General features: G+C 49.3%; 2 protein-coding genes across 3 annotated transcripts; one reads left to right on the top strand and one right to left on the bottom strand.

The window, feature by feature from the left end:
- The first annotated feature begins 22,636 nt into the window (after positions 1-22,636).
- Positions 22,637-28,792, top strand: FAM151A (family with sequence similarity 151 member A). Its single transcript, XM_064282016.1, has 6 exons — positions 22,637-22,809; positions 23,822-23,981; positions 25,653-25,877; positions 26,627-26,766; positions 27,480-27,623; positions 28,119-28,792. Exons 1-6 carry the CDS (start codon positions 22,665-22,667, stop codon positions 28,790-28,792), a joined length of 1,488 nt encoding a protein of 495 aa, XP_064138086.1. The 5' UTR covers positions 22,637-22,664.
- Positions 28,237-53,450, bottom strand: ACOT11 (acyl-CoA thioesterase 11). Of its 2 annotated transcripts, none has more exons than XM_023549557.2 (15): positions 53,235-53,450; positions 50,547-50,616; positions 44,522-44,582; positions 43,047-43,145; positions 42,417-42,552; positions 39,958-40,114; positions 38,468-38,587; positions 36,627-36,771; positions 35,277-35,332; positions 34,150-34,216; positions 33,670-33,753; positions 32,877-33,010; positions 31,062-31,193; positions 30,215-30,341; positions 28,237-29,089 (listed from the first exon to the last, which is right to left on the bottom strand). In XM_023549557.2, exons 1-15 carry the CDS (start codon positions 53,371-53,373, stop codon positions 28,934-28,936), a joined length of 1,683 nt encoding a protein of 560 aa, XP_023405325.1. In that variant the 5' UTR covers positions 53,374-53,450; the 3' UTR covers positions 28,237-28,933. The 2 variants fall into 2 exon arrangements, with proteins under 2 accessions (XP_023405325.1, XP_064138085.1); XM_064282015.1 differs by lacking the exon at positions 53,235-53,450 and adding an exon at positions 50,881-51,906.
- Positions 53,451-70,519: the final 17,069 nt, after the last annotated feature.

Below are 70,519 nucleotides of genomic sequence, written 5' to 3'. Positions count from 1 at the left end.
TTTTCCCCTGCCAGCTTGTGTCCTTCTCCAAAGCAATCAAGGTGAGGGTGGGGAGTCCCTGGGTGGACAAATGCTTAAGTACTCAACTACTAACTGAAAGGTTGGCAGTTCCAGTCCACTCAGAAGCTCCTCAGAAGAAAGGCCTGGTGATTTGCTTCTAAAAGGTCACACACACACACACAAAAAAAAACCGTTGCTATTGAGTCGATTCCCACTCATAGTGACCCTGCAGAACAGACTAGAACTGTCCCATAGGGTTTCCAAGGAGCACCTGGTGGATTCAAACTGCCAACTTTTTGGTTAGCAGCCATAGCTTTTAACCACTATGCCACCAGGGCTTCCCTGAAAGGTCGCAACCATTGAAAGTTCACAGCCATTGAAAACCCTGTGGAGAACAATTCTCCTCTGACTCCCACGGGGTCACCACGAGTCCGAACAACTGGGAGGGGGTGTTGGTCTAGATCAGATCCCCACCTGTGTTGGTCAAATACCACATTAATAATGAGGAAACTGAGACCCATAAAGGAAATGACACTGGCCTAAGGTCACGAGCTAGGACTCCTGCCTGTGCTTTCAAGTCCTTGACCTTTTCCCTACATCACCCTGCCTCCTCACCCAGGTACAGATAACATTGTTGATCAGCACAAGGATGAGAGCCCGGCCAGGAGACCAGGAAACATGCGATGCCGAGATAAAGAAATGAGGACTCTGCCGCTGTTTATCTAAAGAAATTCTTTCTAACAACGAGCAATAACCAAAGCTAATTAAGATTACCAGTGACTAGAGAGAAAAACGTCATAGGCCTCTATTTACAAAATGGTGGTGGAAATGTCCATTAAGCTGTATTCCTGCTTACCCAGGTCAATAAATCTCAAGGTATTCTTATGTTCCTCATAGCATTCGTTCTTAGATATGCTACCCAGAAATCAGCCTCATTCCCTGATCAGTCGCCACTGCTCTGGCCTGTCAGCGCTTGGCAGTGGCCTCGCTGTTAGCAGCTGACTCGGCTGACCTACACTCTCTGGAATTCCCTCCGGTTCACCTCAGGTCTCACCTTTTCTGTCCCCACCCTCTCTTCGTTCCACCTCGCTTGTCTGCACCTCCCCTCCCTCCTGCTTCTCCAACGGCCTCTGTTGTCGATAATTCTTTCTCTACTTGCTTCTTCCCCATGGCCTACACGGTGGCCAAATTTCCTGTTTCTCCTAAAAATCCTCCCCTCAAACTTCCTTCTTCTCCCAGCAATCCTCACTCACTCTTTTTTTTTTTTTTGCCAGTAGCTCCCCATTGCAGCCCTTGGTAACCACTAATAAACACGTGTGTCTCTATGCACTTGACTATTTTAGACATTTCATGGAGTCCCTGGATGATACAAATAGTTACTGTGCTTACCTGCTAACCAAAGGTTGGCCATTCAAGTTCACCCAGGGTCTCCTCAGAAGAAAGGCCTGATGACCTACTTCCAAAAAATCAGTCATTGAAAACCCTACGGAGCACAGTTTTACTGTGACACACATGGGATTCCCATGAGTCAGAATCAACTTGACAGCAACTAGTTAGCTATTTCATAGACATGGGATCATATAATATTTGTTCTTTTGTGTCTGATTCATTTCACTGAGCATAATGTTTTCAAAGTTTACTCATGTTGTATAGCGTATCAGGACTTCGTTTTTATTTATGCCTGGCCTCAAATTATATCTGGTTGGTGAATCGTTTATTTTAAAATAATTATAAATTCTTCTTTTCATCTTTCTGAATTTTCCAACATCTTCTTTGTACCATGTTTATAAGGAAAAAAAAAACCGTAAGCTTTTATTTTCTCCCTAAGAGATCCTACCCATCCTTCAAGGTCCAGGCCAAATGCCACCTCCCCCAGGAAGCCTCCCAGACTTGCCTTGGCCAGTGGCCTCCTTTCTGCTCACAGCCTTAGCACTGTACTGGATTTTGTGTCTCAAGAGCAGAATGCATACTGGATTCTCCTGGGTTCCCAGGGCTCAGGAGGCCCCAGCGAGTGCACGGCAAATGTTCTCAAGCTGGATTCGGGAAAACAATCAATCAGTTTTCTTAGCTTAAGTAATTCGAAGCCACACCTCACACTGTGATGGGCTTCCGGGGGTGAGTAGATACTGCCTCACAGAAGCTGGAGGAGCCCCTTAGGGCCCAGTGTGCACCGCCCCCCCCCCCGCCCCGCCGCCAAACCTCCTCAGAACCACTCTGCCTGCAGAGCCAGCTCTGAAGAGGTACCATGGTTAAAAGTTCAGCTGCTAACCAAAAGATCAGCAGTTCGAATCCACCAGCAGCTCCTTGGAAACCCTGCCCTATAGGTTCGCTAGGAGTTGGAATGGACTCGAAAGCAACAAGTTTTTTTTTCACTGTGGAGATGCTGGAGCCCCTGACAACCATTGGTTTCTTCTCTGCTACAGTATGTCATTGGGTAGCAAACCTGGGGCTCAATATCGGAGGGCCCTTTGGATGTTCTGAGCAGTATAGTGTGGGAAGTCATGTGGTTCCGTGGGGGTGCAGGGGGTGGGCACTGCTAAAACAAGACAGCCTCAGGCTGTCTGGATTTCTCCAGCATTCCTCAATACCAGCTTCCAGAATTACCTTCCAAAATGTAAAGCTGACCCTGCTGCTCTCCTGCTTAGCCTGTAAGTGAGGGAGCCCCACCCTCTCCAAGATGAAGCCAAGCTCTTTATTAGGGTGGCCCAGTCCTGCTTGCCTCCCCAACCTTATCTCCCGACCATCCTCCATTTCCCAGCTGGTGCTCCAATCACATGGCACTCTCGTACCCACCAGACAAGCCCTTTTCCCACATGCCTTTGCACACACTACTCTCTTTGTCTGCAATGTCCTTCCCTGGTCCTCATCCCTCAAGGTTCCCAAGTCAGTCTGGGCCATCCCTTCTCTGAAAGTCTCCTGCTCAAGCAGGAGGGTAGGGGTTCCTCCTCTGAGTTCCTAATCTCCTGTGTCTCCTGTCTCCGGCATGCCCCCCATGGGTCCCTGCCATGGCCTCTTTCCAGGTCTGACATCCTTACAGGCCGTAAGCTCCCTGTGGACAGGCTGTGGACCCAACCCCATCCCTCCTATAGTACCAGCTCTCTAAATGGCCATTCCATGCCTGACATGCCCCTGGCATCCCTGGTTTCTCCTCTCCCACAGCATTTCAGGGGACGGTGGTACCTGGCACAAGGTGGTGCTCAGTAACTTAGTTATTTATGTCTCACCAAAAGTGTCCCAGGCAGTGCAGGTAGTCTTTGCAGCTTGGGGTGATCCCAGAGCTGCTTCTCCAACCACAGCTGGGTAAAGTCCCACTTCCCTCAGGACACACCCTGCAGAGTCCTCAGAGCAAGAGGCAGCGAAGCACAGTGTCTCAAAGATCGCCTGGCATTTCTCCCAGGGTTCTTCTCTTCCAGCCCTGCGCTAACTGACCCTCTCCCTTATCTGAAAAGTGGCGGTAAAGATGCCTCCCTCATACAGTGTCAAGAGGACTAAATAGACAAACAATTACAAAACGGGGGCAGGTTGTGCATGGAGAACCCTCATGACTGTAAGAACTAAGGCTCGGGAAAAGGCAGATCTCAGACTTTTCTTTCCAAAAGAGAGCTGTCCAGCATTGGTGTTAAATACGGTAACCCAAAAAGGTGACCATCCCATTGTAAACGGGTCTGAACAAGAAGGTACCAGCAGATGCTATAAAATCAGGTAGCCTAGGCTTGGAGTCGGCTCCTCCTGTGTTTCAACCTGATGCTGACAGTTATAAGCCAGTGACTTCAGACAAACCTCAACCTCTGTGAGCCTCGATTCCTTCATCTGAAACATGGGGACGTAAGACCTATTTGGCGGTGTTGTTGTGAGGAGTAAATGAAGCAAAGATGGTGCAACATGTCACAGGAATTCAATAAATAATGCATTTTATTATTGTTATTATTAATGGAAGCAGGAAAAAGCGGAAACCAGACCAGGACAGACTAATCACGTCCCTAATTCTTAGAAGAGAGGGCGAGAGGTCCATACCGGAACCACAATTTGTAATTATGGTGGTAGGTTGTATAGGCTGTCTTAGTCATCTAGTGCTGCCACAACAGAAGTACCACAAGTGGATGGCTTTAACAAAGAAAAATTTATTTCCAAATTCAGGGTGTCAGCTCCAGGTGATGGCCTTCTCTGTCGGCCCTGGAGGAAGATTGCTTGTCATCAATCTTCCCCTGGCCAAGGAGCTTCTCAGGCACAGGGACCCCAGGTCAAAAGGACGTGCTCTGCCCCCAGTACTGCTTTCTTGGTGGTATGAGGTCCTCAACTCTGCTTGCCTCCCTTTCCTTTTTATCTCTTAAGAGGTAAAAGGTGGTGCAGGCCACATCCCAGGGAAATTCCCTTTATATTGGATCAGGAATGTGACCTGGGTAAGGGTGTTATAATTCCACCCTAGTCCTCTTTGACATAAAATCACAATCACAAAAGGGAGGACAACCACACAACACTGGGAATCATGGCTAACCAAGCTGACATACACATTTTTGGAAGACATAATTCAATCCATGACAATGGGTTTTTTGTTGATCCTTTATACTTTAACTGTAAACATTGTTGTTGTTACGTGCTGCCCAGTTGATTCTGACTCATGGTGACCCTATGTACAGCACAATGAAACACTACCCTGTCCTACGCCATTCTCAGAGTCGTTGTTAAGCTTAAGCACATTGTTGCAGCCACCATATCAGTCTATCTCTTTGAGGGTTTTCCTCTTTTGTGCTGACCCTCTCTTTTACCAAGTATGAGGGACTGGTTCCTCCTGATAACATGTCCAAAGTATCTGAGGTGAAGTCTTGCCATCCTTGCTTCTAACGAGCATTCTGGCTGTACTTCTTCTAAGACAGATTTGTTCCTTCTTCTGGCAGTTCATGGTATATTCAATTTTCTTTGCCAACACCATAATTCAAAGGCATTAATTCTTCTTCATTCTTCCTTATTTACTGTCCAGCTTTCACATGCATATGAGGCAACTGAAAACACCATGGCTTAGGTCAGGCACACCCTAGTCCTTAAAGAGACATCTTTGCTTTTTAACACTTGAAAGAAGTCTTTTGCAGTAGATTTGCCTAATGCAATGTAAACAGTATGGGGCTTTTATTCTGAGCTGTGGTTTCTGTCATTCTCAGTTACTTTTTTGTGGCTGTCATAATATCCCAGCCAACACACCCTTCCACGTTTTACTATTGAAGAGACTTGGGTGAGGCTTCAGTACTGTTTGGATTCTGAGGTCCGGATGGGTGGCCTGGGAGGGCAGCCCCCTAGGAAAGAAAAAAAAAAACTTGGAAAGAAGACTGGCAAAACATTTTCCTGCCTGCCTGTGGCCCCCCTACATTCACACGCTGTCTACTTGAGGATGTGAGAGGCTGAAGACCCCTGGTAGTAAAGACCCTATGCCATTTGTGCCTGCAGCCCCGGCATCCAGCTGGGATATGGCCCAGAGCCACCACTCAGAAATGTTTCATTGAGTTTATTTGAAGAGTGAGCTGGAGGCCCAGGCAGAAAAGAACCTCCCTTCTCTGAGAAACTGAGAATCCTAGGGTTCCAGGGCCCACTCCACCTCTGGGTGGCCTGTCATAGCCTCAAGTTTCCTGAATGTACAATGCTAAAAGAAAAATCATATTAAACCAATATTAGAAATTGATTGAAGTTTATTTAATATATGATTCACAAATTGGGGTAACATTTTGACAAGGGAGTCAAGAATAGTCCAAAGATTAGAGAACTTCCAAAGATTCTTATACCCTGTCATATCAACATTGCCATAGAAACGGGACCAGACAGTGTTTTCATAATAACAACTTACACTAAAACAAAGCTTCTAGTCTGACCTTGGAGTTTCTGTTTCTTGAAACTGACTGCACATAGATAATTCTTCAAAAGAGCACAATACCAGTAGAGACTGGAGGATTGTCCAAGACTGTCACCCTGAGATACTCTTTAAACTTATAATTAAATACACTCCTGGAGGTCATCTTTCAGCTAAATAACAGATTGGATCATAAAATAAACAATATCACCAGTGAGTACTGAGCTTTTTTAAGAAATCATCTGCATGAGTCCGGCTGGTCAACATTACCCTAAAGCAAAGACGAGAAGGTGGGGGGTGGGGGGACAGGGAAGCTAGATTAATGGAAACAGAACAACCAGAATGGAAATAATGAGAATGATGGCACATCGTGAAATATGTAATCAATGTCACTGAACAATATATACAGAAATAGTTAACTGGGAACCTGATTTGCTGTGTAAACTTTCACCAAAAACATAACAAAATATTTTTTAAAAACACAAGACCTAAGACAAAAAAAAACACACAAAAAAAAGCCAGAACAAACCTGTTGTGATGTCGAGTCGATTCCGACTCATAGTGACCCCATAGGACAGAGTAGAACTGCCCCATATGGTTTCCAAGAAGTGCCTGGTGGATTCAAACTGCCAACCTTTTGGTTAGCAGCTGTAGCTCTTAACCATTACGCCACCAGGGTTTCCCAAGACAAAAACAGTCTTAAATAATTGTTTGACTTAATGGTGACTTTAGCAAACTGTTTTCTCAAGGCTCGAGGTTTAAAAAGATCACCCCAGAGCAATGGCTTGGGTAGGTCACCTCAATAGCCATGGAACCCAGAAATCTGGACTCCAGGGGAATTAAACTCTGTTTCTCAGTTTCCTCCTTTTGATCAGGATTCTGCTATAGAATCTTTGATCAAAACATTCAATAATGGTAGCCAGGCACCATTCATTTCTTCTGGTCTTATGGCAAAGGAGATGGTTGTTAACGGTGGCAATCAGACACAAGACAAATAATCCAAAAGCTGGATTATATGAAGAAGAATGGTGCATCAGGATTGGAGGAAGACTCATTAACAACCTGCATTATGCAGATGACACAAACTTGCTTGCTGAAAGTGAAGAGAACTTGAAGCACTTACTGATAATCAAAATCACAGCCTTCAATATGAATTACACCTCAACATAAAGAAAACAAAAATCCTCACAACTGGACCAATCAGCAACATCATGATAAATGGGGAAAAAATTGAAGTTGTCAAGGATTTCATTTTACTTCGATCCACAATCAACACCCATAGAAGCAGCAGTCAAGAAATTAAAAGACATACCGCATTGGGCAAATCTGCTGCAAAAGACCTCTTTAAAGTGTTGAAATGCAAAGATGTCACCTGGAAGACTAAAGTACAACTGACCCAAGCCATGGTGTTTTTAATCGCCTCGTATGCATGTGAAAATTAGACAATGAATAAAGAAAACAAAAGAAGAATTGATGCCTTCTAATTGTGGTGTTGGAGAAGAATATGGAGTATACCATGGACTACCAAAAAAAGAACAAAATCTGTCTTGGAAGAAGTAAAACCAGAATGCTCCTTAGAAGTGAGGATGGGGAGATTACATGTCACTTACTTTGGACATGTTGTCAGGAAGGATCAGTTCCTAGAGAGGACATCATGCTTGGTAAAGTAGAGGGTCATCGAAAAATAAGAAGACCTTCAATAAGATGGATTGACACCATGGCCGCAACAATGGGCTTTAGTATAACAGTGATTGTTAGGATGGCGCAGGACCTGGCAGTGTTTCATTCTGTTGTACACAGGATCTCTATGATTCGGAACCAGCTGGATGGTACCTAACAACAACAGCTTCCAACATCAGAACAACATACAGACACCCACAGTACGACAAACTGACAGACATGTGGGGGCAGTAAAGTAGAAGGTCAGTGAAAAAGAGGAAAACCCTCAAGGAGATGAATTGACACAGTGACTGCTACAATGGGCTCAAGCATAACAATGATTGTGACGATGGTGCAGGACCGGGCAGTGTTTCATTCTGTCGTCCATAGGGTCGCTATGAGTTGGAACCAATTCGATGGCACCTAACAACAACAACAGGCAGATTAGAAGAATGAACAAATCTGTCTTGGAAGAAATACAGCCAGAATGCTCCTTAGAAGCAATGATAGTGAGACTTTGTCTCATATACTCTAGACATGCTATCAGGAGGGACCAATCCCTGGAGAAGGACATCATGCTTGGTAAAGAAGAAGGTCAGCACAAAGAAGGATACTCTCAATGAGATGGATTGACACAGTGGCTGCAACAACGGGCTGAAACACAGCCACAATTGTGAGGATGGTGCAGGACTGGACAGTGTTTCATTCTGTTGTACATAGGGTCGCTGTAAGTTGGAAACAACTTAAAGGCACATAACAACAGGCAGATTACACAGAAAATAAAGCTAACCCTTAGTCTTAAGATGGGTTCTCTAGAGAAGCAAACAAATAAAGAGTATAAATATACATATAGAAAGAGATTTGTATCAAAGAAATGGCTCATGCAGTTGTAGAAGCTATAACGTCCCAAGTCCGAGGGTCAGAAAAGAGGCTTCTCCTGATGCACATAGCCACAGGGGCTGGCGAACCCAAGATTGGCAGGCCAGAGAGCATCGCTGTTGCTCACAGGCTGTGAAAATCGATGAATCCCAAGATTGGCAGACAAGACCAGAGATAAGCTGCTAGCTCAAGTCCCAAGAACCAGAGGTCAGAAGAACAGAAGTCAGCTGTAGGATCCAGAACAAGCAAAATAAACCCAGGAAGGAGAGAACGAAGAGCAGTGAAGAACGGAGAGATGAAGGCTGAGGGGGGTGGTGAGCTGCCATGGGCCCCACCCCCGCCAGTGCTAACTGACAGCAGATCCCATCATGTGGGTGATCACGTATCAAATCTCAACAGGAACGTGATCCCAACATTATATGACTGCCAAAACACTGAGAATCATGGCCTAGCCAAGATGACACGCAATCTTAACCATCACACCCTTCAATCCAGTAATTAAAGAAAAATTTTCATTTTAACAGTGAGAAACCCAATTTTTTACGTACTCTGATGCCAAAACTCTGTAAAACCCTCATAAATTAACCTATCAAACTTTAGCCATGACAGATAAAACTTTAAAATGAGGAATCTTTTAGCTCTTTGTCTTGATCACGTGTCTCTTATGGTACAACTTTTTAAAGTGGCAAAAATGAACATGTTTAAGCCTGGTACTGGTATGATGACAGATACATTGACCAATGGAACAGAATTGAGAACCTAGATGTAAATCTATCCATCTATGGTCACCTCATCTTCAACAAGGGCCCAAAGTCCATCAAATGGGGAAAAGACATTCTTTCTAAGAAATGGTATTGGCAAAACTGGATGTCTATCTGCAAAAAAAGGAAACAGGACCCATACCTCACACCACACACAAAAACTAATTCAAAAAAGGACCAAAGACCTAAATATAAAGCCAAAAACTATGAAGTTCATAGAAGAAAAAATGGGATCAACAGTAGAGGCCCTAATACACAGCATTAACAGGATACAAACCACAACCAACGACACGAAAACTCCAGAAGATAAACTAACTGAATCTTCTAAAAATTAAACACTTATGCTCATCAAAAGAGTTCACCAAAAGATTAAAGAGAGAACCTACAGACTGGGAAAAAAAAAATTGGCTATTACAAATCAGACAAAGGCCAAATCTCTAAAATCTACAAGAAAATCCAACACCTCTACAACAAAAAGGCAAATAATCCAATTTAAAAAATGGGCAAGGGATTAGAGAAATGCAAATTAAAACTATGGTGAGATTCCATCTCACTCCAACAAGGCTGGCATTAATCCAAAAAACACAAAATAATAAACGTTGGAGAGGCTGCGGAGAGATTGGAACTCTTATACACTGCCGGTGGGAATGTAAAATGGTACAATCACTTTGGAAATCTATCTGGTGTTTCCTTAAAAAGTTAGAAATAGAACCACCATACAACCCAGAAATCCCACTCCTCGGAATATATCCGAGAGAAATAAGAGCCTTTACATGAACAGATATATCCACACCCATGTTTATTGCAGCACTGTTTACAATAGCAAAAAGATGGAAGCAACCAAGGTGTCCATCAATGGATGAATGGATAAATAAATTATGGTATAGTCACACGATGGAATACTATGCATCAATAAAGAACAGTGATGAATCTGTGAAACATTTCATAACGTGGAGGAACCTGGAAGGCATTATGCTGAGTGAAATTAGTCAGAAGCAAAAGGAGAAATATTGTATAAGACCACTATTATAAGATCTTGAGAAATAGTATAAACTGAGAAGAACACATTCTTTTGTGGTTATGAGAGGGGGGAGGGATGGAGGGTGAGAGAGGGTTATTTACTGATTAGATCGTAGATAAGAACTACTTTAGGTGAAGGGAAGGACAATACTCAATACAGGGAAGGTCAGCTCAACTGGATTGGACCAAAAGCAAAGAAGTTTCCTGGATAAACTGAATGCTTCGAAGGTCAGTGGAGCAAGGGCGGGGGTTTGAGGACTATGGCTTCAGGGGACATCTAAGTCAACTGGCAAAATAAATTCTATTAAGAAAACATTCTGCATCCCACTCTGAAGTGTGGCGTCTGGTCTGGGGTCTTAAATGCTAACAAGCGACCACCTAAGGTGCATCAATTGGTCTCAACCCACCTGGATCAAAGGAGAATGAAGAACACCAAGGTCACAAGATAATTATGAGCCCAAGAGACAGAAAGGGCCACATGAACTAGAGGCTTACATCATCTTGAGAAGAGAAGAACTAGATGGTGTCCGGCCACAACCGATGACTGCCCTGACAGGGAGCACAACAGAGAACCCCCAAGGGGGCATGAGAACAAGTGGAATGCAGACCTCAAATTCTCATAAAAGGACCAGACTTAATGATCTGACTGAGACTAGAAGAATCCCGGCGGTCATGGTCCCCAAACCTTCTGTTGGCCATTCCCGAAGACAACTCATCAGACATGGAATGGACTGGATGCTGATGAGGAGTGAGCTACTTGTATCAGGTGGACACTTGAGACTGTGTTGGCATCTCCTGTCTGGAGGGGAGATGGGAGGGTAGAGAGGGTTAGAAACTGGCAAAATGGTCACGAAAGGAGAGACTGGAAGGAGGGAGCAGGCTGATTCATTAGGGGGAGAGTAAATGGGAGTATGTAGTAAGGTGTATATAAGTTTATATGTGAGAGACTGACTTGATTTGTAAACTTTCGCTTAAAGCACAATAAAAATGATTTTTTTTAAAAAATGGGCAAAGGAAAGAACAAACACTTCACCAAAGAAGACATTCAAGTGACCAACAGACACGAGGAAATGCTCGTGATCACTAGCCATTAGAGAAATGCAAATCCAAACCACAATGAGATACCATCTCATCCCGGCATTACTGTCAGGAATCAAAGAAATAGGAAATAACAAATGTTGGAGAGATTGCAGGAAGACCAGAACTCTTATGCACTGCTGGTGGGCAAGCAAAATATTACAACCATTTTGAAAAACGATATGGCACTTCCTTAGACAGGTAGAAATAGAAATACCATATGATGCAGCAATCCCACTTCTAGGAATATATCCTAGAGAAATAAGAGTCATCACACGAATAGACATGTGCACACCCAAGTTCACTACAGCACTGTTCACAATAGCAAAAAGATGGAAACAACCCAAATGCCCATCAACGGATGAATGGATAAGCAAACTGTGGTACATACACACAATGGAGTATTACTCAACGATAAGAAAAACGACGAAATCTGTGAAGCGCCTCATAACGTGAATGAACCTGGAGGGCATTATGCTGAGTGAAATAAGTCAACCACAAAAGGACAAATATTGTATGAGACCACTACTGTAAAAACTCATGAAAGGGTTTACATACAAAAAGAAACAATCTTTGATGGCTAAGGGGGAGAAGGGGGTGGGAATGGAAGAACACTAAATAGACAATAGATAAGCAGTAATTTTTAACTTTGGTGAATGGTAAGACAGTACACAATACAGGGGAAGCCAGCACAACCTGTACAAGGCAAGGTCATCGTAGCTCCATAGACACATCCAAACTCCCTGAGGGACTGAATTGCTGGCCTGAGGGCTGTGGGGACCACAGCCTTGGGGAACATCCAGCTCAATTAGCATAACATAGTTTACAAAGAAAATGTTCTACATTCTACCTTGGGTAGTAGCATCTGGGGTCTTTAAAGCCTGTGAGCGGCCATCTAGGTTAGTCCACTGGTCTCAGCCCATCTGGAGCAAGGAGGAATGAAGAAAACTAGATATGTTGTGGGGGGAAAAAACATCACAGAGTTTAGTAAAGCAAAAAGAAAGTTTTATTCAGCATATATTCAAAAAAAGACAAAAGTGAGAAGCAGACAAAAATGCCACCAGAGCTAATGCCTGCCCGTGTCCAAGGAAATGTTACAAAATAAGCAAGAATGGGAAAACGGACAAGCGTGCTGCCACAGCCACTGCTGCCCAAGTCCAGAGAATATTACAGAATAGACAGAAGTGGAAAAATGGACAAGCACGATGCCAGAGCCATGTCTGTCCAAGTCCGAAGAAAGTTGCAAAGTCATCAGTATATATTAGCATTACAAAATGGGCAAAACCGTTGAAAGCTTCACCTTTTCACAGATTGTGAAACTGTGATCCTACATTTTGAATTGTCTTTCTTAATGATCATTGGTGCAGGTTTCGGTAACCGACAGTCAGGAGCATCTTCATTGGTCCGACAAATTTTCTGTTCACTAAATGCTGATAGAAAAAGATATGAGTGGAAAGTGTTTTGTGTTCTGGTTTATGTGAAAGGTTCCCTAAAAGATATTGTCCAAGATTATCTTAGCTATTGTCTTTATACCTCAGGGCCCAGTTGATATGTCCTTGTGAGCCCTTGTGAGCTTAGCAAGCTGGGTCACATTCTCTACGCTCAAGGACAAGGAATAATAATTCCAATAATATTTTCTAAATCAGATATAAGGGACAGATTAGTCCAAAGGACTAATGAACCACATCTACCACGGCCTCCACCAGACTGAGTCCAGCAAAACTAGGTGGTGCCTGGCTACCACCACTGACTGCTCTGACAGGGATCACAATAGAGGGTCCCAGACAGAGCTGGAGGAAAATGTAGAACAAAATTCTAACTCAAAAAGAAAGGCCGGACTTGCTGACCTGACAGAGACTGCAGAAACCTTTAGAGTACGGCCTCCAGACACCCTTTCTGGTCAGTAATGAAGTCACTCCTGAGGTTCACCTTTTACCCAAAAATTGGACAGGCCCATAAAATAAAACCAGCCCAGGGGCAAGGACAAGAAGGCAGAAGGGAACAGGAAAGGTGGTAATAGGGAACCCAAGGTTGAGAAGGAAGAGCGTTGACATGTTGTGTGGTTGTTAACCAATGTCACAAAACAATACGTGTACTAACAGTTTAATAAGAAACTAGTTTGTTTTGTAAACTTTCATCTAAAGTACAATAAAAAAGGAAGCAAAATAGAGAGAGGAGAAGAATATAAGAGAGGAAGATCCTAAGAATAAATATTTGAGATCATTTAAATTAAAAAAAAAAAAAAAGAGCATGTTTATAAACAGACCAAAATATAAATCCTTTCTGTGACATATAAAAGCAAAAAGTATATAAACTTAATCCAATTTAGTCTTGGAAATTATTTTCAAGCCTATATACCACAGAACATAATTACTGATTAAATAAACTTCATTTAAACATTCTAAATTTTTTTCAGTTTTTAACTTTTTTCTTTAAATCAATCATTGCCCCTATTTTTTCAATCTAGCCTTAGGCTCTTTAAGATTTTACAAACTTGTTTTAGAATCACTAGTTTCTTCTCCGGAGCACTGACAGCGTGGTTGTTGAAAGTTTGGCTGCTAACCAAAAGATCAGCTGTTCAAATCCACGAGCCACTCCTTGGAAGCCCTATGGGGCAGTTCTACTCCATCCTAAAGGGTAACTATGAGTCAGAATTGACCTGATGGCAGTAGGTTTGGTTTTTTGGGGTTTTTTTTTTTAGTTTTTTCTCCACCAGGCCATTTTACTCATTAATATACATAGACCTTAAGTCTCTGGGTAGGGTGGAGCAGAAAGCCTGCCTGTGGTTAACCCATATCTTGGTTCAACATTTCCCAATTTCAGGTGCATTTTCATAGTGGTTTTTATCCTTTGGCTTTAAATTTTTTTTCAACACTAGGGATGACTTGTATTTGGTTCTTTAATGTTACAGATCCACCCAGTTCTGATAACTGTGTTAAGACAATATCTGTTTTATTTTAGCCCTCAATGTCCACCTTATTTACCCTATTTTTTAATCTTTAAAAGATCTCCACCCTGCTGGGAGGAGCCCTGGTGGTTAAACATTTGGCTGCTAACCACTGAAGAGAATGTGAGGTTTTTTTTTTTTAACTGTTGGGAACAGTCCCTAGACTCTTTATTTTGTGTTTACTATTCTCGGTTCAGCCTTTCTTCTTTAGCATAACCTTTTCTTTAACAGTTTTATAGATAAACCCATCAGATCTTAGCTAAACTTTTATACATCCTTCTTTTAATCTTTCTAACTTTCTGTATTTTATCTAGGTTTTATTTCATGCTTCCCTCATTTCATGGAAACCATGGTGGTTTATGGTTAAGCGCTACAGCTGCTAACCAAAAGGTCCGCAGATCAAATCCGCCAGGTGCTCCTTGGAAACTCTATAGGGCAATTCTACTCTGTCCTGTAGGGTCACTATGAGGCGGAATTGACTCGATGGCAGTGGGTTTTCTTGTTTCATACTGGAACAACCAGTTTTTAGCTTTAAGACAAAATTACTCTTTTTCTCTTAACAAAACACATCCAGCATACTCAAATCTAGCCTAAATTACTTAAAAAGATTTTTGAAACTACTTTTAAGTGGACATACTACAAAATGTAAACACTTGTTAGAATGAGTTCACTTTCATTCATTCCTGGGAATATTAGGACTATTTAATTTATATAAGCACTTATTTATCACTAAACCAATCAGAATAAAGCTCTTTGAAGAAATATTATAATCTAATCTAATAATACCACCCTGAGGTAGGAAAACATTGCATTTTCTTAACCTCCTCCTGCTCTGACCCTCACCAGCTCCATTGTCACTCCCATGTTATACCTCCAGTCTCTCCTCTCTCCCTTCCCATCTCCTCTGGACAATTTCTAGTCAGACTCCCCCTTCCCCCGACCCCAACCCTGACTATAGGCACCAATATCACCACCACTCTCACCATGGTCTCCATCTCCAGGCCAAGCGATACCCCTCCCTGCTTGAAGTGACCCTTACATTGGCTTCTGGGACAACTCATTGCAACCTATCTGTTCAGTCTCACTCTCCTTTTTGGATTCCTTTTCTTCCACCTGGCTCCTCAAACGTCAATGTTCCCCAGAGATCTGCCTCTCCTCTCTTCATCTCAAATGGGAAATGACGTTCACATCCTTGTCTTCGGCCTGATCTTTCTCCTGAGTCCCAGACCTCTGTATCCAGTTCCCTCCTGGGCAGCTCCTCAGGGGTGCCCCACAGCCCCCCACAACTCCACAGAGCCTGAACCACACTCCTTCCAATTGGCTCCTCCACCCACCTACCTGGCATTATTCTAGACTCTTCCCCACACCCCTCCAATTGGATCAGTCACCAGGTACCTGTGGACTTCACTTTGAACCAAAGTTCCTGTGCATGTTACAGGTGATTATTGGGCTCATTCAAACTCTAACTAACACCCCACACTGGGGCCCCCAGGACACCCTGTGCTGGAGATAGTGACTCAGCCTCTTCCTTCCTGATGGACTTGCCACCCCAGTGGCCTGAAGGAACCAGGTCAGCTGCCAGCGTATCAGCCTCAATCTCAGAAAGATAATCTATCAGCCACAATCTTGGATGGAAGGAAAATTCAAGCCCCAAGACAGGTCTAATTTGTCCTTGTCACCAACCCTTGCCTGGCCTGTGGAACTCCTAGGGGCAGGGCAAAAAGCCCTGGGGTTAAAAGAGGAAAGGATATGAGAGATCATCCAATCCAGCAGTGTCCTTTTATATAGTGGGGGGAGACACCTGCTCAAAGTCTCCAGCAAAGCCAGGCAAACCTGGGACTAGATCCCTGGTCCCTTAACTCCCAGGCAGCAGTGGACAGGTGGGGGGTTTGCTCCAACACTCTCTGCTGCTCCTTACTGTGCTCAAAGGTCATCTTGGGGGTGGCAAGATTTTCTGCTTGACCTGTTAAGAGCCTGTGAGGGTGAAGGCAGGAGGAGGAAGGAGGGAGGCGGTGTCTCAGGAGCCATCTTCACCCCGGGACATTCCAAGGCTACAGGAGCTGGCCAGGCCTGGGGGGAGAATTGAGTGCTGCTGGGGGCTCCTGTCTCCCACCCAGTCCCAGCTGCAGAGAGCCTCAAGGGGACCCTGAGCCGTGAGGAGCATTCCCCAGAGACGGGCATCATGGCCTGCAGGCAGGGGTGCTCAGGTAGACAGAACAAGTGGGCACTTGTTGGCAGTTTCAGTGTGGCTCTAGTGTTCACCATTGGGATGGTCCTGTGCTTCACCCTGCAACAGAGCACCCAGCCAGGTAGGAGTCACTCCTTCCTCACACCCCCAAGACTTCTTCCCAATCTTCCATCCCTCTTCCCCACCGATACTCATTCCCCATCCACAGCTCCTTTTCCTCTCCCATCCCCCAACCCTACCAAGACTTTAGCCCCAGCAGAAAGCCCCGTTGGCTCTCTTTCCCCTCCTTCACCAGGCTGCAGTTACCTACAGGCCACCAAATCTCAGGCTTCAGCCCATGCTTCTCCTGTGCCCTCAGAAGGATATTCCTTCTTGTGGGTTTCATGTGGGCATCCCAAACTCCGCACACTGAGAGCTGAAGCCTTCCTCTTCTTCCTCTCCCCCACACCTCCTCCTGCCTGCACCCTCTCAGGGAAGGGACTTCCACTCACACAGGAACCTGGGAGTCACCTCAACCCCTCCTCCTCCCTCATCTGTCTCCTGCGAGCCTCAAGGGCTCTGCCTCTGTCTTCCTTGTGCCTTCCTATCCCCTACGCTCCGTCCCCGAAAGAGCCCTGGTGGCGTGGTAGTTAAGTGCTGATTGAAAGGTCAGCGATTTGAACCCACCAGCTGCTCCACGGGAGAAAGGTATGGCAGTCTGCTTCCGTAAAGATTACAGCTTTGGAAACCCTATGGGACAGTTCTACTCTATCCTATAGGGTGGCTATGAATTATAATCTATGCAATGGCACAGAACAACACCCTATCCCCAGCAGCCCTGCCCCATCACCTCAGGCCTCAGGGTCTCCTCTGGGACCCCTGCAGTGGCATCCTCCCTCCATGAAGACCCTCTGTCTCCTGCCTATTCTCTCCAGCCCTTGCTCACTTGGGACACTCCCTTGACACACAGCCCAAAATCCTTTGTGGTTGTTCAAGGCCATTTGCAACCTGATCAGAAGCCTCCAGTCTTACCCTATTCCATTCTTCTACATTCCGTCTGTCCCAGGCCAATGCCCATTCCTTTAAGCAGCCACGCTCTTTCCTATTCTCAAGTCTTTGCTTACGCTGCTACCTGTCCGGAGTAAACTAGTTCCCCTTTCTATCAAGTTTACGCCCACCCTTCAGACCTCCTCTTCAAAGTTTCCTCCTCTGAACTTCCCACCTTTCTTGGCTGCCCTAGCCCAGAAAGGCCCAGGAGCCCTCTATTTCCCTCTCTCGCAGCACTGATGACACTGGGGTTTTGCTGTCTCTGCTATTGCGTGTGCTGGGCACACAGTGGGAGCCCAGGGGTGAGTAGACAGGGTCCTGGGGCAGGGAGTGCTGTGAACATCCCCTTTGACCTTCATTCCAGGCTGTGAGCCAGACTTGGCCTGTCGCCCCGACGCAGACATGCTGGACTATCTGCTGAGCCTGGGCCAGATCGGCCAGCGGGATGGCCTATTGGTCACCTGGTACCATGCTGCCAATAGCCGGGCAGAGATGGGGGCTGCCCTAAGCAGTAAGTGCAACAACTACCAGGACAGGGACAGGCAGGGTGCAGGGTGGAGGAGGTGGAGGGAAAGCAGAGGCTAGGATAAGACAACACTGTAGTCACAAAGAACTTCCTGCGGGGTGGTATTATTTTTGTACCCTCAAGTCAATTCCAAGTCATAGCGACTATAGAAGAGAGTAGAACTGCCCCCATAGGGTTTCCTAGGCTGTAATCTTTTCTCCCCACAGAGCTTCTGGTGGGTTTGAGCTGCCAACCTTTTGGTCAGCAGCAGAGCACTTAACCATTGTGCCACCAGGGTTCCCTGCGAGGTGGCTTTATGATGGATTTACACGTTCCTGTCATACTTCCCACGAGGAAATGGGGGCTCAGAGAGGTTAAGTGACTAGCTTAAGGTTGAGCAGCTGATTAGCTTTGAGCCCAGGATCTGAACCAAGGCGTCAGATTCCAAAGGCTTCGCTGCACTGCCCTCCCTTCCAACTACTCCTCCCAGGACCTGTCTGGTGACAACTGTCCCTGCTAAGGAGGTCTTTGCAAAAACCCTAAGGAAGCCAGAAGACCTGAGTTTGAGGCTCCATGCTACCAAAACCGAGCTGTGGGCACCTGAGGAAACTGTAACTCCTGAGCCTCAGATACGAAATTACTGTGACAACCAGTCAACACCGCTCACTGTGGGACACCTAACACAAACATTGCCCTGGGTTCTCCTGGGATTACCATGCAACCCATTTTATAGAAGAAAAACGGAAGCTCAGAGAAGTTAGGTGACTTTCTCAAGGTGACACTGTTTGAAGGTGGTTAAGCCAAAATATGACAGGGTTTTTTTTTTTTTTTAAGCCAAAATATAAGCCCTGAGCTGTCAGACTCAAGTCCATACTCTGAAATCACATTACGTTTGTCCCCTAGGTAAAGAGGGAAAACGACCTCTTTGGGGGCTGTTGTGAAGCTCAAGCAGATAATGTTTTTGAAAGTTCTTGTGAACTATAAAACGATGACTGTGAAAAGATGAAAGCAACAGTTCTCCAACTTGAGCTTGCAGCTTAAGACGCAGATTGAAGACCCCACCCCAGCAGTTCTGGGGTGGGGCCCGAGAACTTACATTTCTAACAAGTTCCCAGGTGATGCTGAAGCTGCTGGCCCCATGACCACATTTTGAGAACCTCGGCTCAAACACAATCCCCTCAGTTTCAAGTGAGTAAAATGGGTCTCAAGTGGGAGAGAAACTTGTCCAAGGTAAGAAGCAGATCAAGGTCTAGGTGCCAGGCCTCTGGCTCTTATTCTTACAGGGTCACCAGGCAGAAGGCCTGCGAGTAAGTGCCTGGGAAAAGCTTGCTTAATGAATGAAGCGGTAGTTGGGGAGAACTTTCTGGAAGAGGTAGGCTTGGTGGTCAGCAGAAGAGAGGCAGGCTGGATGGGGCCAGTTTGCCTGCTGCTCAGGCATTTCTTCTGATTAGAAGGCTGATTGACCAACTTTGATAATAAGAACAGAGACCAGCCCCCTTAGAGAATAAGGTCAGACAAGGAGGATGCTTATCTGGAGAAATAAGTCCTGAGAGAAGGCAAGGAGGACCCACCACCTCCAGTCTTGTCCCAGAGTGAGCCCTAAGGCAGCAGAGAAGCAAAGTCCCACCAAGTTGGGACTTTGGCCAAAACCAAGAGCCCCATCTCCAGCAGAAGTGGGGAAAGTCACCCCTTAGCACAGCTCCAGGGCTCCAGAGAGGACCCCAGATCTACTGATCAGAAACTGCATTTTGGACATGATCCCTGGGTGATTTGTTTGAGAGACTACAGTGGCTGGCATCTACAGAATGAGGAAGAGAAAAAGATGCAAGATGATATTGGAAAATTTGTCAGGTCTGATCACTTGAAGACTATGTGAGGAGCCTGGAGTTGATTTTCAGGGCAATGGGTGTTTTTTAACAGGTGGGTGACATGATCAGATACATGTTTACAATACTCACTGTAGTGGCCTTGTAGAAATGAAATTGGAGGGACTCGGGACAGCGTGAGAATGGTCAGAGGGCTATGAGCGGAAACCGTGTGAGTGGAAAAGTCCCTTCCAATGCTAACTGATGTTACCTGAGCTAAAGTGACCCTCCTGCCACTAAGCTCCTCAAGTGCTGAGTGCCTCTCGAATGGCCTTCCAGTGTCTGCTTCCATGAGATTATCTCAGCTCCCTGTTTACTAGACTGAGCTGTTTAGCTGTTGTTAGCTGCCGTCGCATCAACTCATAGTCACCCCATGTGCAACAGAACGAAACACTGCCCAGTCCTGTGCCTTTTTCACTGACCCTCTTCTTTACCAACCATGATGTCCTTCTCCAGGGACTGGTCCCTCCTAATAACATGTCCACAGTACGTGAGACATAGTCTCACCATTCTCACTTCTAAGCAGCATTCTGGTCGGACTTCTTCTAAGACAGCTTTGTTCCTTCTTTTGGCGGTCCGTGGTTTATTCAATATTCTTCACCAACACCGCAATTCAAAGGTGTCAGTCTCTTTGGTCTTCTTTATGCATTGTTCAGCTTTTGCATGCATATGAGGTGATTGAAAACACCATGACACACCTTTGAGCAGATTTGCCCAAAGTAATGTGTCTTTTCATTTCTCGACTGCTACTTCCATGGGTATTGATTCTTGGTCCAAGTAAAATGAAATCCTTGACAACTTCAATCTTTTCTCCATTTATCATGATGTTGTTGATTGGTCCATTTGTGAGGATTTTTATTTTCTTTATGTTGAGGTGTAATTCATACGGAAGGCTGTGATCTTTGATCTTCACCGGTAAATGCTTCAAGTTCTCTTCACTTTCAGCAAGCAAGGTTGTGTCATCTGCATAACACAGCTTGTTAATGAGTCTTCTTCCAATCCTGATGCCCCGTTCTACTTCACATAGTCCAGTGTCTCGGATTATCTGCTCAGCATACAGATTGAATAGGTAAAGTGAAAGGGTATAACCCTGACTCACACCTTTCCTGACTTTAAATCACGAAGTATCCCCTTGTTCTGTTTGAACAACTGCTTCTTTCTTGATCTATGTTGGATCTGTGTAGTGATCAACACAGTTGAATGCCTTTGCATAGTCAATAAAACACAGGTAAACATCTTTCTGGTATTCTCTGCTTTCAGCCAGGACCCATCTGACATCAGCAATAATATCCCTGGTTCCATGTCGTCTTCTGAACCTGGCTTGAATTTCTGGCAGCTCCCTGTCAATGTACTGCTACAGCCGCTTTTGAATGGTCCTCAGCAAAATTTTACTTGCATGTGATATTAATGATATTGTTCGATAATTTCCACAATGAATTGGATCACCCTTCTTGGGAATAGGCATAAATTTGGATCTCTTCTGGTCAGTTGACCAGGAAGCTGTCTTCCAAATTTCTTGACAGAGATGAGAGAGCACTTTTAGAGCTGCATCCATTTGTTGAAACATCTCAGTTGGTATTTCATCAGTTCCTGGAGCCTGGTTTTTCGTCAATGCCTTCAGAGCAGCTTGGACTTCTTCCTTCAGTACCATCAGTTCCTGATCATATGGTACCTCCTGAAATGGCTGAACGATGACCAATTCTTTTTGGTATAGTGAGTCTGTGTATTCCTTCCATCTTTTGATGCTTCCTGAGTCATTTAATATTTTCCCCCATAGAATCTTTCAATGTTGCAACTCAAGGCTTGATTTTTTTTAGTTCTTTCAGCTTAAGAAATGCAGAGTGTGTTCTTCCCTTTTGGTTTTCTATCTCCAGGTCTTCGCACATGTCATTATAACACTTTATTTTGTCTTCTCGAGCTGCCCTTTAAATCTTCTGTTCAGCTATTTTACTTCATCATTTCTTCCTTTCACTTTAGCTACTTGACATTCAAGAGCAAGTTTAGAGCAGTGATTAAATTAAGTGCATGAGCTAAAAAGATAAATATAACAATGTTCAGTGCTGGTAAGTGTGCAGTGAGATGGGAAATCTTTTACACTTCAGGTGGGAACGGGAATCAGAACTTTTCCAGAAAGTAACTTGATAATTTAAAAAAAAACCAAACCCATAGTCATCAATTTTGACCATGGCAATGCCACGTATTACAGAGTAGAGGGGCTCCATAGGGTTTTCTTGGCTGTAATTTTTATGGAGTCAGGCCTTTCTAACCACAGTGCCGCAGGGTGGGTTAGAACCACCAACCTTTTGCAAATGGGTCAAATGCAACCCATTTGTGCCAACTAGGGAGCTTTTTGATAATATTCAGTAATATTTTGATAGTATTTGGTAGTGTTTTGAAAATATTTGATAATATGTGCTTTAAAAATGACCCTGTGCTGCCCTGACTCAGATTCCGTAAGTAGGGATCAGAAATAATCAGGATCAAATAGGCATCATTATTTATTAATAGCAAAAAATTAAGAAACTATCAAAATAGCAGAGGAATAGGGGTATGGTCAGCTCCACCATTTGTGAGGACACTCAACTCCGGCTTTTGCAGCCATATTTTTAAAAATTAGACATATGAAGGATTGTGAAAATGTGTTATAATGTTAAAAGGAAAAGATACAAAATTATAAATGCAGTGTGGTCTTAGCTGTGTAAAAACTATACATAGACAAAAGATGGAAGAAAATACATCAAAACATGAACAGTGAGATGCAAGTAGATTTTTCCCTCTTCTTCCTACTTTATGGTATTTTCCAAATGTTCTATAGTAAATATGTAATATACTTTTATGATAAGGAAAATTAATATTTGAAAAGGGAACTGATATGCGTTTGGCCCCAAAACAGGTGATGTCATGGTCCTGGAGGCAGATGTCACAGTGGAAGGGTTCAACACTGCCAATGAGACAGGGGTCCCCATCATGGCACACCCCCCAGCCATCTACAGTGACAACACGCTGCAGCAGTGGCTGGAGACTGTGCTGACCTCTTCCCAGAAGGGTAAGGGCCACTTTGAAGCCCCGCCCCCCCGGCCCCCCAGTGCTCTGGTCCCCAGCAGCAGTACAGGATCCCACCACCTGGAGGCAAGTCTAGTTCTTGCCAGGACTTGCTCATTCATTGCCTTGGCTTTCACATGCTGAGTTCCAGACGGTGAAGGCTAGGTGAGATGTGAATGTGAACGTGCATGTTCAGGGTGTTCTTTCCTGGACGCACAGGTGAGATGTGAAAGTGCAGGGTAAACTGCAAAGTGCCAAACGTGTTCAGGGTGTTCCTTCCTCACTGGCTTCCTGCCTCCAAACTCAGCCCCTCTAGTCTTCCCCCAGTCATCACACACACACACCTGAGTCAGCTCTCCAAAGGACCAATTTTAGCATGCCACTCCCCTGCCCTGACCCTCCATGGTTCCCCATTGCTCTCAGGGCAAAGTGTTATCTCTTTGACCAAGTTCTCAACATCCCTCTATAACTTCTAAACCTCATCTCCTGTCATACCCTTCAACCCCATCTCCTCAAAAAAAGACGTCCATGTGCCTTTGTTCATGCTGGGTCCCTTCTCTAGCTAGTCTGCCCTTCCCTACTATGGGACACTCTCCTCTACTCAAACGGTCCTTCCCAGAGGCCAAATGACCTTCCTACATGCTGTGGTGGCTTAGGGCAATCTGAGCCTGTCCTGTCCAGGAATCACAGCTGCTTTCCACCAGATGCTTGACTACCTCCCTGCACCAGCCTCACCAAGACCCAAGTTCTTAGCTGGCCTCTGCTTCCTCACCTCTGGGGATGGGAACTCACTCCTTCTAAAGGTGGACCCTTCCTCTCTGGGATAGCTTTGCCTATTTGAAATCCCTTTCTCACTCTCAGCCAGGATATGGTTCCTGTCCCCCCAGTTCCCATTACACACATGCACACACACACACACACCCCTGCACTCTCTGCCCCAGGAAGTCACGTATTCCTGGTTCCTTCTTCCTCAAGCACCAGGGGCATTGACCAAGCCCTTGGCTTCCAACTCACAGGCATCAAACTGGACTTCAAGAGCCTCAAGGCTGTGGGCCCCTCCCTGGACCTCCTGCGGCGGCTCACAGAGAATGGGAGAGTTCGGAGGCCTGTGTGGATCAACGCCGATATCCTGAGGGGTCCCAATTTGCACATCTCAGTCGAGGTCAATGCCACAAGGTCAGTGTCTGCTTCTCTCCCAGCTATGTCAACTTCCTTCAACAACTGGCACGGGGAGTGCTCGGGGGATCTGTGCTAAGTTTTCCTCCAGTCACATCACGGAGCCTCACCTCTGAGCCTTTGCATATGCTGTTCCCTCTGCCTTGAATACCTTTCCCTATTTTCTGATGAACTTCTGCCCAGTTATTACCACTGAAAACTTCCCTAACATTCCAGGCTGTGTAAGGGATTTCCTCCAGGTCCCTCAGCCCCCACACTTCCAACACAGCCCTGTTTCACTGGGTGGTCACTGTCAGTTTACAAGTCTGTGGCCCCTACTGCACTGTGGACTCCTTGAGGGCAGACAAAGCCAAGTCCTCTCTGTATCCCCAATGACCAGCACAAGGCTTGGCTTGCTGGAAAAGTCGAAACGGTCAGTTCCTTCCCCAGCCCCTTGGAATCCCAGCACTGCCACTACCAACCAACCCTCACACACACACAGGCTGCATAGTGCTCTATTGTTTACAGGGAAGGTCCACACAGAAACAGAGGATGTATCTGATTTGATACTTACATAGCACTGCCAGGTTAGGGGTATTTTTATTTCTCCCCATTTTATAGATGAGAAGGTTGACAGTAATTGTGGCTTTATTTGTTGAATGTTTATTATATGGCCCAGGCACTATTTTCAGCACTTGACATGCAGTATACCATTTAATTCTTGCAATGAGAATGAGGTAGCTACTATTTTTATTTTACTAGTACAGGAACTATCTCGTAGAAGTTAAATGACCTGCTTCAATCTAGTAGAGAGCCTCTGGGTGGTGCAAATGGTCAAGTGCAAATGGTGCTAAAGGCTGGTGCTACAAACCCACCCAGAAACATCTCGGAAGGCCTGGCAATCTGCTTCTAAAAGGTCACAGCTTGTGAAAACCCTATGTGAACGGTTCTACGCTGCACACTTAGGGTCACCGTGAGTCAGAATCAACTCGACAGCAACTAACAACAACAAAAGTTTAGTAAGTGATGGAGCAAAGATTCAAAACCAGGCCTTTCTGATTTTAGATCCCATGCCCTTTACCATCCATCTCTCCATCTGTCCATCCGCCCAGACAGCAATCCATCCATCCAATATTTATTGTGCTTCTCAGACTGAGGTTCATTTGAAAGGCAGCAATTTGTAAACATGTAGTCAATAGCCCAAGATAAAAATGGCTTGTCTTCTAGAGAGTTAATTTTACTCAATAGTTTGGGGGGAAACATTTTCCTATTAAAATTTGCACCAGGGCAAAATTGGAATGAAATAAAAAATTAAAATATGAAACCTAGAGACTCTCAAAGCTAGCAGAGCCCAGATCCGCACATCCTGAGGCCCTGGACTCAGTCTCCTCCATTCACAGGGGACATTTGGGGAGCCCTGCCCAGTCTCAATGCACCCCTCTTTGAGAATCACAGAGATTAAGTGACTTAGCCAATATCTGTCAGGACCTGAACCCAGGCCTCCTTGACTCCAAAGACCATGCCCTATTTGTGGACCCTTGAACAAGCCACTTATGTTCTTCAGGACTCTGCTTCCACACTTAAATCAGAGATTCCACAGGCTCTGCCCTGTCCTAGCACCATGGTGGGAACCCAGGAGGAGAGAAGGGGCCAGCATGGCCCTGACTGACCAGCACCTCTGGTTCTCTGCAGGTTTCTAGCCCTGGTCCAGGAGAAGTATCCTGAGGCCACCCTGTCTCCCGGCTGGACTACGCCCTACATGCCCCGGACCCTGAACAGGACGTACACACGTGCCATGGTGGAGGAGATGCAGGGGCTGGTGGGAGCGTTGCCACAAAGGGTCACCTTCCCCGTGCGAGCCATCATGGTGCGGGCTGCCTGGCCCCACTTCAGCTGGCTGCTGGGCCAATCTGAGAGGTGAAAACTCCCAGGCCCCAGCCACAGCCTCCCTCCAAACCTACCCCCAGGAACTGCCTCCCAGGAAGATCCCAAACACTCATGGCTGGAAAGGTCTTAAAGATCGTCTGGTCTAATTCTCACTGGTGCTCACACCATCTACAACAGGTTTTGCTTGCACGCCTCTGCCCAACACCTCCTGAGATGGCCCTTGCATTGGTGGTAACTCTCTGCCTGTTGGGTAGTGTTCATACTGAGGTACAATATGTCTCCCTGAAGCTTCCTCCCGTGGGAGCCAGCTGTGCCCCTGGGACTACAAAGATTTTGTCTGCAGTTTGCCCCAGGATAGTCCTGTTCCAGGATAGCCCTTGAGTATGCCCCCCACCCAGTTGGCTCCAAGCTGCCCAGCTCCAGCTACTCCCCACAGGAGGCCTAAGGCTGCCTCTTCTCTGCATGTCTGACATGCCCCCACTCTGTCTTTGTCCCTTTGCTAAAACGGGACCCAGAAACACACATCCCAAGTGAGGAGGCAGGGCATACCAAGACTCCCTCTGTCTGGGCCTCTGCTTTCTATCCTCTTCCTGAACCCCCTTTGGCTTCTTCTGCCCCAGGAAGGGGGATGGTGCTCAGGGAGAAGTGGCTGGTGGAGGCTGGAGGGCAGGCACTTCACCCTCCTTGGGGCTCGGCTGGGGCCCAACCTGAGTGCAGAGGGTGTGCTGAGGGCCTCAGTGGGCCCAGGCAGGCAGCTGAGCCAGCTCTCTGGGCCCCAGGTACAGCCTGACCCTGTGGCAAGTTGCCTCGGACCCCCTGTCAGTGGAAGATCTTCTCTACGTCCGGGACAACAGTGCCACCCACCAAATCTACTATGACATCTTTGAGCCTATCCTGTCGCAGTTCAAGCAGCTTGCTGGTAGGGCAGGGTCTGGGGAGGAGGGCGGTGTGGGCTGGATTCTGCACAGGGTGCAGCACTTGGCAAACACTGGAGAGGAGCTGAAAGGGGAGGTGCATCGAAGGGGGAAATCCTGGGTGAAATAGGAGGAAGGTCCTACTGTGTGCCAGACCCCGGGCTGGGCATTGCCACAATGGGATGCTATCTAAGCCCCATATATCCATGAAGCAGGAATTCCATTTCATGGAAAGGGAAACTGAGGGTCAGAACAGTTAAGTAATTTATACAAAGTCATCCAGCTTGTAAATGGCACAGTTCAGATTGGAACTCAGCAAATTTCAGACTGACTGTTTCAGAGAAGCAGCCCCCTCTTCTTCCCTTGCCCAAACCCCTCATTCCCTTGACCCTGAACCTAGGAGAGCCTACAGTTAAGCCATCTCTATGGGGCCCCAACAGGCTCAACAGTCTCTAGCTTTCCAGGGAGGTAACAGTTGAGAAGGAGGGACGTCAGCTTCAGGGCCAGAGACCTGGTTCCATCAGGTTCCAAACCCAGTGACGCTACTTACTGCTTGTAGGACCTTGGGCAAGTCACCACTTGTAATTTATAAAATAGGAAGCAGCAGCTAACTGGAAGGTTGCAGCGAGGCGTAGAGAGAACACCAGTAGCACCCTGGACAATGGAATGTGCCCTGGGAATGGAGGCCACTTCATCTTGGCTATTTGGGGCCCCACAGGGAATGCCACTCGGAAGCAAATCTACTACACAGGAGGCAGCCTAACCCCTCTCCTCCAGCCCCCTGGGGGAGACGGTTTGGGTGTGGAGTGGCTGGTTCCTGGCATCCAGGACAATGGGAGAACACCAACAGTTACACTCCCAGGTAATGTCTGCCTTCAGCCCCTGTGCTCCTGGTTAAACTGCGGGGTTTCCTTTGCTTGGGATAGGTACCTCAGGACTCTGTTACCATGGCAACACAGACCTATGTAAGCCACAGCTGGGATGAGGGTGGAGGGAGGAAGTACAGTGGAGCCAAGGACATGCCCCCCTCCCCCCACCTTCAGAGCAGTGCCGTTGAACCCTCAGCCACATAGAGCTGCAGGAGAGGTAGGAGCGGACTACAGGGCTGAGTCTCGGAAGAAGTCAAGAGCTGGGCTAGCAGTCTATCATGCTATTCTGATGAGTGCCAGGCACATTTATAAAGCAACCCTTCCACACTCGGGCCCAGAACCGGTCAACAGATTCCAGGCAGTTGAGGCACCTGCTTCTTCTCCATGGTGGTCCTTGTAGCCTCCTCCACTGCCCCTTTGACAAGGGCCTCCAGCTCCCCCATGGTAACTTGAACCCAAGATACTGTAGCCTCTGCTGCCTCTTCCAGACAGAGAAGGCATGATCCTACTGAACACCAGTCTCCAGGAGCCTGTAGCTGGGGACCTCGTGCCCATCGTACATATCCCAGGGGGCTCTGCCCTGACACTGGAGTCGTGCCTGCTGCAGCTTGCCACACGCCCTGGACGCTGGGGTGTCCACTTGCACATAGCAGAGCCCACAGCCCTCCGGCCATCCCTGGCCATGCTGGCCCGCCTCTCTACCCTGGGCCACCTGTCTCGGCCTGTGTGGGTCGGGGCCACACTCTCCCATGCGAGTTTTTCGGTCCCTGGCCACGTGGCTGGCAGGGAGTTTCTTGCAGCCGTGGCTGAGGTGTTCCCCCACGTGACGGTGGCCCCAGGCTGGCCTGAGGAGGTGCTGGGCGGTGGCTACAGGGAACAGCTGCTCACAGATATGCTGGACCTGTGCCAAGGGCTCTGGCAACCCATGTCCTTCCAGCTACAGGCAAAGCCTCTGGGCCAGAGCATGCCTGGAGTTGTGACAAGGTTGCTGGCAGTCTCCCCCCGAGCCACCATCACAGTAGAGCACAACCCAGCCGAGGGCAGCTATGCAGTTGGGCGGGCAGGGCTGCTGGCAGCCAGGGCCGTGGACAGAACCCGGGTCTACTACAGACTGCCCCAAGATTTCCGCAAGGACTTGCTGGCAGACGCTGGCAGAAACTGACCACCCAGGGCTGCTAGGCCAGCAGACCCCAGGGTCAAGGCTTCCTATGGGAGACCAGGAAGGAATAAATGCCTCTGCCTTCATTCATGCTCCGCGTGTGTGTCCTCGGGGCAGTATGGAGGTGAATGGGCACTGAGACGCCTAGAGGGCCTGGAGGCTGGGGGCCAAGTCATTGCGGTTGTCCAAGAGGAACTGCTCACAAGCCTTGCAGGTGGTGTAGAACTCAGAGGAGAGGCCGGCCACATTGGTGGTCACGTAGTTGAGAACGCCGGTGGTGGCCTGGTTGTAGTAGGATACCTGCAGGACAGTACGCCACACTCAGGGAGGCGGACAGAAGAAAAGGGCTGCTGCAGGGGGAGGAGCTAAGAGGGCAGGAGGCAGATGGGATCGCCTTGCTCACCTTCTGGGAGGGGAATGAATACACCTTCCCCAGCATCCCGGAGTCTTAGAAGGTTGCATCATTAGTAGGGGTGACCTCCTCCAGCCAGTTCTCCGAGACCCCTCCTCAGGCTGCTGACAACCCTGGCTTCCCTCTGTCACCACCCACCATACTGGAGGGCAGGGCCTACGTGTGCTCTGTCTCTGGAACCCAGCACTGAACCCCATTTAAATGAAGGTGCTCTGGGGCCATTGAGGCAAGTGAGGCAACAGCCGCTCCCTTGGAGGTGAGCCCAGGGAAGCTCCTCAGCTTGAGTATTCATTTAGCAAACACTGGTTAACTGAAAGGTTGGAGGTTTGAGTCCATCCAGAGGCACCTTGGAAGAAAGGCCTGGTGATCTACTTCCGAAAAATTAGCCATTGAATACCCTTTGGAGCACAGTTCTATTATGACACACCTGAGGTCGCCACCGTCAGAACTGGTTTGGTTGGTTTTTACAGCTCAGTCTCTACCTTGGCAAGTCTCAGAACTAGACTGGGGGCTGCAGGGTCCTCACAGAAGCTCTGAGCCGCAAAAGGGGAGCTGCAGTGTCCCCACCCTCGCCTTCTCTGAGCCTCCTCCCCACGTTTTCAATTAACACAGACTGCTCTGCCGAGTTTTATGGATCCTCAGAGCCATATAAAGTTTATGGATCCTCAGAGCCATATAAAGCCTTCCTAGACAAGAAGGGGGATATAAGCAAATAAATAATGCGATGCATTTTAGATCAGAACCCGGGCTTTCTGCCTTCAGTGTCCAGGGCTTTCTCCAAGACCCTGAAGCAGCCTCTGACTTCTCTCTGCACAGAATGAGAACTTAATAAAGGCTCATTTTCAGCCCTTGACACTCCCGGGCTCCCCAAGTTGCAAGAGGGAGTCTGCTGGAGGGAGGCTGGGTCTAGAACTGTCTGAGCCCACAGTGCTGAGCTCAGGACTCACGTGTGTGTGCATTGGGGTGGAGTTAGGCTGCCTGGTGGGTCAGGGGGAGGGAATGCCAGGCCTCACCTTGGTCAACTGGTCCCCCTCGCGCCAGAGGCAGAAGCCCGAGCAGAGGGTCTCCCCACGCTTGTACTCTGGCGTCTCAGAATGTGTGGGCAGGGTGACTGACCTCAGCGCAATGATATATGGGTCCCTGTAACAGCAGAAGCATGGGGGAGGGGCAAGGGTTGGCCACAGAAGAAGGTCAGGGTCCGTTCTGCCCAGCCAAGACATGGGTCCTGTCCCCATTCTCAGGCTCTGGAGCCCACCCTCTGACATTGATGCCCTCCCCAAGAGTCTTAAACATACGTCTTCATGCCCCAGCCCCTAAGAGGAGACCCCTGTGGGTTAGCAGTCTTGGGTTCACCAGGAGCCAGTGTGACTTCACAGTGGGCTCCCAGAACAGCCCCTCCATTGCAGATGCTCAGGGCAAGAGTTGTGTGTTTGCGGGTATTTTTTCCTCATGTTTTGGCCCCTGTCTCTAATGGAAGTGAGGCCATCTGCACTGGCATTCCATCCATGGCACAGTGGGCAGGCTCACCACCCTCCAGTCAAAACGAGGCTCTCCGAGCACAGAGGCCAAGGAGGTGGGCTTGTGAGAAATGTCCTGTCAATGGCCTGGGCAAGGCAGCCTCAGCTGCCCCAGGGACAGAGATGGCCCTGCTTTAGAGCACGAGTGAGTGGAGGGGAAGTGGGTGCTCCTGTCTCCATTTTGTCCAGCCATGGCAGCTTGGAGGGGTCTGGCGTGGTACCCGGGGCCCCTCCGCCAAAAGGAAGCAGAGCTCTGACTCTAGGCTGACATCCCATCCCCGGGGAGGGAGATGAGCCTCCCTTCTCCCCACCCTGCTGCGCCTCTCAGCAGGCAGACACCTACCCGTTGTCGCAAGGCTTCCGCCGTGAGGCCAGGATCACAAAGTCGTGGGGCTTGGTGTCACTGCCAAGGGCAGGGCTGATGACGTGGTAGATGCCATCGTCCTCGTCCACCTGCTGCACTAGCTCCACATTCCTGTCAGGAGGACAAGAGCTCAGGGCCCATTGGGGTCACCCAGCTCCTTGAGGGAGCCACAGTCCTTCCCATGCTTCAGCCTCTCTGAGCATCTTCTGCAGTGACACTATCCCCAGCACTGCTCAGCAGGGACCAGCAGGAAGGCAGGAAGCTCCAGTCAAGATGGGGACACAAACACACAGAGGCACGTACACAAGCAAATGCATACACAAGGACACAGAACAGACCCAGAAATGTATAGACATATGCACACAGGTGGGTACACGTGCACAGACTCATGGATAGAGCCCGGCACACACACAGATCCACACATGTCCACACACACCTACGCGGGGGCACCCACCCCACGCACGTGTGACAATTCAGCCCTTGCATTTGCAATTTGCTGAGCACCGCTGTATGCCAGGTGCTGCTCTAACTGCTTCACATTTAACCTCCCAACAGCCCCTTGTGGTGCTACTCTTATTAACCCCATTTTACAGATAGGGAAGCTGAGACTCAGGGACGGAGCTGCCCATGGTCACAGAGCCAATAAGGAAGGCTGCTGGGTTGCCTGAGCTGGGCCCCAAGCCTGGGTACACAGCAGGCATGTGCCCAGGTGCACACGCACAGGTTTACACCTACACCCAAGTACACACACAGGGCATCCACACAGAGATACACATGGCTGTGTCCAGACCCACCGCCTCCTCCCCAATCTTCCACCCTTCCTCAGTGGCTGGGTAGGGTGGGGGGCAGCCATCAGGGGGCTCTCTTTCCCCTCAGCCCACCCCCTAACCAACCCCATAATGTATCAAGAGCTGAGCTTGGCTTTCAGTGCCCACATGGGTCCACCTCCTCTAATAAGCCTTCCTACCAAATGCAACCCTCCTCCCACATCCCTCACCAGATGACCTCTCAAGCTTCTAGAATGCACTCCCTCTGGGGCCTGGGGTCACCTAGACCAGGACGTTTTAAAGCAACACAGCCCTTTTTGCACTTAGGCAGAAAGCCCGTGTAAACACAGCTGTAAGAGGGCCTGCTCTGGTGAAGACAGATGGGGGTAAGTAAGAAGAAGGAGGCCAATTTGCCAAAACCAACCCGCCGAATGACCAGCTCGCTGAATTTCCAAATACTCAGATCCTCCTTATGGATATCCTCAAGAATAAAGTCTCCTCATGAATCAGCCACTCAAGAAATGACCAAAGAACTCCCAAAAGCAAGGGTGTTTGCACAACCAAAAATGACTTTAAAAGTGGTTTGAGGAAAGTATCCGTTGAAACTTAAAAATTCCCGTATTAAACACTGAAATTTTGGCTACTTTCCTAAGAACATATTTATCTTCCTTGACTAAGTTCAAGAAGATATTCACATAAGGAATCGGAAAATTTGGCAAACAAATGTATGCATAAGAAGAAGACTTTGCCATCCATAGTCATTGACTATATTAAAAAATAACACATTCAGTTACACTTTCATAAGAATTGCCAAGTTTGGTAAATTCAGCAAATTGGCCATTAGTCAGTTGTCCTGGACCTTGGGAGGGGGTCCCGGAGCCCTGCCCACTCTCTCAGCGCCCCTGTCCACCAGCAGTTCCTGAGCCCCCTTTGAAAACTTAGGACTCCACAGACCACGGTTTGGAAATCACTGATCTGTCTCTGAGTTCAAGTGCATGACCCACTCCCCAAGTGCCCAGCCCCTCACCGGTAGTGTTTGTCCCACTCCGGCCTCCGGTGCAGGTCAGAGAGCAGCAGGAAGGCCTGGGCCGCATCCACACACACCACCATTTCCACATGGAAGGAGAGGAACTTGTCATCCTCCAGGGTGTACAGGCGCACCTGCAGCGGACAGAGGACAGCCTCGTTCCTGCTCCCCCTCCCCGGACTCTGCCATGGGGTGGAGTGGGCAGGCTGGAACGCTGGCTTGTTCTGTGACTGTGAACTAGTGACTCGACCTCTCTGAGCCTCAGTTTCATCCTCATGAAGAATTGAGAGAATTCAGTACAATTGGACACGAAAGTGCCTTGAGAAGCAGCGACTAAGGCAACAGTGCAATGGATCCTCTAAGTCAGGAGCCCATCCAACCCCAATGTCACAGGTGAGGAAGTGACTTGCCCAAGGGCACAGGAAGTCGGTGGCAGGGCTTGGGTCTTCTCTCAGCTGGTGTTTTTCCCCTATCCCCCACCCCAACAGTGACTCACTGCAGAAGGGGCAGAGAGGGGCGAGCAGTTGGGCAGAGAGCAGCATAGAAGAGAGATCGGGGGCATAAGGTGGGCGGGAGAGAAAGGACTTTCTGGTTCTTCACTCCAGGCCCTGTGCAGGTGGCTGTATTTCTGCAACTGGGTTGGTTCCATGATCTCCCCAATTCATTTCCAGAAACCCCCTTTTGACATGAGCAGTTTGAGAGAGTTTCTGTTGCTTGCAATCAGTTATGTCTAAGCAAGACAAAGGACTCTGGCTGCTCAGAGAAGAAAGGAAAGAAGGGTGCAGTCAGCTACCTCATTGATCTCCGAGGACAGTGCCCAGTTGTCCTTGGCCATGAGCATCTTCAGGGAGGAGACGTTGTTGTAGCTCAGGTACACCTGGACAGAGCACACAGAGAAGCTATACTCTTCCCCTTCCTCAGGTGGCCCCTGTGCCAAGGCTATGCTAGTGTGGGGAAAGGAACCTGGATCGTGAATGGTGGAGGGGTACTCTGGAAAGAGCGCTGGGTTTTGGGACAGGAGGGCTAGGCTTGGCCAGCATGCTGTGTGACCCTCCCTGGATAAGTCACTTCTCCTCTCCGGGCCTCAGCTCCCTCCTGCCAAACAGGGGGAACCCAGGAAAGCCCTTTGTTAACAGTAACAGTGGTGAGGTACACCATTCAGACCCTCCCTGTTCCCTTCAGGCCTACCCCAAGCCCACTCTGACAAGAAGGGGAAGGTTGGGAGAGACCCCTGTGGCCCCGAGGGCTGTCCGCTCTGAGCAATGGGCCTTACCTGGTTGCTGGGGTCCCAGGGCACAGAGAGGGGCACCTCCGTTTGCTTACAGGACACAATGTACTTCCTGGGAGAGAGGGAAGATGACAACCTGGGTCTCTTAGAAGCCCCATCCCTTCGACAGACTTTACTGTAGGCCTAGTGTCCACCAGGCCCTATGCCAAGCTCAGCAGGTAGGAGACACTCTCCTGCCTGACTAGGAAGACTGGGTGGGCGCAGTGATCTGAGAACACGCAAACTTAGCCCAGTACACCGACAGCAGCTCAGAGGCAGGGAACAAGCTGGGGAGGAAGGGTGTCAGGTTTAAATCTCAGTTCCCCTACACCTTTGCTGAGCAACTCTGGCGTTGGCTTTTTTTTTTTTTTTGCTGTTGAGTCGACTCCAAATCATGGGGACCCCATGTGTGTCAGAGTAGAACTGTGCCCTGTAGGGTTTCCAGTGGCTGATTTTTTAGAAGTGGATCTCCAGGCCTTTCTTCTAAGGCACCTCTAGGTAGACCTTATGGTCAGCAGCCAAGCACGTTAACAGTTTGGTCCACTCAGAGACTCCCTGGCTAAGGCTACTTTACTTTTCTGCCTCAGTGTCCTGATCTATAAAATGGGCTAGGAGTCATAGCTGCCTCACAGGGTCATCATGAGAACAGTGCCTGGTACATAGTAAATGCTCCATAAATGCATACTTTTTTATTATTATTATTAACAAAGGTTTGTGAACCCTCATGTGTTCAACAGCACTTCAGAGTGCGTAAAGTGCTTTCGCAGCACAGTCTGACCCACCTGGGCTTGCATCTTGAGCAAGCTGCATCTCCTGCTGGTGCCTTTCTTCACCTGCCAAACGGGCACCAGAGTCCACGGAATAACACAGGCTTGAAAATCGGCCAGACTTGGCCAGGTTCAAATTCTGAGTCTGCAGATCATTCCTACCTGTGTGGCCTTGGCCAAGCCACTTAACCCCTCCGTCCTCAGTATCTTCACCTGTACAATGCGCCAATGAGACTACTACTGTATAATAAGGCCAAAACCAGAGGCTGTCTGTACAGGACCCAGCTGTGCCTGGAACATGGGGGCAGCACTGATGAAATGTGAGTGCCCTGGGGCCGGTGGAGCAGGCAAACAGCCACCACCCACCTGTCCAGGCGGATCTTCTTCCTGGCACTGGCCTCTCGGTACCGCCGCTCACCATCCTGAGGAGGGAAGCAGGGACAGACCATGGTGTGGGCAGGTCAACAAGCCAGCCTCCCCACTACCCAAGCACCCTAGGAGGCCCTGCAGCCCTAAAGTAGAGTTCAGGTCTTAATCAGCAGCCAGAGGCAAACCACCTGGTCAGGAAAGCACCCAGGGACTGAGCTCCAGCCCCAGGCCCCCTCAGACTCAGGGTGACTTGGGGAATGCCTCTTCCCCTCAGTGGACCTCTGTTTCCTCTCCTATAACAGGGATCCTTAGAGGGTGCTGACTCTTCTAAAGTGCTCGCATGTACCTTTTCATCTAATCCTTAGGAACAGCACTCTGAGGTTGGTGCCATTACTTCTCTCATTTTACAGAGGAGGAAACTGAGGGACACAAAAGTGAAGTGGCTTACCCAAGGTCACAGCAGTGGTAAGAGGTGGAGCCAGGATCAGAGCCCAAATGGCCTGACTTGGAGCCCACTCTTTTAACTACTACCTGTAATGTCTCCCTCGCCCCCATTTTCGAGGATTAAATGGCAGAAGGACTGTGAAAAGCACCTTGTAAACTGTAACTGTGCCCACCCATCTGCAAGGCTCCCCACTCCTCCACCCACCACCCACTCTTGACTGCCCAACCTCTGGCTGCAGAGTGGTAGGTTTTTCACAGCCCATGCTTATTAGCCTTGCAAAGCAGGCAGGCAGGGCGGTGGCCTTCCCAGAGAGAGGCAGCGACTTCTTCAAGGTCAAAGCCTGCTGGGCCTTGACCGAACTCCAGGGCCTGGAGCACAGGAGGCATGTGGGAGCATTTTTTTAAAGACAGCCTCCAAATCCAGCTCCTGACTCTTGTCCCCGTGCTCTCTGCTCTCTCATCACCCCTTGCTGAGGGCTTCCAGGGTTCATCAGGCATGGGGCTAAGTTCCACGGTCAGTAGCTCATATCACCCCCAATAGCCCTGTGAGGCAGGGACTGCCCATACACCCATTGTACAGACAGGGACTGAAGCTCGCAAGGGCACCACCTAGAATGTGGCACCTGACTCCAAAGCCAGTGTTCTTCCAGCTCCACGGGCTTGTGAGCACCAACTGACACCCAACTGTGAGCTAGACTCTCATGCACGTTCAGGGTTCTTCCAAGCAGAAGGAGGGACCCACCTTGCACCAGGGGCATTATCAGGGGTCACAGGCAGAGCACTCAGAGGGGCAGAGCTGGGCCCCTCACTCCCCTGGGCCTATCAGGGGGCTGATAGGTCCCACCAGCCTGGGCAGAGAGGGAGGAGAGTCAGTGGGTGAAGCAGGGCACTGCTTCCACTCACCCCAGGCTGGGGCCGAATCCAGGGAAGCTTCTGGGGCTGGTCATCTGCATCCAGGACCACGAAGGTCATGAAGGCGCTGTTGATGTGTCGCCGGTGCGTCTCGGCCCCCTGGCGGTAGGCCTCCACGCACACACCCACCTCCATGCTGTGGGAGAGGGGAAGGCTGCTTCTATTCTGGACAGACCTTTCTGAGGCAGCGCCCCCTCTCCCCACACCCCCCACACACTTAGGGGCACACACACTCTTGCAGTTCTCCCAGCAACTCAGAGCAGAGTCCCACTGGCAGGAACCTAGAATAGCTCCCTCCCTCCCATCAATGTTTGCAGAGCACCTACTGCATGCCCAGCCCTGGGATAGACACTCCACCACCACCACCACTACCAGTTGCCATCGAGTCAACTCATGGCAACCCCAAGTGTGTCAGAGTAGAACTGTGCTCCACAGGGTTTTCGATAACTGGTTTTTCTGAAGTAGATTGCCAGGCCTTTCTTCCGCAGCACCACTGGGTGGGCTAGAACTGCCAACCTTTCAGTTAGCACCCGAGCACGTTAACCATTTATACTACCCAGAGACTCTGTAGTAGACACTGGGGACACAAAAATGAATAAACCTGTCCGGTCCATGCCCTCATGGGCTAACAGCTAGGGAAAGGGTCACAAACAAGTAAGCAAAGATATCAATATGTAATTACGAACTGCAAAGGGTTATGAAAGGAAATAAGCAGAGAGGTAGGGGTAGAGAGCCTAATTAGAATAAAGGTTCGTTACCCACTATTACAGCACTGTACCAGCTGGGCGCCTGACAGCTCAGTTGCTGCTGTTCATGCGTCTTTCTGTCTATATTAATTTAATAATAGCAGCCACCACATTTCTTCTCGCTTGGGAAGTTCTATAATCTCAAAATGTAGACATTATACAAATGGGGAGACCAAGACCCAGAATGGGGCAGAAACGTGCCCAAGGTCAAATAACCAGTCAGGAAGAGAACCTAGTTAAGGGTTTCTTCCCTGCACAGTAGCAGAATGTGTGCTAGTTGGGCAGCAAATGATGATGATGATTATGATGGTGGTGGTGGTGGTGGTGGTGGTGGTGGCCAGCAGCAGCAGCAGTGGCTGGTCTTAACTGAACATTTTCTCGGGCCTTCTGCTAATAACATCTCATTGAATCCTCACAGCTATGAGATAATTGAGTTGAGTTCCATTTCACAGACAAAAGAACTAAAGTCCAGAAAGGTTTAATAAGTTGCCCAAGGTCACACAGCGAGTAAGAGGTAGGGCCAAAACCTGAATCCAGGCAGGCTGGCTCTAAAGCCCTTACTATTAATGAGTACACGAAAAAAAATCAAACCAAACCCATTGCTGTCAAGTCGATTCTGATTCATAGTGACCCTGTGATCTTTAAAGTCACCAAGAAACACTTATTTAAAGTCAGTTTTCATGGGAGTGGGGATCGGAATTCATTCCAAAGGTCAGGACCGAGAGGGCTAACTGTTGTCTTAGAAAATGGGTGAGAAAGGGCTTGCTAAGCGGCAGAGAGTGGCAGGAGGTAGGCCTGGGATCTGAGCACCTACAGTATGCCAGGCCTGGAGCCAGGGCCAGGGAGAGAGACAGAGCCACACTGAGCACTTGGTACATCCCCAGACAGCACAAGGGCTGGGGGAGCACAGAGGAGGGGTCCCCGCCCCAGCCTAAGTCTTGGTGGTAGTGGGGGGACTCTGCAGCCAGGCGGGAGGTTAGACCTTGTCTGCAGGGTGATGGGCTCCTAGTGGGTAGGAGTCCCTTCTTGGGTCAGGACAAGCCCTCTGCCCTGGGGGACCCAGCCCCACCCATCCCAGCCCCTCACCTATGCTTGAAGGCGTTGTTCACAATGGCCTTGAGCACCAAGCGGTCCCCCACCTGGGATGGGCCCCGGAAGTGGAACATCTCAATGGCCTTCAGCGTAGGATGGGCGTAGCACAGCCGGCTGGAAAAAGGCCAGGAGGGGTCAAGAGAAATCCCCGGGTGCTTTAGCCACTGGCTTGGGCCACCTTGCTTCCCCTGCTCCCATCTCCAGAAGTGGCCCAGAACCACAGGGACTGCCCTCTGGCCCACCAGCCCCCACCCAGCCCAACAACAGTTCTGCCCAGAGGAACAGAACTAAAGTCCCATTTCATAGTTAGAACACGGAGGTCTATGTGCATAGCTGGAAAGGAGCTGACAGAGGAAAGCCTAGGGCAGAGCTTGGAGTAAAACCCCTGCCCCATTTTCCTTCCAACTTTTACTTCTTAGCACCTGCTGTTCTCAGTACATGGAAGCCCTTCCCCTACTCAAAGCTACTTGTCATTCAAGGCCCAGCTCAACTGCCCCTCCTTCAGGAAGTCCTCCCTGACCACCGAGGCTCTCACCCTCCTCTGAGATGGTATGGCCCCTTACAGCTGGAGCTGCCTGAAATGCATTGCTATGCACTGTCTCCACAGATTAGACACAGAGGAGGGCCCATTTAAGCTAGGCTCTAAAGGACGAGGAGTTCACCTGGCTAGGAGGGCACTTCAGGCAGAGGGAAACAGCAAACACGAAGTCATGGAGGTACGAGAGTGTTAGTCAGTCAGTGAAAAGCAGTTATCATAACTTTTTTTTTTAAAAAAAGACCAAAAAAACTCCTGATATTTAGGGTAGAACAGGCCCTAAAAACCCATTACTGTCAAGTTCATTCTAACCCATAGCGACCCTAGAGAACAGAGTAGAGCTGACCCATAGGGTTTCCAAGGAGTAGCTGGTAGACTTGAACTGCCGACTTTTTGGTTAGGAGCCAAACACTCAACCACTCGGCCACCAGGGCTCCCAGAACAAGGCCTGGATAGGCACAAAAGGTTATAGAAGGAATTATTTTTAGTCTAGGAAGAAGGGAACCATCAGAGACACGTTCATGGGAGAGGTGGGTGGGGCTTTAGCAGACCAAGATGAGTAGGGGATATCATGGTGGAACGTTAGACTCAGAGCAAAGGCAAGGGGCAGGAATGTGGAGGATGGGAGTGGGGAATGGCCAAAAGCTTGACTTGAGGAGAGCCTAAGACACAAGGAAGAGAGCAGGCAGAGCCAGACCAAGGCACCCTGGGGCCAGGATGAGGGCTTGGCATCTACCACGCAGGCTATGGAGGAAAGGTCGGCCCACAGAACATCATTTCCCTCTGGCTTTCTGGATTTGAAAGCCCTGGGTTACCCCAACAGAAGAGCCAAGATGTCAAAACATCAAATGCCAACACCAAGCTGGGGTTTCTCCCAGAGAGGGAACTGGCAAAGGGAAGGAGGGGGAAAGGGGAGACAGGAGGTGGAGGCAGGGCACTCTCCCCTCACCTGGCTGCAATGGTGGCCACGTTCTCCATCCAGGCCATGATCTGGCCACCAAAGGTATTGCCCTGGTGATTGGCGTGGGGGGGTAGGACCAGCTCCACGCTCTCCACTCGGGTCTTCTCAGCTGGCACCATGTGGCTGCAGTCTCTCCTCTCCAGATCTGACCAGGGAAGGGGACAAGGGGAGGGATGCAGGCACCTATGAGAAGGTTCCCAAGGGCAGCCCCTACCCCCTATCCAAAACCAAAAAAAAAAAAACAAACCCATTGCCTTCCAGTTGATTCCAACTCATAGTGACCCTACAGGACAGAGTAGAACTGCCCCCATAGTGTTTCCAAGGAGCGCCTGGTGGATTTGAACGGCCAACCCTTTTGATCAGCAGCCATAACTCTTAACCACTACACCATCCATGTAGGTTCCTTTATTTACTCAACACTAGTTTTTAGTTTTTAGGTGTGCATGAAGCCCTGGTGGCACAGTGGTTAAGCAGTCAGCTGCTAACTGAAAGGTCGCTGGTTTGAATCACCCACCCCTCCTTGGAAACCCTATGGGGCAGTTCTACTCTGTCCTATAGGGTTACTATGAGTCAGAATCGACTTGACGGCAATGGGTTTGTTTTTATCTTTTTCTTTAAGTGTGCATACATATAGGGTCGCCAGGAGATTGGGGCCAACTCATAGCAGCTAACAAGTGTGCATAAGGCTTGGGCTGGTCCTGAATGAGGAACCGGGGTTGGGGTGGAAACGTGGATGAGAGAGATGAGCCTGTCACAGGACAGTAGACAACAGCTTTGGAGACAAGACACACCTGGGTCCGAACCTCAGCTCCACCTCATACTGGCTGTGTGACCACGGGCAAGACCGGTAATCTCTCTGAACCTCAATTTCCTCATCTGTAAAAGGTATGTCAAATCCAGCCTGATAGGACTATTTCAAGATGAAATATGATCGCAGTTATAAAGTGCAGTAGACACGCTCTCAAAAAGGATAGCCCAATACTGCCCGGTTCTTGGGGGCAATGGCATTAGAATATCCTCAGCAAGAGAGGCCAGACAGTGGACAGAGCCTTGAGGGCCAAGGGAGCAGATGCTGACACCCCTACCCAGCCCATTTGTCTCCCAGGGAGAGAGACGTCACCAGGGAGGGCCCATCACAAAGGTGGCATTTCTCTTGGCTTGCAGGCCACTCAGAGATGCCACAGAAGGGAAGGTTGAGGGTGGCCTGAGCCAAGCCTGCCCAAGGAGCAATGAGGCCTTTGGCTTAGTCAGATTTGAGGGCAAGGAAAGGGACCGCACAGAAGAGGCTGATCGGACAGCGGAGGACCCCAGGTGCCAGGCTGAGGGGGCAGAGAGCTGCAGGAGGGCTGTCAAGATAGGGTAACTAGGAGGCTGCAGTGGAATGGGTGGGTCCAATGAGGCCTCAATGAGGCTCGGGGAGCTGGGCAGCACAGCCAGGGCCTCCCGCCCCAGCACAAACACGCGCAGAAATTCAGAGTGCAATGAGCCGCTTTCACTGGGGTCAACGCACTCCATCTGCTCACTCCCCACTCTGGGAAGCTGAGCTACCTTTAACGTGTCCTTAGATTGCCTCCAGGTGGTTTCCAGGAAGGACTTGGCATTCTAATATTCTGGAGACTGGTAAACAAACCCAAGGTCACCCCTCTGGGCCTTCACCTACTGTGCCCCCATCAGTAATGCTTTCCTCGCCTCTCTACCTGTCAAAGCCCTACCCACTCCAAAGCAGATCTTTGTGTACGATACGGAACAATCTCCAATATTCATTTTTAAGGGGGGAAAAGCAAGAGACAGGACAGTATGTACTATATGTTCCCATCTAGGTAAAAAGTGGGAGCTAAGGAGTCCTGGTGGCACAATGGTTAAGCACTTGGCTGATAACTGAAAGGTTCGTGGTTCAAACCAAAAACCTGACAATCTGCTCTTGCAAAGATTACAGCCAAGGAAACCCTATGGGGCAGTTCTACTCTGTCATATATGGCTGAATTGACTCGATAGCACACAACAACAACAAAGTAATATATACACATGCTTAAATACGCAGAAGATGCTTCTGGAAAGATACCCAAAACAGGTAACAGTAGTTGCCTCTGGCAAGGGTGCCCAGGTTCTGGGGTAGGAGAGAGTCTTGCTTTTTATTCTATACTTGTTTAAGTACATGTATATATGTATTTTTTTAAATCCTACTGAGTCTTCAAGGCTGGGCTCAGTACTACCTTCCCAAATACCATGGCTTCTATGTTTCGTTCATAACAAAGGACTCTTGGTATGTGCTAACCCCACTTCTCAGGGACCGTGAGGCTAAAAGGGTCATGTAGGCCTGAGGCCACCAGTGGCTGAACATTCCAAGTAGACCCCCTCCCTCCTTCTGCCCATTGACGGCCCAAAGTGGGGGAGGGGGACATGCAGGGTGCCAGCTGCCCTCCCACCCACAGCCAGCAGCCGCTCACCATCCTGAATGGGGAAGTTGGCTAGGAGGTCCTTGATAGTGTCCGCATAGACCAGCCGCATGCGCCGGCGCTCGGCAGCCACGCTGTGCTCCATCTTCTCCTCCTCTGTCTGAGGCGTGGTCTGCTTCAGTTTCACCTGGTGGCCAGCAGAGGGGGTGGTAGGGGCTCAGGACAACTGTCCTGAAAGAATGCAGGGTCTGTCTCACCCCCTCCCCATCTCAAGCCTGGGGCACGCACACAGTTGGCCTGAGGCTGCTGGTTGTTTGGTTATAAGTCTTCCCCTTCCCCTCCATTCCCATCCCATGCCTCTATGTTGACCTAATACATCATATTCATCCTTCAAACGTCCCTCCAGTCAATTGCACAGAGGAAGTAGGGGTTGTAAGACTGACAAATTCTCGTAAGGGATATGCAGTGATAAGTGGGGAAAAGACAGAGGGAAGGCTGCTGGGGTCAGTTCGCAGTGGGGGTGGGTCTTCCTCTGGGGACGGTGGATTGCCCCTGTTTCAGCTCCTCTGCTCGACCCCCAGCCTCCCTCGCCTGGTCCAGACCCTCTCTCTCAGTGCAAGCACCACTGGGCAGGCACCAAGGTTGCCAAGATGCATCCAGCTGCCAGGTGCTGCTGCCTACCTTGGAGAGCTCCCGGTGGGCCACAAAGGTGGCCAAGGCCTTGCACACACTCCATTGCTTCTCAGAGCACAGGTCCTCGGAAGTCACCTGGATCCCCACCTGGAGAGGAAGAATATGTGGGAGGTGTGAGAAGGAAGGAAGAGCTCACCAACCAAGGTCCCAAAGCTCAATGGGGCAGGAAGTGCTGTCCCAGGCCAGGCCATGAGCATTTCTGTCTCAACTGTTGAGTCTAGGAGATCCAGGATAGGTTCTGGTTCTGTCAAATTGACTCCCTGGGAAATCTTGGGCAAGTCTCCTCCCTTCTCTGGGCCTCAATTTCCTTATCTGTAAAATGGGGGTGATCATGCCTACCCACGCAGGGTTACTGAGAGGATTAAAATGAGAAGGTGTCTATGAAGGTGCTTTTAAAATACGTAACTCAGTTGCCATCAAGTTGCTTCCTACTCATGTTGGCCCCACATTTTTCAGAGTAGAACTACACTCCGTAGGATTTTCAATGGCTGTGAAACCCTGGTGGCGTAGTGGTTAAGTGCTATGGTTGCTAACCAAAGGGTTGGCAGTTCAAATCCGCCAGGTGCTCCTTGGAAACTCTATGGGGCAGTTCTACTCTGTCCTATAGGGTCGCTATGAGTCAGAATCGACTCGACAGCACTGGGTTTGTTTTTTTTTTTGGGGGGGGGGGTGATCTTTCAGAAGTGGATCTCCAGGACCTTCTTCCAAGGTGCCTCTGGGTGGATTCAGTCAGCCTTTCAGTTAGTAGCTGAGTGCTTAACTGTTTGTGCTAACCAGGGACTTCAAAACAGGTAAAACATTGGCTAAATTGAAAGGACAGACCCATCATGGCCCCAAGGGGCACCTGGACATTTATGGGGCCCAAGAGGCACAGTCAGGACTCTGCTATCCTCAGGAAACACTGTTCTGGCTGCATCAGGTTGCTGGGCCTGAAGTCCACTAGAGTCCCTCCCCCATGTTCACAGAGCCCTGCGCATCCTCACATAGTCCTCCCATTACACCTGCAACACAGGAATTATTTTCCCATTTTACAGAGGCCGCGGGAGGTCAGCTAATAGGCCAGAACCAAAGTCTTGTGCTCTCCTTGCTCCAGCCCGTCTACCTCCGGCGTCACCCATAGTGGCTGTCTTCCCTCTATTCCTGGGACCACCTGACTGCTGAAACTGAGAGAGGGGGGCGCGAGGCCTAGGGGAAGAGTCGGGAGGCTGGAAGCCAGGTCCCACACCGGAATCTATGTGGCTTGGGGACCTAAGGCAAGTACTTTCCCATCCCTGGGCCTGTTTTCCCTTCTGTGTGTGAGTGTCAGACACGATATTTCTTAGGGTCCTCCCAGCCCCGCCAGTTACCTCCGAATTCAGCTGCCTCGACCTGGGCTGTGTGAGTGTGAGTGTTCCTGAGCTGCAGAAAATACATACACACACACAAACACACACACACACACACACACACTCAGCCCCACACACCTCCATGCTGGAGTTGAAGGCCCGGTTCACCTTGGCCTTGATATTCACCACTTGTCCAACACTGGGGAGAGAAAAGCAGGAGGTCAGCCTTGCAGAGTGCACAGTGGCAGGGATCAGTGGCCTCTGATGTGTGTGGGGCCTCTGCTAAGGGGAACTGGCCGGAGAACTCCGTGGCCTGCAGAGCAGATTCACATCTGTGACATCACCGATGCCTCAAAGCTAGCCGGCAGGATGCTGTCAGCACCCCGTTCCATAGGTGGGGAAGCCGAGGCTGAGAAGGCTGCCATGATTTTATTCACTTCCTCCTTTTCCTTATTCCTCTCTGTCCAGTTAATGCTCAAGCTTCTTTTTGCTCTTGGCTCAGTGGTCTCCTCCTCAGGGAAGTCCTCCCTGTCTGGGTCAGACCCCAACTGTGTGCTCTAGTAGCCCAGTAAAGTTCACCCTCCTAACACTTTTTCCAGTAGCCCAACCTCTGTTCCCCCCACATTCTTTAAGAGCCTCTGGGACAAGGGTTGCATCTGTTTTGCTCCTCATTGACTCTTCAAGGCCTGACACAGGGCACGTGGTAGGACCTCAATAAATAGTGGCTGACTGAATTAACGAATTCCACATTTACTGAATGCCTACTAAGTGTAAGGGCTATAAGAGAGGGTAGGGAGGGGAGATGGAAACATTTAAAGAATGCCTACTATGTGCCAGGCACTGTGCACTACCTTATTTGAGCCTCAAAACAAGCTTGGCAGGTGGGTTAGGGATGGATTAAACTTCAGAGAGGTTAAGTAAAAAAGTAACAGAGCCTGGACCCTAGACCGGGTCAGTTGACTGCACCAGACCCACTCTTTCCAGCTGCAGCCGGTCCCTTTGGAATGGTTCCCGAGTCCAGATGAACAGTCAGAATCCCCAGGGGAGCCAGCTAGCCTGCCCTGTGCCTAACAAGGCAACAGAGGGGCCCCAGCTAATGGGCAGTGGGGGAGGCAACTGAAAGCTGGGAAGCTGGCCCCCATTCAATCATTATGTGACCTTGAGCAAGTCCTTTCTCCTCTCTGTGCTTTGGCTCAGTAATACAGAGAACACTGTGCCGATCTCTTCTTCAAATAACCAAATGTTCTCTGCAAAGAAAGAGAACCAGAGGTCCAAGGGAACTGAACAGCCTGTAGAGCCTATTAGCCTGAAGGTCTGGTTCACCTTGGCCTTGATAAGAAAGCCATAGAGATAGCCCCAGCCTGGCCACCCCCTCTTCAAGCCTGGAAAAGGTTCCTTCCTAGGTGCCTGCTGGTCAAGGGGCAGCCCTGGGTTTCATTTAAGCTTTACCTTGACTGTAATGCTAGCAAGCTGCGTGATGTTGGGTGAGTCACTTTTACTTTTTCCTTGTAAAAAAAAAAAAAAAAAATTTTTTTTTTTCGTTAAGTAGGGAGAACACATGACCACTGACTGTGGTTCTTCTGAGGATCCAGTGAGAAAATCTGTGCTGAGCCAGGAGCCAGGCCCCGCCCACAGCAGGAGCTCATAAACAACAAGAGCTCACATTTGCCTAGGATTTGCCGATTTGTGTTAATTTTCTTAGGAGTACCAATGGTCACACAGGTACCACCATTTTTAGGAGATGCGTGCTGATATGTGGCGAGATGAAGGAGCATGACATCTGCAGCTTACATTGAAGTGTATGTTGTTGTTGTTAGGTGCCGTTGAGTCAGCTCCGAAACACTACCTAGTCCTGCATCATCCTCACAATATATTTATCTATACATAAATGGATACCCATATATGTATCGTTGGTTACCGTCAAGTCAATTTAAACTCATAGTGACTCCATGTGACGGAGTAGAACTGCCCCACAGGGTCTCCTAGGCTGTAATTTTTATGGGAGCGGATCACCAGGTCTTTCTCCCATAGAGCTGCTGGGTGAGTTCAAACCATCAACATTTTGGTTAGCATCCGAGCACACGTAGACAAAACAAATTTAGTAAAATGTTTATTATTGAGTTTAGTCATGGTGATCATTGCACTATTCAATTTTTCTATATGTTTGGGAAAGTTTTCACGATAAAAGATAGAAAAAACTTCTATGGTCCCTGTTATGGATTGAATTGTGTCCTGCCCAAAATGTGTGTCAACTTGGCTAGGCCGTGATTCCAAGTACTATATGGTTGTCCACTATTTTGTGATCTGACGTGATTTTCCTATGTGTTGCAATTCCTACCTCTATGATGTTAATGAGGCAGGATTAGAGGCAGTTATGTTAGTGAAGCAGGACTCAATCTACAAGATCAGGTTGTACATTGAGTCAATTTCTTCTGAAGTGTGCAGAGAGACAGAGGGACTTCATGCCACCAAGAATGAAGAACCAGGAGGGGGGCATGTCCTTTGGACCCAGGATCCCTGTGCTGAGAAGTTCCTAGACCAGGGGATTGATGACAAGGACCCTTCTCCAAAGCCAACAGAGATAGAAAGCCTTCCCCTGGAGCTGGCACCCTGAATTCAGACTTCTAGCCTCCTAGACTGAGAGAGAATAAATTTCTGTTTGTTAAAGCCATCCACTTGTGGTATTTCTGTTACAGCAACACTAGAAAACTAAGACAGTGCCCAAAATAAAAATAAAAGTCTATTTTCTGCAATATTAAAAAAACAAGAAAGGAATTTGCAACTCTTCTTCCTCTTTAGCTCTCCCAAGCCAAGCAGCCATCCATTTGCACTTCAGAGTTTCTCTTCCTTTCTGACTATCCCTCTCCATCCCCACAGCCATATCACCGGATCCCTCTCCAGGGTCACTGCCCAACCTCCTCGTATGCACCCCTCCAAGTCTCCAGTTCCCCGACACCCTTCCAGGTGCTCTCTGCACCACAGAGAAGCAGCTCCACAAACAATCTGATCCCTGTTCAAGCCCTTCCCCAGGAGCAGCTTATTTTTAAGGATAGAAAACCAAAAAAACCAAACCCAAGGCTGTAGAGTCAATTCTGACTAACAGTCACCCTATAGGACAGAGTAGAACTGCCCTATAGGGTTTCCAAGGAGCTCCTGGCAGATTCGAGTTGCCAACCTTTTGGTTAGCAGCTGTAGCTGTTAACCACTGCTCCACCAGGGTTTCCTTAAGGGATAGAGGAACATGTTAAATGACACCACAACAACGCCAATAGCAAAATACAGATAACGGAGAACTCTAGGGAGCAAACGACAAGGTTTCCTCAACAAATAAATTTCAAGGTAAAAGAAGAAAGAGGGATGGGGCTGGGGAGAAAGGCAGCCTATAGATTTTTAAAAAGACTTAAGAGACATATCAACCAATGGCAGTCTTGTCTGAATCCTGACTTGGAAAGAAAAAAAAAAGTAACATGAAACAAAAACAAATTCATGAGCAAGAGAGGATGAAGAAAACCAAAGACTCAAAGAAGAAACTAGTCCACAGGACTAACGGCCCACACGAAGCACAGCCTTTTCTAAACTGAGACCAGAAGAACTAGACGGTGCCCAGCTACCACTACCGACTGTTCTAACCAGGGACACAATAGAAGGTCCCGGACAGAATGGGAGAAAAATGTAGAACAAAATTCAAATTCCTAAAAATGGCCAGACCTACTGGACCGATAGAGACTAGAGGAACCCCTGAGACTATCGCCCTAAGATACTCTGTGAACTTGGAACTGAAGCCACTCCCAGAATTTACCTTTCAACCAAGTAATACATTGGTTTATAAAATAAACAATATCACCCGTGAGTAATTTGCTCCCTTAAACAACCAACTCCATGAGACCAGATGGTCAACATTTACCCAAAAGCAAAGATGAGACAGCAAAGAGGACAAGAGAAACTAGATCAATGAAAACAGAACAAACAGAAAGGAAATAACAGGAATGCTGACACATTGTGAAAATTGTAACCGATTTAATGGAACAATTTGTATAAAAATTGTTAAATGGGAATCTAATTTGCTGTGTAAACTTTCACCTAAAAACAATAAAATATTTAAAAAATAAAAGAATAAATAATCCCTTTATACTCAGGAAGAAAATTTATGAGACAGGTGCAGGCATTTGAACATTGGCTAGAAATTTGATGTTAATGAGGAATTATTTGATGTTAATGAGGAATTTTTTTTTTTCTATTTTGAGGAATTACTAATTTTTCTAAGATGTGGTAATGGTGTTGAAGTTATGTTTAAAAAGAGTCCTTACCTTTTAGAGATATGTTTTGAAATAATTTAAATGGCAACAGCAAAAACAAAATAACTTTCCCCTGCTTTCCTCGGGTGCAGTCAGGGCTTCCTGGCCATGGGCCACGCTCCAGGTCCTCACCACTTTCCCAGAATCCTCTGTGACTTTCCCCTGTGTCTGCACCTGCTCCCCCCAGACTCACCTTCACCCTACTGGGTCCTGTGGCAGGTCCATCCATTACACACATTCCCACCCTCTTTACCCTGAGCTCCTCCAAGTGCCAGAAACTGTGCTAGCTGCAGGGACCCAAAGCTCGCCAGACACGGCTCTGCTGGCCTTCAGAGACTTTCTACTTACAGTGCTGACAGTGCTGGGGCCAGCTCAAACACTTCCTCCAGGCAGCCTCCCTTGACCACCCTCTGTGCCATTGCACTCATCACCAGAAGTATAGGAGATACAGAGCAAGGGCTCTAGGGTCAGCTACCTGCCTGGTGGTATATCCTGAATCCTTCACCTATTAGCCATGTGACCTAGAGCTGGTTACTTCACTTCTCTGTGCCTCAGCTTCCTCATCTGTAAAATGAGGATACCAATAGCCATGATCTCAAAGGGTTGTTTCAAGGTCTGAATAAGTTAATGTATTGAAAAAATTGTTACAAATAAAGTACCAATATTGGTTCACTGTAACAAACATACCATACTAGTGTAAGCTGTTAAGAAGAGGGGAACTGGGTGTAGGGTACATGGAAACTCTCCGTATTATCTTCACAACCTTTCTGTAAATCTACAACTATTCTAAAATAAAAAGTTTTTTAGAAAGAATGCATTACCAAGCACTCACATGTCAGGTCAGAGATCGTCATTAGCATGGAATTTACCACTCTGAGCTGAAATTACTGTCCCCCCTGCCCTGCCCCCCACAGACTGGGAGCTTCTGGGGATAGACTGTGCTCTGGTTAACTTTGTGTGTCCAAAACACAGCATGGGGTCTGGTCCAGAGGAGGTGCTCAACTAATACTAAGTAGTAGTTTTAATATAAATAATTGAATAAGTAATGAATGAATGAATGAATACAGGAGCTGGCCAAACTTTTTCCTAAACAGTGACACACTGGGTACCCAGATTGTCCTGAATAAGCCTTTGGCACTTGATGTCCTAGGTACCAATGGCAAGTTTAGGGGCAGACCTGGAGACAAAGCACCTGTCTGGGGTGAGGGCTCAGCCTGCTCCTTGGGTCCCAGAAGCAGGATTGGGACTGGTGAGCCACACAACAGGGAGACAAAGCTCAGCACAGTGTAATCAAGAGCTTTCTAACCAGTAGAGCCATTTAAAAAAAAAAAAAAGTTTACCTTAAGAGGTAATAAGCTCCTCATCCCCAGGGGTATGTAAGCAAAAGTTCAATGGCCCAAGCTTCTAGCTCAGGTTTTGCCCAGGATCCTCCCCTAGGGGCCTTCCTACAGTCCAGAGAGCCATGGAGAATGAGCTAAAAAGGCATTCACTGGTTAAGTCTAATCCCATCAGTTTTGCAGATAAGAAAATTAAGGCCCAGAGAGAGAGAGGCTGACTTCCCCAAAGTCATACAGCACACCATGCCACTATCTCAGCAATGTCTAACTTCAAACCTAAAGCCCTTTCCTTGGCCCCCACCCTGGTCAAGGGAATCTACCCACAGCACCTGGCAGCCAGCCAGCTCCTAGCTCACTGCTGTTCCAGCCTCTGCATATGGGTTATTACTCCTCCAGAGGCTGCCCCAGCTTCACCGGCTCTAGGTCAGTCCAGTCAGGTTCCGGGCAGCACACAGGCTGACCAGGCAGGGAGATGGGGCGGCGGGCACTGGACTCATTGTGGGGAGACCAGAGGACTGTGAGGCCACTTACCTAATGGTATGCTCAAAATAGATGTCGTCCATCGAGGCTGTGACGCAGGGGCAGCCAGCATGCCTCTCCGCTGGCACCGGGGGAAGAAAGCCATATGTTAGCGGCCTACTGGGAAGCTGTGCTCCCACCTTGAGATGCTTCTCTGACCACCTGAGCTCAAGCGATGCCTTCTCACCCACCTCAGTTACCGTGCTCTGACCCTATTTTATATAATCTGGGTTTTGTCTACTGTCTCTATGTCCCTCTAGACTGTTTAAGTCACATGAGAGCAAGGACCATTGACTGTCTTGGTCACTGTTATACCCTAGTACCTGGAACTGTGCCTGGCACATACCCATTGCTGTCGAGTCGACTCACAGCCACCCTACAGGACAGAGACGAACTGCCCCATAGGGTTTCCAGGGAGCGGCTGGTGGATTCAAACTGCCAGCCTTTTGGTTAGCAGCATCACTGTGCCACTAGGGCTCCCCCTGGCACATAAAAACCAAAACCAAATCCATCGCTGTCAAGTGGATCCCTATTTATAGCGACCTTATAGGACATGGTAGAACCACCCCATAGGATTTCCAAGGAGCAGCTGGTGAATTCGAACTGCCCACCTTTTGCTTCGCAGCTGAATTACACCTCCAAAAAAATGTGTTTTAATTTGGTTAGGCCATGATTCCCAGTATTGTGTGGTTGTCCTCCATTTTGTGATTGTAATTTTATGTTAAAGAGGATTAGGGTGGGATTGTCACATTCCTGATCCAACGTAAAGGGAGTTTCTGTGGGGTGTGGCCTGTACCTCCTTTTCTCTCTCAAGAGATTAAAACGGAACGGGAAGCAAGCAGAGAGTTGGGGACCTCACGCCACCAAGAAAGAAGCCCTGGGAGCAGAGCTCCTAGACCACGGGAAGATTGACCATAAAGACCTTCCTCCAGAGCTAACAGAGAGAAAGCCTTACCCTGGAGCTGATGCCCTGAATTTGGACTTCTAGCCTACTAGACCGTGAGAAAATTAATTTCTCTTTGTTAAAGCCATCCACTTGTGGTATTTCTGTTATAGCAGCACTAGATGAGGAAGACAGCAGCCCAGCTCTTAACCACTGTAGACAATAAATAGCTGTTGAATGAATAATCACGGCCATGCTGTTTCCTGCCTCCCACCTGGGCACGCACACGCTGTACCTCTGCTCAGTCAACTTCACCACCTTCATCAACTCCACGGAGTCATTCTCCCCCTACAGGATCTGCTCAGGTGCCTCAGTCCCTATGGGGACCCTCCCCTCCCCCCAGGCCAGGTCAGGGCCTCTAGTCTTCTCACACAGCCCCACTGCTGCTCCCTTTCCCAGCCCCCATCAGTGGTGCTGGAGGGCAGTCGAGTCACTTGTCCATCCCCCTCTCCCCGCCCGCCTTGAGCGGGGGGGGGGGGGCTGGGGGGTTAGGTGGCTGGGGGAGGGTGGTGGGCAAGCCCTTCTGATCAAAGTCCAGCCTATGGACGGTATGAGGCTGCCAGTAGCCCGGCCGGGTCTTCCCGGAGTCCTGTTGCTTGGGAATGCAGCCCAAAGCGCCTAGTAAATTCCATCTAAGTCTAAATACCGGTAGAAGATCCATTGTCAACAAGTACCTACGGGAAAGTTGAGAAGAACTCTGAAGACAGAGTTCAAGAGGGCGTGAAATAGTTAAGAAGTAAAGGGGTGGGGTCCGCGCAGTCCGCCCCGAGGTCTGGCAGATCTTTCCCGCTCCCCAGCTCCTCCCGACCCCTCGCCGCCCTCCCCCGCCACCGCCGCCGGGCGCATTTCCACCGCGACCGTGCGCCCAGACCGGCTCCGGGACCGCTGGGAAGGAGGGCGGGGAAGGTGATTCGGGCCCCGTCCCCCCGGGTGTTACAGCCTCCCCGCGCCCCCAGCAGGGCTCGGCGAATCCCCCGGCTGAGCGAGAACGACTGTCGCCGCGCCCTCCCCCCACCCGGCGTCCACCCCCGCGGGGGCCCTCCTTCCACGGCGCGACCGCTCCCCAGTCCTCCCCGCCTCTGCCGCTTCTCGCCTTGGGGTGCAGGGGTGCTGCGGCGGGGTCAGGGCGGGGCGGACTGTCCCCAGTGACTTCCGTGTGGGCTGGAGAATGCTGGTGCAACAAGAGAAACAAATGAGCTGGACCCTGCTCAACTTAGGGAGCATAGGGCAGGCACCCCATGGTCTTTGCCCAGGACACTTTCAAGCTAATCTTGAAGCAGCCACATGTAAGGCTGCGTTGTGTTGGAGCAGGGGCCTGAGAGGCCTGCGATGTGAGGGAGAGGGGGTGAGCCTCAGCTGAGCATTGAGAAATTGGGGAGGACATTTCAGGCAGGCAAACCAACATGAGCAAAGGCAGGGAAGAGGTACAGTGTGGCACTGACTGAGGGACAACAGTGACCACGTTGAAAGTAGAGGCCTTTACTCTGGGCCTCAGGAGCCCTGGTGGTACAATGGTTAAGTGTTCAGCTACAAACCAAAAGGTCGGCGGTGAGAATCCACCCAGAGGCTCCACAGGCGAAAAGACCTGGCGATCTGCTTCTGTAAAGATTACAGCCTAGGAAACCTTATGGGGCAGTTCTGTTCTGTCCTATAGGGTGGCTGTCATTCAGAGTCAACTCCAAGGCAACCAACAAGAAGGCTGCTCTGGGTCTGGGGGCCGGTGGGTGGGAGGCCTGCCAGGCCGAGAGTGTCCTCACCAGACAGGCAGGCGGTGGTGTCGATCCACTTGAGCAGCTGCCCGACGCTCAGCTCGCCGCGCTGGTTGGTGTGGCAGGGCAGCACCACCTGGCTCATCTGCACCTCCGTGGGGTTCCGATACCCCTCACCATCTGCCATGGTGCTGTCGGTGTCCTCTGCGCGACAGGCTGACTTCCGGGACAAGCGGCTGGAGAACACAGAGGCGAAGCCCTGGGGAGCAGGCAGGGACAGAGAGGTCAGCTAGCTGTGGCGTCTCCCAGGTCTGCCCATCCCCAAGACCTCAGGGACTGGGTGAGGGAGAGAACAGAGCACCCAGGGCCACCCACCAGACCCCAGGGGCCTCCTCTGGGCACCACTGATGCCCAAGTTCCTTTTGGCCAGCAGTACCACGTTAACACAACCTTGGACCTGAGAGATGGGAAGGGGAGAGACGAATAGTCCTCCTTGCTTCAGCTCGTGAGCCAGCTTTTTAAAATGCTGCCTCAGGTTTATCTTCATTCTTAAAAGACTCCCCCTCTCCATGCAGGGAGGACTGTTGTTGCTGTTGTCAGTTGTGCTTGAGTCAGTTCTGACTCATGGCAACCCCACGTGTTTCAGAGTAGAACGGCACTCCATGCAGTTTTCGATGGCTGCAATCTTAGGGAGGGAGATTGCCAGGCCTTTCTACTGCAGTACCACTGGGTGAGTTTGAACAGCCAACTGTTTCATTCGTAGTCCAGAGCAAACTGTTTGTACCACCCCAGACAGCTAGGAAGACCTACAACGATCAAGCCTGAGGAGTTGTTGCCAATAAAGTATTTCAAGAAGGAGCTCCTATTTCATCCCCAAAGGGCCCATTTCTCAGTGCCCCTCCATTCCTCAGATGGCATCAGGAGCAGGGCCTCCTTTGGATGCTAATCTGACTTTAGCACTTGACTGTATAGACCCAGATGGCTCTAGGCAGTCACTGCCCAGATGGCCAATTCAAGCCAGGGCCACACAGTTGCCAGCTGGAGAACCATCTCGAAAATCCTCAAACTCAAGACTCAGAGGTTGGGTTTCTGCTCAGGAGCAGCCTGTCTTACTCCCCAGGCAGAAGAGGTGGGGAGGGCCTTCAGTCCCTTGGGGCCTGGGATGGGGGAGGAGGAGCCATCCTGCCATCCCGTCTCTAGCCTGATCTCCCTAGTCAGGCTGTGAATAAGAGTTGGGTTTTGTGAGGAAAACAGCAGGAGGGACAGGCAACATGAGTTCCACAACTTATGGCCAATGCCAGTTGTGTGCTGATTACAGTTGCATTTATATAGCACTTCTTATGAACACTATTAGCGTCGCTATGAGTTGGAATCAACTCAACGGCAGTAGGTTCTTACGAACCAAATATTCTTGCAGGCACTTTACATGTACCAGCTCGTTTTCATCCACACTGCAGACCTATGAGCTAGCTTCATTTTTGTGCTCATTTTACAGATGGGGACACTGAGGCTCAAGTAACTGAAAGCCCAGCTCTGAGTCCAGAGGTCTGGCTGCAGTCCCAGCTCCTCCGCACCAAACTACACTGCTTGGCAGGGCCTCCGGGGGCTGAGGTGAGAGGGATTCCAGGGTCCTGCACCTGGATTCAGCAGCAAAGAGCACCATGATCCGATGGGGACCCTGCCACAGCTGCAGGATGGGGCATTGACAGCTCTCATGGTGGGGGTTTGTATTCATCTGCAGTTCCCTCCACAGGCTACCTTAGCTAACTTAATAAATTTAAAACACTCCAAGGGGACTTGTTCAAAGTCACTGACCCCCTACATGGTATAAAAAAAAAAAACCATTGCCGTCAGTTCTGACTCATAGTGACCCTATAGCGACCTTTTGGTTAGGAGTTGCAGCACTTAACCACTACACCACCAGGGTTTCCCCCTACATGGTAGAACCAAGATTTGAACCAGGACTGCCTGATCCCGAGCTGCTTGTGGGCTGCCAGAGTTGCAGCTCATCCCCAAGACCCCTTGGGTACCAGGTACAGTGCGAGCATTGAGGGGAGAGAGAGGAGCTCTCAGCCCAGACGGGGCCTGCTGGGTGCGAGGCTGCCCAGCTTGCAGGCTCCTGCAGGCTCACAGACCACTGCTGTCCAAGCAGCAGGTCCTGTCGCCATGGTAACCACTTCTGGCATTTCTGGCCTGGTTGTGCACTGGGGGCCTACGGGTGCCTATCTGTCTGGGTGTGGAAACTGGTAGAGAGAGGAGGCAAGCAGACTCCTCCCTGGCCTCTCCCCAGCCAGGGATTCTGGTCAGAACCTTCCAGAAAGAATTCCTGGGGAGAGCTGGGGAAATGGGAGAAGGCAAGATGCAGAGGGCAAGCAGGCAGAAGGGAGAGAGCAGACTGTGTAGGGTTTCTGGGCCTTATGGACATGCACAAAGGGAACCCCCCCACACACATGATGCCTGCTGCTTTACCAGCCCATTCACATCTACCACCTCAGTGGGTCCTCATAAGGAAGGTAGAGGGCAAAGACTGTTGACCTCATTTTATAGTTAGGGAAACTGAGAGTGGAAAAAGCCCTGGGCCAGCAGTAAGGACACCTGAGTTCCAATCATCTGTTTCTTAACCTGGTCAGTTCCCACCTCTGTGAGCCTCTTACTTCCTGTGCTGTAAAACAGGAGTCCCTACCTTCTCTGTAGACTCTCTCTGCCTAAAGGTAGGATCCTGCCTCATTCTTTCGTTCATTCATGTGTTTGTTTGTTCATTCATTCACCAGGCACCTTCTCTGTACTAGGTCCTGGGTCAAGCACTGAGAATACAAAGATAAATTGGACCCAATCCCTGCCTTTGAGAAGCTCCTGCTGTATTGATTGTGCTAGAATGGCCTGGTGCAGTAGGACCTCATCAAAGGTTTGTGGAGGGACAACCAGAGACAGGCTTGAGTTCAAATCCTAGCCCTGTCCCTCAGGCGCCATGTGAACATGAGCAAGCCCCCTCCCTTCTTGAGCCTCATTTGTCACTCACAAAGGGAGGGGGTTGTAACTGGCACCTCCAAGGTCCCCCAGCCCAGTTCTAGGATTCTGGAGTTTAGCCCTGCCTGCAGGGATCTGGCACGCCCAGCTGAGAGACCCAGTGAGAAAGCTGTCAGACAGGAAATGCTGTGCTCCTCCAGGGTGGCGCTCCCACCCCTCCAGCAAGCTGAGGAACAGGCCCCACTGGTGCTGTCCCTCCACTTTCCCTTAAAGAGGGGGAAGTGCAGAGTCCCAGGCCCGAGAGCAGGCAGGGGAACAGAGCAGCACCAGGTGGCCCAGGCACAGCTTCTTAGGCTCCAACTCCTCCCTCAGCTCCAAGGTGGCCTGCCCGTGTCAGGCCAGGCCAGGTCTGTTCTAGTCCCAACATAAGCAGGCAGCCAGCCTGGAAGGCCAGAGGCGTGTGCCACGACCCAGCCGGGGTTTGGCCAATGGGGCTCCGGAGCCCAGCCACTCCTCCCAGGCTCAGTCACAGGGGCCTGGCAGAGGCCCTGGACAAAGTGAGGGCCTAGGGCAGCCAGGCAGGCTGAGCCAAGACAGCTGATGGGGAGGGCAGTGCCACTGCAGGGGTAGGGAGGGCATCGGGGGTCAGAGAAAACATCATTTTGGGCCTGGGCCTGGGTGCTGCAGTGCAATGGGTCCCTTTTTTCTTTTTTTTTTTTAAGTGTTTTAACATGATTTATTGTATTAAGATATTTAAAATGAAATAATGTCATTACTTAAATAAATACTGGAAAATATTTAGTACTCATCAGCAATTTTTTTTTTTTTATTCTTGGTTGGCGATTCTTTTTTTTATTAAATTTTATTGCACTTTAGGTGAAAGTTTACAGCTCAAATTAGTTTCTCATTTAAAAACTTATACACAAATTGTTTTGTGACATCGATCGCAATCCCCGCATTGTGGCAGCACTTTTCCCCTTTCCCTTTACACCCCGGGTTCCCTGTGTGCCTTCATTCAGTTTTTCTGTCCCTTCCTGCCTTCTCATCTTTGCTTTTGGACAGATGCTGCCCATTTGGTCACGTGTTTTTGATTGATGTAAGAATTACATTCCTCACATGTGTTATTGTTTGTTGTATAGGCCTGTCTAATCTTTGGCTGAAAAGTAGACTGCGTAAGTGGCTTCAGTTGTGAGTTAGCGGGGTATCTGGGGACCATAAGCCTTGGGGGCTCCTCCAGTCTGTCAGACCAGTTAGTCCGGTCCATTTTTTTTTTTGTCAATTTGAACTTTGTTCTACATTTTTCTTGCCCGGGTCCCTCTATCGTGATCCCTGTCAGAGAAGTCATTGGTGGTAGCCAGGCGCCATCTAGTCCTTCTAGGCTCAGGCTGGTGGAGCCTGTGGTTCATGAGGTCCATCAGTCCTTTGGACTAATATTTTCCTTGTGTCTTTGTCTTCCTTCTCCTTTGCTCCAGAGGGGATGGGACCCATAGACCTATCTTAGATGGCCTCTCACAAGTTTTTAAGACCTCAGACATTACTCACCAAAGTAGGATGTAGAACACTTTTTTTTTTTATGAACTGTGTTATGCCATTTGACCTAGATGTCCCCTGAGATAATGGTCCCCAGCCCCCAGCCCCAGTAACTCTGTCCCTCAAGGTGTTTGGATGTTTCTAGGAAGCTTCTGAAAACCCTGGTGGCATAGTGGTTAAAAGCTATGGCTGCTAACCAGAAGGTTGGCAATTTAGATCCACTAGGTGTTCCTTGGAAACTCCATGGGGCAGTTCTACTCTATCCTATAGTGTCACTGTGAGTCGAAATCGACTGGATGGCAATGGACTAGGAAGCTTCTATGACTTTGCCTTGGTCAAGTTGTGCTGACTTTCCCTATGTTATGTGTTGCCTTTCCCTTCACCAATGTTACCATTTGTCTACTATCTAGTTATTGAGTTCCCCTCACCGGCCCTCCCCTCCCTCAATACCATCAAAGATTGTTTTTTTCCAGGTATCAACCTTTCCTTGGTATTTTATGATAGTGGTCTCATACAATATTTGTCCTTTTATGACTGACTTATTTCACTCAGCATAATGCCTTCCAGATTCATCCATGTTCTAAGATGTTTCACAGATTCACCATTGTTCTTTATTGTTGCATAATATTCCATTGTGTGTATGTACCATGGTCCGTTTATCCATTCATTTGTTGATGGGCACTAGGTTGTTTCCATCTTTTTGCTATTGTGAACAATGCTGCGATGAACATGAGTGCGCATATGTCTATTCGCGTATGGCTCTTATTTCTCTAGGATATATTCCTAGCAGTGGGATTGCTGGATCATATGATATTTCTATTTCGAGCTTTCTAAGGAGGCACCATATTGTTTTCCACAGTGATGTGATTTGGTTTTATATGGCCTTTCTAACCATGGTATTGTAACTCCCACAAAGAGATTTGGTGGGACTATGCAAATAAGGTGTTTGTGGCCCCAAAGGGGATTAAACAGCTTGCTAATAATACAAATAAGGTGCATGGTACCCTTGTAGGAGTTGTTGTTGTTGTTAGGTACTGTTGAGTTGGTCCTGACTCATAGTAACCCTATGTACAACAGAATAAAACACTGCCCAGTCCTACACCATCTTCACAACCATTGCTGTGTTTGAGTGCATTGTTGCAGCCACTGTGTCAATCCATCCTGTTGAGGGTGTTCCTCTTTTTTGCTGACCCTCTACTTTACCAAGCATGATGTCCTTTTCCCTTGTGGGAGTGGGACCATGCAAATAAAGTATATGGAACCCTAGCAAGGGGATTGGTCAGTTTTGCCATCTCACTAGGCTTAAAATGAGCCATTCCAGAGGCTGAAAGGGGTGACCTCACTATCACCAAGAAAGAAGAGCCGGGAGTGGAGTACATCCTTTGGACCCAGGGTCCCTGTGCTGAGAACCTCCTAGACCCAGAAGACAGCTGTAACACCAGAGATGACGTAAGACAGTGAGAACTGGCAGCAGCAGAACCAGGAAACTGCAGAAGATGGCATGGTGGGCTTCCCAGCCCACAGAGTGAAACAGCTGAGTACCTTTGGGCAGGAGGCTTGCTGGCAGAGTGGGGTACCCCCAGGCACTTACTGGTAGAGCTCAAAAGCTTTATAGCACTTGCCTGAGCGGGGCACAAGCTGGGCTGAGAGGCCAAGGGCGAGGGAGAGGCCTGCCTGTGGGCATGGCAAAGAAGCTGTCCTGACTGAAGAACAGTATCCTGAGTCCTCCCTGATCCTGAACTGTAACTTGTTACTTCCCTAATAAATCCCACACATTATCTGTGTGTTCTGCGTGGCCATTGCAACGAATTATCCAACTCAGCAGAGAAGTAGAGAGTGCAGTGGGAGGAACGGCTGGTGTCAGAATTGGTAAAAAGGTTGGAGAGAGAAGGTATGCCTGAACTCCGCCTCACAGGAATCAGCCTTGGACTGCTGATCTTGATTTTCCTTCCCCTTGGGAAGTTAGATGAAGAAGTTAGATGGTGATCCACTGCCACACCATTTTTACGTATGCTCACTCAGCAGCCATGCCAAGACGGGCCCCAGGCCACGGCAGACCCGGCCAGGCTTGATAATCCTAGAGTAGGGCCCAGCTGGCTACACTGTGGGCCCTGTGTCCTTTTCCCATGGGCCCTGTGTCCTTTTTCCTGGGCCAGAGTCACATCACAGACCTGCTGTGTTAGAGCAGGAGAGACCACCTCGTCCAATTCCTTTACAACTGAGGCATGTGGCGGGAAAGGGCTGGTCCAGGGTCACACTAAGGGAGCCAGGGTTAGCCCTTCTGGCCTGGGGCTCCTTCCACGGTCAGCCTATGAGGTGATTTGATGACAGGCCCACACAACACAGTTTAGCCTGATTTCCTTCCTCCCCCAAGCATCCAACTCACAATGGTTCGACCTCCTTAAGCTCACTCGATTCCTTGCACTGCCCACCAGGATCTCATCTCTACCCCCTGCCAGCCTCTACTTAGCACCAGAGGGACCTTTCAAAGAAGCAAATTCATCAACTTAACAACCACAGTTTGCTGTGTCTTGCCTTGTATGGAGACTGAATCTAATCCTCATAACTCCTGCCTACCACAGGACTTAGCTCTCTCTCTTAGGACCACACAGACCTTTGTAAAGAGTGAGCCTGCTTAAGACTTCCCCTGGTCAAGACTCTGCAGTGGCTCCCCACTGTTCCCAGGGTCAAGTCCCAGCCTGTAGCCTGGACACTAGCCCTAGCAGCCTGCTCTCCAGCTCCAGATCACATCCTCAGGGCACCACTCATACCCCTCTGTGCCTCTACATGCACACCTTACTTCTGCCTAGAATTCCTTTACCTGTCTGCCAATTGAGCCTTTCCTCCCTCCCTCTTCAGCCTCCCATTCTTGCCTCTTCACCAAGAAGAATCAGGCCGCCCCGGGCCCCCCACAGCCTCGCTCATCTCCATCACAGCACTGACCAAGCTGTGTGGTCACTGCCTGTGTTCAGTGCTGCCTCCCCCATCAGTCAGGTGCTCCCACAGGACAGGGCCTCAAGGCCTGGCACAGAGTGGGTGCCAAAGAAATGCCTGTGGAAGAAAAGAAAGGACAAGGCTAATGACAGGGGAGGCCTTGGAGCTGAGACTTGAAGGATGAGAGGAAGGTCTGAGGTGCAGAGAGGCCATAGGAACTGGCGAAAGGAGAGGGGGGAATGGCTGTGGTGCAGTGATATGGACAGCGGGGCCAAGAGAAGCAGGTGGGAAAGTGCTGGGCAGAGCTGTGTGAGTGGAGAATAGGTTCTCAGAGAGAGAGACAGAGGGAGGCGCCAGTAGTGGAGAGTTGGAAGCCAGGCCAAGGAGTCCCCAAACCCAAACCAAACCCACTGCTGTGGAATCAATTCCAACTCACAGCAACCCTATAAGACAGAGTAGAAGTGCCACATAGGGTTTCCAAGGCTGTAATCTTTATATAAACAGACTGCCACATCTTTCTCTGGTCTGCCCAGAACTTTCCCACCTGTTTCCCTTTGCCCCACTGTCCATATTACCTGCACTGTGGCCATTCTCCCTTCTCCTTTCCTGTTCCTATGGCCTCTCTGCACCTCAGATCTTCCTCGTGGAGTGGCTGGTGGGTTTGAACTGCTGCCCTTTTGGTGTTAACCAGGGCTCCTACAAAGTTCCCCAGGTCAGGGGACATCTAGGTCAATTGGACATCTAGGTCAATAAAATCTGTTAAGAAAACACTCTGCATTGCACTTTGGTGAGTGGCAGCCTTAAACGCTAGCAAGCAGCCATCTAAGATGCATCAATTGGCCTGAACCCACCTGGAGCAAAGGAGAATGAAGAACACCAAAGAACAAGGTAATTATGAGCCCAAGAGACAGAAAGAGCCACATAAACAAGAGACTACATCAGCCTGAGACCAGAAGAACTAGATGGTGCCCGGCTACAACCCATGACTGCCCTGACAGGGAACACAGCAGAGAATCCCCGAAAGATCAGGAGAGCAGTGGGATGCAGACCTCAAATTCTCATGAAAAGACCAGAGACTTAATGGTCTGACTGAGACTAGAGGGACCCCAGAGATCATGGTCCCCAGAGCTTCTGTTAGCCCAAGACCGGAACCTTCCCAAAGCCAAGTCTTCAGACAGGGATTGGACTGGACTATAAGATAGAAAATGATACTGGTTTGGAGTGAGCTTCTTGGCTTAAGTAGACACATGAGACTGCTCCTGTCTGGAGGGGAGATGAGAAGGCGGGGGGGACAGAAGCTGGCTGAATGGACACAGGAATACAAGGTAGAGAGAAGTTCTCTCATTAGGGGGAGAGCAACTAAGAGTATATAGCAAGATGTATGTAAATTTTTGTATGAGAGACTGACTTGATTTGTAAACTTTCACTTAAAGCACAATAAAAATTTTTAAAACTTTTTTAAAAAAGTCCCCCCAGAAACCACAAAATGTGGAGGCTAGCCAGAGAAGAGATCATAGTGCCTGTAGGCACCAGCTGGAACAGCAGCCCAGGTGCAGAGGAGACCCCCTGCCCTGGTGGGGAAGAAACAGGCTTGGGTGGCCTCTCAAGTTACCCACCGTGACATAAAGCTGTGCACACGTTCAGCCTGGCCTGGGTTCAGTCTGCTTCCACCACTAACTTACGTGACCTCCAGCAAGCTGTTCAAACTCTGTGGGCCTCAGTTTACTCATCTATAAAAATGGGATTAAAACACCTACCTCTAAGGATCATTGTGGGGATAAAATTAACCATCAAGCATTTCAAGCTTCTAGCACAGGGCCTCGCATATGGCTCACGTTTAGTGTTTACTGTCAGCAGAGTAAAGCTGAGTTTGGGCTTTCTATTTTTTTTTTTTTTTATATACAAATAGAGCTGGGAGAAACCCAAATATAGTTCAAACTGGCCTGTTTACATAGTACTTTCCGGTTCATGAGCTCACCAGAACCTCCCAGTAACCCTAAAGGGGGCAAGACTTTTCCTGTTTGAGATGTTCTGGAAGAGGTTAGGTAGTTACTTGAGTTCAAAAACCCAATGCTGGTGAAGCAGGGACTCAAACTTAGGTACAGGACTGCAAAGCCCATGTTCCTCCCTCTCTCCCTCCCCCACCTCTCCCAAGGGGATGAGGGGAGAGGACTGGAAAGTAGGCCCCAGAAAGGCACAGGAAGGAGCAGCCCTTGGCCCACCCTTGGAGCCAAGTGGCCCTGTGAAAGGTCTCATTGTCTGAGCCAGGCCACACGGAGCAGTTTGAGGGAGCTGCCTTCACTGGCTGTGCTGCCTCCACAGAGCTGGCCCAGCCCCTTCTCTAGCCTCTCAGAGAAAGGAGAAGGATTGGGAGTGGCCTCCCTGGCAGTCTCCCTACCAGCAAGGCAGGAGCATTTGTCAACATTCCTAAACCATTCCTGCACTTCCCTTTAGGCCTGTTCCCTACCTTCTTCCCAAAAAAGGCTACACACACAGACACACACACACACAGTGCACATGCAACAGGAGCTGAAATGCAAACAGAGACAAGGAACCAAATAAGGAGGAGAGGATTGTGTTAGAAATCCAGCTGCAGAAAGATGCAGCCATAGAGAACTGCGTATGTCCTGAGATTCCCAGGAGACAAGGCAAAAAAGGGTAGCAGTGGGTACCAAACTCTTCAGCAAAAAGGGGAGCCCTTGTTCACGAAGCTGGCCTGAGGGCCATGCAGAAGGACGCCAGTGGGCTGTCCCACAGGCTTCTGATTGTCATATAACATCAGATTATATCTTCATTCTAGGAGATAAATAATGGACAGAGCTTTATACAAATACCCTCATTTTACTTAAAGCTACAGGGCATTTTCAAGATATTAGGGTGGAAAGGGTAGAGAATGGAACCAATATTTTTTATTAAACATTTGCTATATGCACTGGATCCTGGTGGTGTGGTGATTAAGCATTCAGCTGCTAACCAAAAGGTCGGTAGTTCGAATCCACCAGCCACTCCTTGGAAACCCTATGAGGCGATTTTACTCTGTCCTGTAGGATCGCTATGAGTTGGAATCTACTCCATGGCAATGGGTTTGGGTTTGGTTATATGCACTAGAAGGAGCCCTGGTGGCTGAGTGGTTAAGTGCTTGGCTGCTAACCAAAAGGTCAGCTGTTCAAACCCACCAGCCACTCTGTGGGAGAAAGATGTTGCAGCCTGCTTCCATAAAGATTACAGCCTTGGAAACCCTATGGGGTAGTTCCACTCTGTCCTATAGGGTCACTATGAGTCGGAATAGATTTGACAACAACGAGTTTAGTTTTTTGTTTGTTTATGCGCTGCGGTCACCATAAGTCAGAACTGACTCAACAGAAATTGGTTCGGTTTTATATGCCACTCATTCACTGGCCATTTATCGGACACCTACTACGTATCAGGTTCCATGCTAGGAACTTTCAGATGTATTATCTCATTAATTCTTATATCTACACTGCCAGGAAGGCATTGTTATTCTACCCATTTTTCTGATGAGAAAACTAAGGCTGAGAGAGGGTGCATTGCTTTCAAGCAGCTGGGAAGTGGTGGAGTTTAAGTCATTCCCGGACCCACCATCTAAAGTCCAGGATTGTGTCCTAACAGTACTTCCATTCTAGCCTTGGATGGGGGAAATTCTTCCCATATGAGAACCAGAGAGGAAGCAAAGTACTTCAAGTCACACAGCCAGTCAGTAACTAAGAAGGAAACAGAGCCCAGGGCCCTGAGTCCCAGTTCAGTGCTCACAACGGGGTGCACACTGACCAAGGGCTGCTGGAAGGGTGGTGGGCTTTCCACTTCTTCTGATGGCCAGATCTTCTGCTCTCCCAACATAAGGAAAAGAGACAGAGGGTACTCAACCCACTAGTCTTACCCAGCTCCCAAGCCTGGTGGGGAAGGGAGGCAGGGTAGGAGACATAATTGAAACTCTGTGCTAAAGACAAGCCTTTAGCCCCAGCTCCAGTCCCAGCCCCAGCTCCTCTTCTGGAGTAGAGGTTTTGTGGGCTGTTTTTGGTCCAGCTCATCATCCTCAAGAGACTTCGAGCAAGTCATTTTACCTCTATGCTTCAGGTTCCTCATCTGTCATGTGGGGATAATAAAAGAACCTGGGGTTGTAATTAGAATGATAAAAGATGGTGAAAGTAAAGTGTTTAGCATGGTACCTGGCATATGGTAAGAGCTTAACAAATGGTTGTTGTTGTTGTTGTGTGGACCATCAAGTTGATTGATTCCAGCTCATAGCGACCCTATAGGACAGAGTAGAACTGCCCCCGTAGGATTTCCTGTAAACTTTACGGGAGCAGATCACCAGGTCTTTTCTCCCGTGGGGTGGCTGGTGGGTCGAACCACTGACCTTTCAGTTAGTAGCCAAGCACTTAACAATTGCACCACCAGGACTTCTTAACGAATGGTGGTGGTGGTGTTGTTGTGTGCCATTGAGTCAATTCCGACTCATGGAGATTCTATAGGACAGAGTAGAAGCAGCCCATAAGGTTTCCAAGGCTGTAAATCTTTACAGAAGCAGACCACTACATCTTTCTCCCAAAGAGCAGCTGGTGCGTTCGAATCACTGAACTTAAGGTTAGGAGCCAAGTGCTTTAACCACTGAGCCACCAAGGCTCCACTAACAAATGGTAGATTTTACTGTTGGCTCGATGGGCCTCAGTTTCCTCATCTGTCAAATGGAGCATTTAACTAGATAATCTCCAAGACCTTCCAATCATTCGGGAGTTTGGCTCACGATGCAACTCCTTAACAAGGCCCACAAGATGTGTACACCTCCAGACTTGCTCACACTATGCACCCCCTTGCCCTCCGGATCTAGCCACGCTACCTTGCTGTTAGCTCCATACTCATCATGCTGCCTCCTGCCACTGGGCCTTTGCCCATGCCATTCCCTCTGCCCTGAGCACTCTTCCCTCACCTCTATGATGTCTGCTCACCTTTCATCTCCATTATTTCTTCCCCCATCCTCAGTGCCCCTGGCACCCTGTACCTCTGCTTTGCAGTGCTGGACGCTGGAACAACATTCATTTAATTGTGGGAGTCTTTGGTTGACACCAGACCCTAAGATCCATGAGGGCAGGAGGTCTTTCTATACTCGTAGCATCCATGGGGCTTAGCACAGAGCCTGGTTCATTGTGGACCAAACGAATGACTCTGTTCAGCAGGTCCCCGGGTCCTACTAGTGTCACTCCCTGTGGGCTGGGAGGATGCAGACCATGAGGTCAGGCGAGGTTCCCCACTCAAGGCCCTGCTCCCACGGCTGCTCCCTTACCCCATTCTAGAACAGAAGGCCTGAACATTGCCTGCCTTCCTCCACCCCCAAGGGTAAAAGTAACCTTGTCTGAAATCTGACACCAGCCTCAGATGGGTAATCTTGAGAACTGCCCCTGCCCAGTGAGAAGCCCACCAGAAGGCCAGAGAGGGTGAGAAGGGCAGTTGCTAAAAATTCATCTGACCCTTGGGCAGTTTCTGAGGTGTTACCAGCGCAAAGTCACGCAGGGGACCTGAGCCCGGAGAAGTCCAAGAACTGTCCAAGGTCACACAGCTCTGAGCCGCAGAGCCAGGACTTGAACACAGGCCTCTGGACCCTATACTGCAACTCATTCCTCAGTTCCAGGAGAGTAAGAAGTGCCTTGCAGTTAACAACTGTTCTGTTGTGTGGGTGAGAAAACTGAGGCACGGAGCTCTCTGTCCAAGATCACAAGCAAAAGGGCTTAGAGTTTGGCAGACCTTATTGAAAGCTATTTCCTCCTTTGAAAACTGGGCAGATACCCCTACCCCATCTCCACCCTAGAGTAGTGTGAGGCTCAAAGGAAATTTCCAAACTAAAGGCACTTGGCTAAATGTGAAGTGCTGCGCTCCTGTGAGGGAGCATTGTTTCAAGGAGGCTGAGTGATTGGATGAATCCAGCTTTGCTCTCCACCTTGGCCAATTCACACCCTGCTTTCATGGGGTGATGCCCACTCATGGGCTGTTCACCCATGCAGGGGACTGACTGGCAGCCCTGCTCACCCCCCGTCCTGGGCCAGATTGCTCAGCACTTCCTGCGGGAAAATAGGAGAGTCCTTTGTGAACAGCCCCTGGGAGGCTGGCATCTGGAATCCAGCTGGGCATGGGCCCGTATCCAACCTGGACTCTGAGACCTGTCTGCAGAACTGGGGATGGCAAAGATAAGAAGGGGTTATAAAAAGAGGGAAAGACAATAAGAAAAAGAAGGAGAACAACTTCAGGCTGTGGCGACTTGACTAACTGCAGGTAGAGGCAGGCGGAACCAGTAAAGAACAGTTGCCGTTGACTCTCACTCATGGCAGCCCCATGTGTGTCAGAGCAGAACGGGGCTCCCCAGGGTTTTCAATGGTTGATTTTTCAGAAGTGGATTACCAGGCCTTTCTTCTGAGGCACCTCTGGGTGGACTCAAACCTCCAACCTTTCAGTAAACAGCCAAGTATGCTCACCCTTTGCACCACCTGGGGCTCCTGTCAGGAGGGAATGCTGCTTCTTCACAGGAAGCGGGGCCTCCTCAGCCACAGGCCAGATAGTGTAGAGTGCCTTGAATTTGGGAGCTGTTTACATCATGAAGATGGAGGCGTGGTCTTACATTTTTCATTGCTTTATAAAGGAATCAAACCTAAAGTTTAACGTCCTCATCTTTGACTATATACAGGTACACACACTCGATTTTATATGAAAGTCAACCGTTAACCTTAACTCTGGACCCAGACTTCCTTAACTCTACAAACTGCTGAGCCCCAAACACAGCAAACTAAGTCACTCTAAAAATATTAGGTGGGGCGCAGGGACCATGTTCAAGTCTGAGTTCTGAATGCAGTTCACTACATGATCTTCGGCAAGTCATCTCTGCTCTCTGGGCCTCAGTCTCCTCATCTGGTAAAAGGGTTGACAATCCTCATCCTGTCAGCCTCTCTGGGTTGTTATGAAAATAAAATAAAAGAGCTGTGAAGGCCCTTTGTCATTTGTAAAAGTCTTCATGTCCTTGTCAGGGCTGCCTTTCCAGCCCCAGGTTATATACCTCCAGGAATAGGGAGCTCACTACCTCCTGAGTCAGCCATGTAAGACAGTTCAGCTTGTACATGTTCCTCCCACTGTCGAGCTACTGATGGACTTCAAATGTCAGGATCAAAGGTGGGGAGTGAAGAGCAGCCAGGACCAGTTGAGGTGTCTAGATCCTACCTGGAGAGGATGGAGAAGTTGGGTGGACAGGGACTACCTTTTCCCTAAAGCACTACAGATTCTGGCAGCCTTTGCTCTTCGCTTTTGGGAAATGGAAATGTGAGCAGGGAGGCAACCTGGCATAGTGGCTTCTGGAGTCGGGTGGACTGCACTGGCATGCCCGACCTACCCTCACTAGCTGAGGAGCCTCAGGCACGTTGCTTTCCCACCCTCGCTTCTGTCCTTCGTTCAGCAACAATTGAGCACCCGAAACGGACCAGTTTCCTCATCTGTAAAATGAAAATAATAAGTACTTTGCAGAACTGTCCTGAGGCGCAAAGGAGAGGGGAAGAGTGCTTCGTAAAATGCAGCGGGCTCTGCCTTCTTTCTATTCAAGCCCTTGTTGAGAGTCTGAGCCAGGGCCTGCCCCTAGTGACCTAGTGACCAGCCCCGCCCTCCCTGAGCCTGCAGTCTAGATGGGAGACGTGGACAGCCGTGAGAGAAGATGCAGTTATACCAAGGGGCGTGCAAGGGTCTGGGGGAACATGTGGGGAGCCTGACCGTGGAGGCCGGAAGCCGAAACCTGCAGGACGTGGAAGCTGGCTGTGTGGGGCCCCGGGGTTCAGATTAACCTCAGCCAAACTTCTCACTCCTACTTCTCTGTATTGTTTGGGTGCCGTCCCTGCACTGCGCCCCAGAACTAACAACCTATGGGACGTGGGCAAGGGGTTAAGCTCTCTGGGCTTACCTTCCTCATTTATAAAATTGAAAGGGATAGATGTGTAGGTGAGATTGAGAGCAATCACTCTCCCCCATTTAAATATTTAATGTGTGCCAGGCACTGTGCTAAACATTTTATATGCATTATCTCTTTTAATCTTCACACAACCCTAATAATTGGATGTTGTTATTATTCCCATTATACAGAAGGAGAAACAAAGGCTCAGGAAGATTAAATAACTTGACCCAGTGCTGTCGAGTCGATTCCAACTCATAGCGACCCTAATAACTTACACACACAAAATCACACAGCCAGTGAAGGGCAGAGTTGGGACTTGAACCTAAGTCTGTTTAACTCAAAGGCTGGGGCTGCTTGGCTACTTGGCCACAACTGCCGCTTTCATCCGATGGGCAGGACGGTTACTGCTGGGTCCCAGGCATTTGTGCCAGCCACAGGCCCTTCCTTGCCCACGCATGCTAGGCCAGTACCCATACCTGGAGCCAGGATTCCTGGGAAGCTTCCCTCTCCTAGCAAGAGTTCCTTCCACTCCACCCTCATGCCCTCTTTGGGAAATACCATGGCATCAGTACCTCCTCCCAGCACAGTCCAATTCAAGGGACTTTCCGGAACACTGTCCCACTGGATGCTCAAGGCCCAAGGACCACCACCAGCGAAGAAACTGCAAGTTCTCTGTGAGCCAGAAACTGTACTTAGAAAACCCTCAGCTGTCAGGAGTGGGAAGAAACCTCATGGTCAGGTACAGGTGCCCCTCTCAGGCACAGTGGTCCCAGCTACCATACCCGCTCCAGTGGCTGTCCAGTATCAGCTTGCTTGCTCCCAGAGACAGAGGGCTCACTCCCTTTCCATGTAAGGCCCTTCAACTGAGGAGCATGTTTGCCTGTCAGAGTTCTTCCATTTCCCTCACACAGCTGACAGCTGGCTCCCTATGGCTTCCTCTCTTGGAGCTGTTTACCATACCTCCCTCTCCCTCCATCTCCAGCAGACCCCAGAAACAGGCCAGAACAGGCGTCTGCCCCAAGTGCGACTGGCTCCCAACTATGTGGCCTCTCAGGGCCAGCCTAGAACCCACACTTACAGGCAATCACCCCCACGCTGGGGCTCCAGGCAGTGGGGTGGGCCATTCAGGGGCTGTGAGAACAGGCCCAACTTCTCTCCCAGTCAGAGCCCTCCGAGCCCTCCCTGCCAAACAGCCAAGGCTGCTGCCTGGTGCTGCCTCTGGGTCACCATGGCAACAGGCTGCCAGGAGATGGGCCTAAGCCCTGCCATCCTCCAAGCTACCGCATTTGCCTTGGAGCTGGGCACAACAGCTGTGGGGCATCATAAGTCCCTTCCACAAGAGCAATGGAGAGAGAGAGAAGAGGGAGAAGGAGGGAGACATCACAGACAGAGAGGGAAAAAAGAGACCAACATACAGAGAAGGGAGAAAGAAAAAAAGGAAAGGAGGGAGGGAGGGAGGGAAGGAGAGAGGTAGGGAGGGAGGAGAAGCAGGCTGGTAGGAAGCAGAGCAAGTGAAAGAGAGAAGCTTGTGCGCATGTGCATGTAGAGACACACAAACACACACACACACACACACACACACACACCCCATAGAGAAAGAAGTAAGGGCAGCAGGAAAGGGGCCCCCTCCCCACCTCCCCCACTGCACACATTCCTCAGGCCTGAGCTGCTCTTCCGGCCCCTTCGGAGTCTGGCCTCATCTGGGACTTCCTGCCCCAGGAAGCTGCCAGCTCAGTGGGCCCCAGGGCAGCCCTTCCAGGCCCCAGCAGCTTCTCCAGTCCTCTGCAGGCCCCTCTCCTCACCCTTCCTTGCCGGCGGGGCCCCTTCTCCCAGGCAGCACCTCCCAACTGAGTACCCCCCTCCCACTCCCAAGGCACCAGAGAGTTTCCAGCAGCCAACTACCCACCCAAGTCTGTACTCCTCTTGCTCCCTTCCTTCCCACCTCACCCAGTTTACCCTGGTA

The sequence above is a fragment of the Loxodonta africana genome, chromosome 3 (genome assembly GCF_030014295.1).
Source record: "Loxodonta africana isolate mLoxAfr1 chromosome 3, mLoxAfr1.hap2, whole genome shotgun sequence".
Taxonomy (NCBI): Eukaryota; Metazoa; Chordata; class Mammalia; order Proboscidea; family Elephantidae; genus Loxodonta; species Loxodonta africana.
This window is presented reverse-complemented; position numbering and strand designations above follow the sequence as displayed.

What these genes read in the sequence shown, in the direction of transcription:
- ACOT11 (XM_023549557.2), bottom strand. Translation starts at nt 53,373, where the DNA reads ATGGCAGATGGTGAGGGGTATCGGAACCCCACGGAGGTGCAGATGAGC. An exon ending in CCCACCGGGAGCTCTCCAAG is followed by an intron (nt 42,553 to 43,046) that starts GTAGGCAGCAGC and finishes GCTGGCCACCAG; the next exon opens with GTGAAACTGAAGCAGACCAC. An exon ending in CAACTTCCCCATTCAGGATG is followed by an intron (nt 40,115 to 42,416) that starts GTGAGCGGCTGC and finishes TTCCCTGGTCAG; the next exon opens with ATCTGGAGAGGAGAGACTGC.
- FAM151A (XM_064282016.1), top strand. Translation starts at nt 22,665, where the DNA reads ATGGTCCTGGAGGCAGATGTCACAGTGGAAGGGTTCAACACTGCCAAT. An exon ending in GCAGTTCAAGCAGCTTGCTG is followed by an intron (nt 26,767 to 27,479) that starts GTAGGGCAGGGT and finishes GGGGCCCCACAG; the next exon opens with GGAATGCCACTCGGAAGCAA. An exon ending in ACCAACAGTTACACTCCCAG is followed by an intron (nt 27,624 to 28,118) that starts GTAATGTCTGCC and finishes TGCCTCTTCCAG; the next exon opens with ACAGAGAAGGCATGATCCTA.